The 72,089-nt window shown below is 39.1% G+C and overlaps 1 protein-coding gene across 1 annotated transcript; it reads left to right on the top strand.

Moving 5' to 3' along the window:
- The first annotated feature begins 21,631 nt into the window (after positions 1 to 21,631).
- On the top strand, positions 21,632 to 55,336 carry ANKRD10 (ankyrin repeat domain 10). Its single transcript, XM_054565855.1, has 6 exons — positions 21,632 to 22,196; positions 26,269 to 26,421; positions 31,119 to 31,210; positions 42,171 to 42,406; positions 50,405 to 50,500; positions 53,666 to 55,336. The coding sequence occupies exons 1-6, from the start codon at positions 21,987 to 21,989 to the stop codon at positions 54,139 to 54,141; spliced, it is 1,263 nt and encodes a 420-aa protein (XP_054421830.1). The 5' UTR covers positions 21,632 to 21,986; the 3' UTR covers positions 54,142 to 55,336.
- Positions 55,337 to 72,089: the final 16,753 nt, after the last annotated feature.

Below are 72,089 nucleotides of genomic sequence, written 5' to 3'. Positions count from 1 at the left end.
AGCTTTCTCCACTGAGCCAGCCTCTTAGTTTGCAAGGTCTGAATTAAGAATAAAAATCTAGTTAAAGTGACTATTTCTAACACCTCTGGATTTGTCCCACTTATTGATGTCTGCAAATGGCCTGATGGTTATAAATTAAATAAGGCTGGACATCTTTTTGGCAGTAGGCGCATAGTAGGAGAGGTGACAAGGTGAGTCTCTACTGAATGGACTGCCCACAAGCTGGAGAGGTCTCAAGAACACAATTGTTCTGCATTGTATGCATTGCATTCACTGAAGAAGCAGGAAGAAATAAGAATGGACTGAAAATTCTGAGATAGGCTGAGTGTGAGAGTCAAGGGGGAAGAGTCTGAATCAAGGGTAAGGGAGAGAAAACTGAGTAAGGCAAACCCCTGCCAGAGAAACCACCAGAGAAACCGCCTGGACAGCAAGCCAGGCACTCCTGCTCCTTACATGAACCATGGAATTTCCAAACCCATCATGTGTGCATGGATGGCTGCAGATGGGACTGCCCACCTCCACCATGTTTGTCATCCCTGGTCCTCTGCTCAGTCCAGAGACTGGTCTGGTCTTGAGGCCTCTGCAGAGCCCTTCCTCCCTGAGGGACCCCTTGAGCTGCTATGACATACACTAGATTTACTGAGCCCCAAAGCAAATGCCACATTTTGATGTAAAGGAATCAGTTTAATTGAATTGTTTTGCTCCTAACCACAAGCCAAGACCAGCCACTTTAGGGACTGAGAGAAAACAGAGATAAGATAAGAGTTTGGGGAGGGGTGTGCAAGGGCCAGCCTAGGAGCGGATTTGGGGCCAAACAGAAGCTAACCTATAGTGTGAGGCCAAGAAGGAGGTGGTGTCTAGGGCTGCCAAAAAGACAGGAGAGGGAACAGGGAGCAGCATCCTCAGATCACCATCTTGTGCAGAACATGCTCCACTCTGTCTTGATTAATTGATACCCATAAATGCAAAGCCCAGGACACCATTTCTTTTTGGCTATTTGGTCCCAGCAGCAGCTTTGTGAGCGGAGCCCTCTAGGCCACTAATCAGTACTTGAGATGTGAAGAACCCACCTCTGGAGCAGCTGCTCTTAGGGTAACTTCCCTATGAGCAGTGGTTTCCCACAGATCCTGCTTTGGGTCCACCAACTTTTTGACAAAAGAAAAAAAAAAGGCCCTTATTCCGGGACTGTTGATTGGCAGAGTGGCACAGGCCCAGGCCATCAGTGAGCCCAGAGCCAAGCCAGGTCTGTCCCTGAGATTTAGAACATAAGACAGAAATATGTGACAAATGAAATGAGGCCTGACTCCAGCCCCCCATTATGCCATTTTCTTCTGCCTTTGTCCCCTCCCCAAAGAAAGCCCAGGGTTCTAGTAAGTGACATGGTCAACCAACAATGCTGCAAATATATATTTTGTCCTGAAATGTTGCCCTTGTCTGCCCTTTCACAAGGCTGGGTGCCAAGCTCATTGTTAATATTGTTTCTAAAAGAATGCTAGGGCCAGGGGACAGCAAGCCAGGCACTCCTGGTTTAAGGCCCTGTTCCTATTTGCTTGGATGGAGAGGCAAAGGGGTCTCTGTAAATTCTCATGGCTTGTGCTCTTCAGAGGACCTACATTTATGGCAGTAAGGCTTTCTCAGAGTGTACAAATAGTGTGCATTTGTGCAATGCAGACACCAGCAACATTTCCACTTTCAATGTGCAGATCATGAGTTAAAAACACACAGTCAACACTGATGATTTTCTGGCACCCAGGCAGACCCATCTCTTATCTTAAGCAATGTTCTGCCCTCTGCCTTAAGCTGTAGGACATGAGGAATTGTGTGAACATGAGGAAAACTGCATTTGTTGTGGGCAGATCAGATGAGCACTGAGGTTGACTGGATCTCTAAAACACTGTGTTATGGCTGTGTTTTCTTTTTCATCTTAATCATTTAGACTATTTTGAGTATACTTCAGCTAGCAAAGGACTCCAATGCTACCAACAGTTTCAGTATGGCAAAACTGGACTGTGCTCCTCCTAGCTAAAGAATAAAACTTCTCTGGTCCTTCTATGTTTTTCAGATGGAAAAACAGAGGTACTCCAAGGTTAACGGATTGTCCTGTATTGTATAGCAGGCTATAGGCACATTGGGTACTGACCCAGGGAAGACTAATCGACATGGTATGAAGAGGTAGTTGCAGTACTGCTAAAGGAGACAAAAGCCTTAGCATTTTTGTTTGGTCACCAGAAGCCTGAATGGAGAGCTCCAAGGAGAGTGGGTGGCCCAAGGGCAGGAAGTCTGATGTGGCAGTGAGCCAGGGAATGAATGAATGGTGTCACTTGGATGTAGATGAAGTCTCCCAGACCCATGGAAGAGTACCTTCTTCACTTGCTGGGAAGGGGAACCAAGGCTGGTCTGCCGCTTTCTCACTCCCTGAAGTAATGCCTCAAAGCTGCAGAGGGAACAGGAGAGAAATTGCTAAGCAGAATGAAGAACTATCATCTTCAGCAAAGGCTATCATGCCCATTTGCATAAAGATATTTATTTGAAAAATGTTGTTGTAGATAGGCAGAGTGTCTCTGGCTACTCATTAATGGAAGTGGGTTGCTGCTGTGTGTGTGCGCATGTGCATAATCCCAAGTGTAATAGATACAAGTGTTAGCATGTTTGTGAAATAGCTAACAGGAAAAAAAACAGGATGGGTAAAATAAGGACAATGCGAGCATTTAAAACAGTTTCTACCCTGAAATAGTTTCAGACTTACAAAAAATCTGCAAAAGCAATATAAAGAAATCCCTGTGTTTTCCCTGACGTTAACATCTTACCTGACTGAGTACAATTCCTAAAACCAGGACATTAATATTGATGCAATACTGTGAAATGGCCTACAGACCTGATTCAAATTGTGCCAATTATCTTATTAATCCTTTTTTTTTTTTTTTTTTTTTGGCTCTGGGCAGAGCCAAAAAAAAAAAAAAAAAGGATTAATAAGATCCTTTTAATAAGATCCAAAAGATTCTACTTTGCATTTAACTTTCTTGTCACTTTAATCTCTTCCAATCTGGAAAGCTCCCTAGTGTGTCTTTGTCTCTCATGATTTTGAAGAGTACTAGCTAGTCACCTTGTAGAATGTATTTCAATTAGTGTCTGAATGATTAGATTCAGGTTATATATTTTTAGCAAGAATGGTAAAGAAGTGATGCTATGTCTTTCTTTATTCAACACACAAAAATGTGCTTGACATAGACATATCACATTACCTTGATCTATTCACCCTGATCACTTATTCAAGGTGATGTCTACTAAGTTTCTCCATAATCAAGTTAATATATTTTTCACATGTAAATAATTAGTACCTTGAGGGGATATACTTTCAGACTATGAAAATATCCTATTTCTCACCATATTTTCACCTATTAATTTAACTTTAATTGTTTTTTACCTTCAAAAATTATGACTGTAGTAATTGCCAGAAAGTGATTTCTGTTTCTATTACTTCTTTTACACTGGTTGGTTAGAATTCTACTGTACAAAAGATCTGTAATTTCTTCTCTCTTTACTTACCTGTTTATTCTGGGAAGGGGAAGAAGCAAAACCCACTACCTCAAAGAGAGAAGTAGCAAATGCTCACACTCTCAGGACTCAGGCAAAGATCTGCTGCTGATTGGGGGAGTTAGAGAATTAAAACTCTCTACCTCAAAAAAAAGTGAACTAGGCACTCTACTGGGCCTAAGATGCTACACAAATACTATAGGAATATTTTTATAGGCTCTCCAAGATTTTTCTATATAAACAATCACATTTACAAATAAGGACACTTGCCTTTCTGACATTTATGCCTTTTGTTTCTTTTTCTTGCCTTATTGTGCTGGCTAACACCTCCACTAAGTTTTAAATAGAAGTGGTAAAAGTGAGAATCCTTGGCTTCTTTCAGACATCAGTAGGAAACAGTTCAGCCTTTTTTCATTAAGTATGATGTTGACTACTGGTTTCTCACAGATTTAATTTATCAGTTTTAGAAAGTTCCTTAGTATCCTTATTTTGCTGAGCAGGGGAACCTCTTGGAAACTCACTCCATTTCCTGGGCTAGAATTATTTTCTCACACTGGTAAGAGGCATGATGGAACTTACAGTGGAATTTCTCCTTTTCCTACAATTTGATCTTTTTTAGCATATTTTTAAATAATTGGCTTCTTAGTGATGCCTGTCATATTCTAATGAATGTCTCATCATATAGGGGTGAAAGATAAAGGAAAAAGAGGCGCATGCATGGCCGGTTGTATACTTGCTGATGAATAGCCAGAGTATGTATTGACAAAGGAAATCCTGCTGATGCTTCTGGCACCTTTCTGAACTGATGGGGAGGGGAATGAAAGGTTTATGCTGGGACACTGAAACTTGGGAGATAGTGCCAGGGAGAGGTTAAGAACTTGGGGCTGAAAGCCAGATGGCCTGGTTGAAAGGAAAAACACAAGTTTGGAATTAAACCATAATTGTCCAAATTTTGATCATTGTGCTTATTTTTCCCCACAGGAGATGAGAAAGAAGTAATCTATCAGATTAAAAACCTAACAACTCTGGGAAAAATAATTGATGATCTTCGAAAAGCTTTAGGTAAATGGAAGTTGGGACCATCTTGGTCATAGGTAAATGTGGAGGATAGCTCCTTATGCTGGGCCTTTCCCTTTTCCTGGTATGAAAAGAAGTAAAATGTTTACTGAAGGGACATGTGTGCTTGCGAACAGCACTCTGAAAAAACAGGTGACTCAGTCCTGGGCAGATCAACTATGAGCCCCACAGGAGTTTCCTGGTGGTTGTCAATGTGGGGACACCTGATCCAAGTCCAGATTTGAGGAGTCATGGCCTGTGTATTGGCATCCTCTCTCCATTCTCAGCCAAACTTATCAAGCGGCCATTTCACTCTCCCAGGAATACTAATGCATGAGGTCACTGTCGCGCACCTGCCTTCCCAGCCTCTCTAAGGTAGACTTTAGAGTCACATTGATGATTCAGTACCTCCAGCATTCTACATCCTACATATCTGTCCCAGTGCCCCAAGACTACATTGGTTCTGGGGACACACCACACAATTAATTCCAAGCTAATGTTAATGAAGACTTCTAAGGATTTGGGAAATAGGCTATTGTTAAGCCACACACTGTTGGCTTTTTGTAGATCCAAGGGCAGAACCAAACATTTAAACTTGGTCACCTTCATTCAGCCTTTACTGTTTATTGAGCACCTACCACACACCAAGCACTGTTCTAAGTTCTTGGGATTTATTACCATAGAGACAGAGACCTCTGCCCTCATGGAGCTCACATTGTAAGGAGGGTCAGATGTGTCTTATCATTCCAGCCTTGGGAAATCCTGGGTCCTGACTCTTCCTATCAACGGCTCCTCCAAGTCCCTGATCACCCTCAAGGTGGCAAGCCTGCCATCTTGCCCTTTAAATGCCACTGAGGATGGAGTCTCAGGCACATCACTGAAGACCTGTCAGTTGTACAGGTTGCCATCAGGCACAGGCCAGGAGCTGCTCAGAAGTGGGACTTTCCCCACCTCAGACTTTGCAGGGCCAGAGCCAGTCCTTGGACCACAAAATCTCAGGCCCCACCGTCTGCACCCCCTCCCACAGCAAGCCCGGTCCAACACAATCAGAGGTAGACAGGGAGGTTAGTGGTGGCTCAACTTGCCACAGATTTACCAACTGTACTGCCATCCAGCCAATTTCTGCTGCTTTGGTGCAGATTTCAAGAGAGACTTTGTCAAATTCTCAGTTCTCAGTTTCCCGGGATTTGAGTGTTCTTATATGATAATACACTCTCCTATAACTCAAAGGTCTAAAGAGAGAGACTTTCCATTTGATGAAGTTCCTGTAAGTTACCCCAGCACCTATATATTTGGGGTGCAGGCAACTGAAGCTTCTTGAATGACAGTAGGGTGTATAGGGCTGGGGGCACAGCAATGCTTGGACAGGAAGGACCAAAAGCCCTTGACCTCCCCAACAGGACATCACAGGAGTGGTTCCCCAGCAGGCTGCCACTGAGGGAGGAGCCCAGCGAAGCTCAGTACAGTCCCTCACTGGGTTTTGAGGCAGAATGCAGTGGAAATGAGATGTTAAGTCAAACAGATTAGTTGTGGAAAGCAGATTGCAGCCTGGCCTGCCAGGTTCTCTTCTCTCCACTCTTCCCTCCTCTCCCTCCTTCTCCATCTCTGCTGACTCCTCCTCCATCTGAGCCTCTTGCTCCTCCAGGAACCTGCCAGTTTTCTCTCTTCCGCCTTACTCACAGCCAGCCTCACCTTAACCCACACTTCCACTTTCCCCTCCATGCAGATAACACCTATGTTGAGCCCTGACTGCTCTGGGGTTTCTGTCTTGCATCTTTGACATCCTCTGAGCACCTCCAGGGTAGTGTCTGCACCTTAAACCTGGAATGCCCCAGATCAGTCTCATTCCCCTACCCAGAACTCTCTCTTCTTACATCTCCGTCCAGTCACCCAGCTCCTCTGGGGAAACTGAGAAGAAGTCTGCCACTCACTGAGCTGCTCATCTACATGTAGAACCAGAGGGCCTGACTCAGTGCTGGCGGGGAACTGTTTAGTGGCTCAGAGTGCAGAATTTGGACTGGCCCAGGTTCAAATCTCTACCCAGAGTTGAATGAGTTGTGACATTGGGGTGACCTTGGACAAGCTACAGTAAGCATTTCGTAAGCTTCAGCTTCATCTTCAAAGTGGGGTACTCAGAACACCTGCCTCATAGGAATGCAGGGGGTTGAACAATGTTTGCTGAGTGCTTAGCATGGTGCCCATACAAATACCCACCCGCCTGTACCTGTGGGAGGGCCACACCTGAAGTGACCCAAGGAAAGTGTTTCCCGTGGGTGAGGGACAACAAAAACGGGAATCTAAAGCTGCCCCTACCCCACTACTCCTCAGGCTCGCAGCCTCATCACTTAGTTCAGCGCTCATTGTTATGTGTGAACCATAGGAGAGTCTAAATGCAGGCTCATAGGAGCACCTAGAATTTCTTAAGAAAATCTCTTCTTTCCACACAGAAGACACTCTCAAGCAAAGGAGAAATAACCAAAAAAATTTATTCAAAGGAGCCAAATCCCACAGGGTGAAAGAAAGCCTAACCTGAGACACCAAGACTGCCCAGGGGCTGTCCACTCACCTCTACCTTGAGGAATAAAGATACAGCAATTACTAATTAAACAAAATAAAGAAGAATCATTTTACTCAAGAAGTGCCAAATAAATGAACATATTTAAATATTAAGTTAAAAGCAATGTGGTTTTTTCCTTAAACAGGAGAAAAATAAAAATATAATTGAGCCTGAAAAACAAGAGTGTTCAAAAGTTGCTATTGTCTAACAGGATGAGTTTTGAAGAAACAACCTCAGAGCCTGTATAGTCATCAGGGTCCATAAAGAAACAGACCTAACAAGATGTAAACATATAGAAAGAGATTTATTGTAAAGAATTGGCTCAAGCAATTATGGAGGCTGACAAGTTCCAACATCTGCAGTCAGCAAGCTGGAGACCCATGAGAGTCACTGATGTACTTCCAGAGAAAGCTGATGTTTCAGTTCAAATATGGAGGCAGGAGAAAACTGATGTCCCAAGCTGGAAGGTGAGCTGGGAGGAGGAAATCCCTCTTATTGCAGGGAAGTTCAGTCTTTTGTTCTAGTAAGGCCTTCAGCTAATCAAGTGAGGCTCACCTACATCAGGGAGGGCAATCTGCTTTACTCAATCTACTCATTACAATGTTAATCTCATCCAGAAACAATCTCATAGAAACATCTAGAATAATGTTTAACCAAGTATCTGGGCACCCAATGGCTCAGTCAAGCTGACACATAATATTAGCCATTACTTACTGTGAATAAGTCTGTCCATAGAGATCCAGAGTCTATGAAGTTCTGATAGTCAGCCCTCCATTGCTTCCCTGCTGCTCCACCACCTGCAACATGCTTACTCACATAAAAATTACACATCACACACAGAGTAAATTTCATTGCCCTATGAAGGCTCAGAACATGCACACGGGGTTTTTGTGATGTGGAGATAAAACAGAATTCCAGGGAGTGCATGTGGCTGACTTGGATGGAAAGCTAGTGTTGAACCTTGAGAGTGGTTAAATAGTTTAATATCATCCCTGACAATTCAAGATCTCTGCAGAGATTAAAAAAAAAAAAAAAAAAGCCAAACGAACTTTTCAATCCCCAGGAAATGACTCAATTTCAAGCAATTTTCAAGGCATTGACATTCTAATTTAGCAAAATGAAGTAAACTAAGGTTCAGAGACAATGGAAAGTGCTTTAGGAGGTTGCTCTAGGCATCTGTTGTACAACAATATACAATAAATATACTTAAGTGCATTACTGAAATGTATGTTTAAAAATGGTTAAGGTGATAAATTCAGTGTTATGTTTTCTAACCACACTTAAAAAATATATCTACAGTTACACCATAAAAGAAATGAAAAGAAAATATACAAACTAGAAGAAATTTTTGTAATCATATATCTGATAAGGCACTTGTATCTATAATATTAAAAGGTCTATTACAACTCAGTGACAGACAAACCCAATAAAAATGGGCAAGGGATCTAAATAGATGGTTTTCCAAAGAAGATATACCAATAGCCAATTAGCACATGAAAAGATGATTAGCCATGAGAGAAATGCAAACCAAAATATCAAGATACTACTTTATGCCCACTACGTTGGCTATAATGAAAAAGACAGATAATAAGTAATAACAAGTGTTGGGGAGAACGTGGAGAAATTGGAACCCTCATACACTGCAGGTGGAGAGCGACATGGAGAAGCTGCTTTGGAAAACAGCCTGGCAGTTTCTCATACAGTTACACATAGACTTACCATATGACTCAGCAATTCCATTCCTGTGTTTATAACCCAGAGAAATAATGCATATATCCACACAAAAATTTGTACATTTATGTTAATACTGGCGTTATTCATAATAACCCCAAAGTGGAAATAACTCAAATGTCCATTAATTGATGAATGCACAGACAAGTGTGGTCTATCCATAAAGTGGAATGTTATTCAGCAATAAAAAGGAATGAAGCACTGACACATAGTACAACTATGGATAAACCTTGAAAACACTATTTAAGTGAAAGAAGCCAGATTCAAAAAACTGCATATTATATTATTCCATTTATATAAGCTGCCTACAATAGATAAATCTATAGGGATAGTAGATTAATGGTTGTGTAGAGTAAGAGGTATTAGGGCATTGAGGGACAGCAGCTAAGCCATGTGGCATTTCTTTGGGGGTAATTAAAATGCTATAAAATGTAGTGCACACCTCTGAATATACTAAAAGCCACTGAATTGAACACTTTAAATATTTGAATTCTATGGTATGTGAATTATTTCAAGACAGCTGGTATTGGTGGAGGGACAGACACATGCAAAAATGGAATAGAATAGAGAACCCAGAGACTCACAGAAATATTTTTTGACAAATAGGCAAAAGCAATTCAGTGAAGGAAATAAAGCTTTTTCAACAAACCTGGTAAACTAATTGGACATCCATGTACAAAAATTGAGGCTTGATCTAAATTTCATATAGTATAAAACACTACCTCAAAGTGAATAATGGATTTAATTATAAAATAGAAAACTATAAATCTTTCCAAACACAACATAGAAAATATTGAAAACCTAAAAGCAGGTGAAGAGTTATTAAATATGACATCAAGAGCAAAAAGATAAATTGTACTTTATCAAATTTATTTGTACTAAATCAAAAACTTTTGGGCTGTGATGTACCTTGTTAAGGTGATAAAAAGCAAAGTTATAGACTAGGAGAAAATATTGCAAACTACATATTTAAGAAAAGTCATAGCTAGTAGCTATACATTCTTTTAATAGTCTTTTAATACTTAGCTATGCCTCTCTGACTTACTAGAATCTAAAATACAGCGGTACTTTTATTACTGTATAGACAATGCAAAGGCAATAGGATAGTTAATTCTTTGGCTCTTGTTTCTACATTTTCCATCTTTGGGCTCTAATTTGGATGTGGAAATTTGTAAAAGGAACCCAAGACCTTGGGGCCACCCCTTGCCCGGCACATTACATGACAAGCAGCGGGAGCTGGGTTTCAGCCCCTAGTTGTCTTTGGGCAAGTGCTCCTTGGTTATGAGCCCCAGTTCAAGAGCTCAGTGGGGACTGGTCAGTCTTGGCAGGAAGGAGAAGACATTCCTTCTTCTGAGTAATTAGTAAAGGACGGAAGACTGAAGACACAAGACTCTTGAAGCAAAGGAGGTTTTAGGGTCTGATGTGGAATTTCAGGGACATGCCTCCTGCTACTTTCCCCCTGTTCTCCGCAGAACAGAAGGAGATAGTTGAAGCTGCATTTGCATCATAGTTTTGCAAATTAAAATATGTAATCATAACATCATTGTGTGCTGGCTTCTGGGTACAAGAGGTACAAGTTTGGGAAGATGTACAACACCTCACAGGTTTTTACACAGCATATTCTTGGTGACAAGTTAGAACTTTTAATTTTCTAAGAGGTTACTATACACACACACACACACACACACACACACACACACACTTGATTGATTATGCTATTACAATTGCCCCATTTTTTCCTCTCCTATATTTCCTCCCCTCTGCACCACCCCCGCACCAGCATTCCCCCCCTTTAGTTCTTGTCCATGGGCCATACACATAAGTTCTTCGGCTTCTCCATTTCCTATACTGTTCTTGAGGGAGGTTTCCTATACCTCCCTCTGTCTCTTTTGTACCTACTATTTATGCTGCTTATTCCCTGTACATTTTCCCCCATTCTGCCCCTCCACCTCCCCTCTGATCTCCATTTCTGTGATTCAGTTTCTGTTCTAGTTGTTTGCTTAGTTTGCTTTTGTTTTCTTTAGGTTCAGTTGTTGATAGTTGTGAGTTTGTTGTCGTTTTATTGTTTATAATTTTTGATCTTCTTCGTTTTCTTAGGTAAGTTCCTTTTTTTATTATATATTTTTTTATTTAATATAATAAGGGCTTGGTGATGATGAACTCCTTTAACTTGACCTTATCTGGAAAGCATTTTATCTGCCCTTCTGTTTTAAATGATAGCTTTGCTGGCTAGAGTAATCTTGGATGTAGGACCTTGTCTTTCATGACTTTGAATACTTCTTGCCAGCTCCTTCTTGCCTGCAAGGTTTCTTTTAAGAAATCAGCTGATAGTCTTATGAGAACGCCTTTCTAGGTAACTCTCTTCTTTTCTCTTGGTGTTTTTAAGATTCTCTCCTTACCTTTAATCTTGGGTAATTTAATTATGATGTGCCTTGGTGTGGGCTTCCTTGGATCCAAATTCTTTGGGACTCTCTCAGCTTCCTGGACTTCCTAGAAGTCTATTTCCTTGGCCAGATTGGGGAAGTTCTCCTTCATTGTTTAAATAAGTTTTCGATTTCTTACTCTTCCTCTTCTCCTTCTGGCACCCCTATGAATTGGGTGGTGAAACGTTTAAACTTGTCCCAGAGGTTCCTTAGCCTGTTATCATTTTTTTTTTTTTAATTCTTCTTTCTTCATTCTGTTCTGGTTGAATGTTTATCTCTTCCTTCTGCTCCAAATTGTTGATTTGAGTCCTGGTTTCCTTCCCTTCACTGTCAGTTCCCTGTATATTTTTATTTTACTTTGCATAGCCTTTACTTTTTCCTCCATTTCATAACCATATGCAACCATTTCTGTGAGCATTTTGATTACCAGTGTTTTGAACTATGCATCTGATAGGTGGGCTATCTGTTCATCGCTTAGTTTTATTTCGGAGCTTTGCTCTGTCCTTTCACTTGGGACATATTTGTCTCAGCACATCTGTTATGTTGGAAAGGACAGAGCCTTAGGTATTCACCAGGGCAGGGCAACCCAGGTAACTGCTTTATGGCGCTATATGTGGGAGAGGAGTCCAAGATGGAACAATATGGCTTGTTTGGCTCTCAACGGGCTTTCAGTCACTTCCCTGCTACCCACAAGCAAAATGAGCCCTTCTGGTGCTGATTCCTGGATGGGTGGGTTTGTTTATGTCCTAGGACCCTTCAGGTCTCTCCAACAAACTCGCCTGTGAGGCTGGGAGTTTCTCCCAATGCCACATCCCCCACAGATTTTTACAGCCAGAGGTTTTGAGGCTTCGTTTTCCTGCACTGGAACCCTGGGTTGCATGGTCTGCCTCGCTCCCCAGCTGTTCCTCCTGGTTTATCTGCACGTGAATGTGGGATCGTCTGGTCGTCCAGCCACTGCCTTGCCTCACGTCCTCTTTCCTGGCTGCCTGTCTCCACCCCTACTACAAGTCTAGATAAATGTTTATTCTTTAACTCCTTGGTTGTTGGACTTCCATACAATTCAATTTTCTGGCAGTTCTGGTTATTTTTTGTTTTTAAATTTGTTGTTCTCCTTCTTTTGGTTGTGCGAGGAGGTGTATCTACCTATGCCTCCATCTTGGCCAGAAGTTCCCCTAGTTCTTATTTTCAAGAGGTTAATTTGTCTATTGTTATTTTTTAATTTATTATGGATATTGATCACTTACTATTTGGGGGAAGTGAGTTACCAGTGGTTGTTTAGATTTACTTTTGGGATAAAAATGAAAGGGAGTTTGGCAAACTGCATTTTAGAGTATATTATAAAACTACAGTGTATAAAACAGTATGGCACAGGAATAACCAAAACATCAGTGGAATGGCGTAAAGTGCCCAGAAATTTTGAGTTGTGATGTTTAGTATATGACAATCATTTCAGATCTATATGGGACATTTAGGGACAATGGGTGAACTGCTGGGAAAATATTAAGAGCTTTAACACATCCGCACAGGAAAACAACTTGAGACGAGTTAAATATTTAAATATTAAAAATACAAGGATTACAATGGCTAAAAGAAAATATAGGGGAATTGTACCAGTCTCGGTTCAGTCAGTAATTTATATAGGAAAACTTTAATATAAATAATTATTAAGTGTGATAAGAGAGTAATGATAAGGATGGAGAGAGAACACTGACTGGTACCCCACAACTAAGGGAAAGCAACAAAGGAGGACAAATTTTGAAGGGGCCCTGCCCCTGAGACCAACCTCCAGATCCCATGGAGAAGGTCCACTTCCAGTCTGCCAGGTAGTGGAGAAATTGCATAGTCAGAACTGATCCCTAGTCACAGGGCAACAGGAAACAGACCCCAGGGTGGGCTGTGAGGGTTTGTGAGGCTGCACCCTCTCCCTACCACATGTCCACCACCCTATACCACCAACAGACCTCACTGAAGGAACAAGGAGAACAAACACAGCACTTCCAGACCAGGAGGAAAAGGTGCCATCTGCTTGCCACATTCCTCCAGTGCCTCCTACTATTAAGTTCAACACTGTGTCTACTGCAGAGGAGAAATGCTTAGAGCATCTAGTTCATTATGGTAGAGTAGATTCCAAAGCTGAAGTTAAGATAATAAGTTGATAACTAGCACAGAAATATTTTTATAGTTTCAGCATACTTTTCTTAGCATGAATCCAAGGACAGAAACTATAATGAAAAATATGATGTCAGACTTGACTACATAAAACAGACATTCTTGGCAAAGTAAAAGGATCCATTAAAATAGTTAAAACAACTCTTTATGACATAACAGTTGATATTCTTAAATATGAAAGGCTTTTATAAATTAACATTTACAAATAAAGCCTACCAGTTGGCAACTCAGCAGCAATACACAACATGTGGAAACAAAAACACATAGTAAGATGCTCAGTAGCAGCTTCATTCATAATTTTACAAGTGCAAGTTAAAAAGGGCATGTGGCAGGCGCTTGATAAACACTTGGATGAATCATTGTTGCATATCAGATTTCCTAAATTTAAAAATATGACTAATGCCCAGTATTAACAAGGGTGTGTGGAAACAGGCATTCTCAAACATTATTAATGGGAGTATAAATTAACACAAATTTTCTGAATGGTAACTTGGAAATGTAAAAAAATCCATTAAAATGTACATAAAATTAACCTAGAGATTCTACCTCAGAAAATTGGGCAAGTATGTCAAGAACTGTATGTAAGTACATTCATTGCACCATTGCAAAAAATGCAGTCATCAATAAAGGATGAGTAAATACATTATACTACAGACATACGTTGTCATATATACTATTAAAAAGAACAGTTGTGATTTCTATCTCCAGCATGATAAGCTGCCTAAACTTTTGTAAGTAGTGATTCTACTGCAGACAGTGTGTGATATGATTCCATTTTACCTGAAAAATCATGGGTAGATTAATGCATAACTATTCTATATTGTGTGTGTGTGTGTGTGTGTGAGAGAGAGAGAGAGAAAATATATACAACATATGTGACAGTCCCTGATGTAGAATTAAAAGGGTGACCCTACATTTGGGTTGAAGAGGCCAGGGGAGGCAATGTCTCCCTGCCACAGGTCAGCATACTGTTACCAGCAGCCCTGTGGACACCAGTGCCTAGGAGAGGCCATTGGTCCCAGGAACAGGGCAGGGTCCAGGGGACACTCACAGCAGCTGGCACGCACTCTGAATGGTACCACTTTCTGACAACAAAGCCTCTGGAGACCTTGACCACTGTAATTTAGCCTTCAAGAGAAAGAAAACACCTAAGAGAAATACCTCCTAGCAGGAAAAACTGGTAGCAGGGTAAATAATAAAGGTACTTTGCAGAACATTAAATAACCTGCATATTCACAATCTAAAAGTCCTTTATGTATCTATAATCTTCTCTGACCCTCCCAACAACCATTTAGCCAGAATTGGGTAATTTTTGTCTTCCTTTAATGAATGAGGAGACTACGCTAGAGAGGCTGAGAGATGCTCCCTCCAGCAAGGGAGAGCCGTTAATCTTCTTCCCTAATACATCATCCAGCCCTCAGAAGTGGAGAAAAGGGGAAAGGTTGGTATTTATGACAGGAAAAGTACCCAGCCACCATGCTCTGGACCACCTCTGCAGGATGGCAATGAGTCTCCCTCTCCGAATCTGGCTGCTCCCCGCAATGCTGCACAGTCACCTATGAATATCACTCCCACGTTTGAAAGGACCAGGGGCACAGGGTTCTAACAGAGTGGGATAAAAAGAAAAATGCTCATATGTTTGTCTTCCAGGTAAGAGACTATCTTGGGACCCAAGTGACAGGACCTTTCCACTCCAACCTCATTCCCTGGTAGCCTCTGTGTTTCCGGCTCACGTGACCTCAGTTCTGCATCCACTCACTTAAGGCCCTTCCTGTTAGTGACAGGCAAGAGTAGTTATAATTTGACAACTTAATTCCTGTAATTTCATCAGATGGGTGGGATTGTGTTATCCTTGGTAACATAGATTCCTGTCAGGCTAAATGCTCTTGTGTCTGGAAAATTCTTGAGGAATAAATTCAACAGTGGGAATTTCAGGAAGGGTGAGGAAGATGGGAGAAATTTCGACTGCACCAGGTACAAGGGTCTGACCCAGAGAGCACAGTTAGCTGCCTCTGCCCGAGGAGGGAAGTCGGCCTCAGAGTGGCAACGTGGGGATTTCCTGGCCAGCTCTGAGGGAGGTCGCCAGCCCGGCCCAGCGGGACTGCTGAAGCACATTTTAATAACACTGATGACTCACTCGGGACTTTTCTCTCCAGTAATAACATTGGGAGATTAAGAAATAGGCTGGCACATTTGAAAGGACTTCATGGTTGCCAAGTTAAAGATCAAGGGGTCAGGAGACCGCATGTGGTCATCCTCAGGGGTCAGCAGGACCCTCCTCAGGAGCAGCCCCTGTCAGCCTCTGTCTAGGATGGCAGGTGCCAGAGCAGCCTGCTCTTTCCTTTTTCTTCCTCAGAGCTTTCACCCCTCCATCTCCAAGTAGTCTGCTATCACAAGTCTGCTTCTGAGTGGAGTATGGGTGCTTTTGGTTTTATTTTATTTTAAGGGCAACTGTGTTTCTGGAATTATAAGAAATAGATATATTGGCCTCTGTCCCAAGATCATGGCAGAAGTCCTAAAGCTCTTGTAACTTCCTCAGTAATAAGACACTAGGGACATCTCTTACTCTAAATCTCCACACATTTGGTGACCAGAAGAGAACTGGGGGGAAGGACTGGGGTTGTGCCTCCATAGGAAAGAAAAGAATTGAGGGGTGTTTTTTTTTTGTTTGTTTGTTTCTTTTTTTCCCATTATAGTCCTAATCACTTTTAACAAGTTGTAAGTAAGACTCAGGATAATCAGTTGGATTCCAGAATCTTGGTGTTCTTTGTAACCAAGGTCCCTGGTTCATAACAGGTCTCCCCTTTCTGAAAAGGAGCTGCCGACTGATATGAATTTCAGCTTGCAATTTCATGTCAGTCAACAAATTTGTACTGAGACCTTAATAGGAATAAGGCACTGTTCTGGTGCAATGGATACAGTGATAATGAAGAGAGAGACAGAGACAAAGAGAGAGATACACACACAGAGGAAGAGATAGAGAGAAAGGCAGAGAGACAGAGAGGGAGAGACAGATGGAGATAGAGACAGAGATGGAGAGAGGGAGAGAAAGAGACAGACAAAAAGAGATAGAGTCAAAGAGGGAGAGATAGACAAAAATGAGAGAGAGGGAGAGAGATAGAGGGAGAAACAGAGAGATAGTAACAGAGAAATAGATGGAGAGAGAAAAGCAGAGAGATGGAGACAGAAAGAGAGACTGAAATGGAGAAAGACAGAAACAGAAATGGAGAGAAGAAGAGAGAGACATCCATCCCTTATTTTATTCAACGAACACCTGATACAAAGTGGAAAGCACAGAATTTTCAGAGCAAGCTCTCTGACCTGCCTGAGGGTTTCCTTCCAGAGCAGAGAGGTAATCTCTGAAGACAAACATGTGCTTTCACACTTAGAGCCTCCAGAGCGCCACGGATGTGAAGAGTCAGTCTCGGGGCACGCCTCTTCACTATCAAGATTTTATATATTTCATTAATTTTTTTTCAGTTTTTAAAATTTAATTCATAATTTAAACTGAGCAACATTTACTTGTCAGGTTTTTTAATTTTTTCAGTTAGGGATAACAATAAAGTAATATTCTAGATATCTGGAAGCTCTCCTTCTGGAAGTGTCTCAAAGGGAAGAAAGCTCCTGTTGTTACCAGGGTCGTGGCTTTTGAAAATATGAAGAATCAGGTGCGTTCAAACATGTCTGAGCAGGGCATGAGGGAGCCTCCTAGCTTTTGGCAACTCCAGATTGAACCAGGACAGGAAGGTGTGGTAGTGTTCTGGTGCTGCCATAACAAAGTACCACAAGCAGAGAGCTTGAACATTAGTGTCATCTCTCCTAATTTGGAGGCCAGAAGTCCAGCATGAGGGTGCCCACAGGTTGATTCCTCCTGAGGCTGTGAGGAAGAATCTGTCCCAGGCCCTCCCTCAGGTTCTGGTGGTTGCTGGCACTCCCTAGTGTTCCTTGGCCTCTGCCCCATCACCCTGATCTCTGACTTCACCTTCCCATGGCGTTCTCCCTGTGTGCGCATCTGGCCCAAATTTCCCTTTTCTATAAGGACACCAGTCACATTGGGTTAAAGGGCCTGTGCTCCACTATGACCTCATCTTCACTAGGTATATCTGCAACAACCGCATTTCCAAATAAAGTCACATTCTGAGATACTGGGAGTTAGGACATCAACACATGAATTTTGGGGGAACACAGCTCAATCCAAAACAGAAAGATTGTACTGGGGACGGAGTGTCTGGCAGAGACAACTTTCATTTCAAAAACTGAGTAGACAGCCCTGAACAAACTTTACCTTGTCATGTATTTATCTAAATGGGTAGGGAAGGAAATGTAATTAGCGCAACTCATGGATGTTTTGTTAATGAAGAGGATGTGAATAAAGTTGATAAGTTTTAAAAAGTAAACCTATTTTTAAAAAATATGACTAGTATAGATCCTACATGGATATAAAAATCCACATAGATGTGGTGAATATTTACATGGAAGTGGTATCTGAATGAGCAAAGTTTGGGAAGTTTTTTGCTATGAAACAAATATTTGTGTCTCCCCAAAACTCATACCAATGTGATGCTATTTGGAGCTGGGCCTTTTGGAGATGATTAGGGCTAAATGAGGTCATGGATCTAGGGCCCCCATGATGGGATTACTGCCCTTAAAGAGACGTGAGAAAGATCTCTCCCCCTCCACCAAGTAAGGACACAGCAAGAAGGCAGCCATCTGTGAATCAGGAAGAAGCTTCTCACCAGAACTCAACTGTATTGGCAACCTGACCTCAGAATTCCAGCCTCCAGAACTGTGAGAAATACATTTCTGTTGTTTAAGCTACCCAGTCTGTGGTATTTTGTTATGGCTGCCTGAACAGACCAAGACACTGTTCTTACAGATTTGCCTTCTTAAACGATGGATCAGGCAGCATGGGAGGAGATGGATGGGTGAAAAGAAAATGTAGATGAGATGAGTAAGACTTCAGTCTCACTTTTAGGCCACGGTGAAGGCACCATCAGAGTGCGATCTCCTGAATCAGCTGCAAGTTGGGTTGCCATACGATCCCCACCCCTTCCCCTTACCTGGCACCATAGCAAAGCCCCTCGCTGGTCCAACACCTTCAAGAATTAAAGGCAGCTTCTTGGTATGGTGTTTACCTTGAGGCCCTACCTTCCCCTCCAGTTTCATTTCCTGTGACAAATGTTCACCATGTCCCAAGTGTAATAACAGTGCTCAGAAAAGGCCCACCAATGTCTAAGTATGTGAACACTTTTATGCATTTCTGACTGGGGCATTCCTTCAACTGGGCCCTACCCCATTTGAGCAATTAATTCCTCATGCAACATGATCCTTTTTTTAAAAAAAAAAAAAAACTACACCACCAATCCTAAACACAGAGTTTTTAGGTTTGGTTTTGATATAGTGAGTCTTGAGTCTTCCTGTTTTCTTTCATGTATTTGAATCACATCTTCAAATACACAAATTTGCTAGGTTGAAGAAAAAATTATTCAAACAATTAAAAAAGAAAAGTGTTAATGACACTTGTAATGGCATGTTAAGGTAGATTTTACTCATAGAATTGTGCCCCTGAAAACTGTATAATTTTGTTAACCGGTGTGACCCCAATAAAGTCATTAAAAAGGAAAAAAAGGTAGGTTTTACTCAAGTGGGGTCATCATCATGGGCATAGGACTACAACAATGGGGAAGACCCCGTTATTTCTTGCAGTGGCGGAGAGACTGGACTCAATTCTCAACATAGCATGGACAAGTTGGAATGTACAGCCACAACACAAGGTGGATGTCCACGAATGGGAAATGGTTAAGAGGAAACATTAGCTAAACATCAGAGATTCTGGCTAAACCAATCTAACAGGATTCTTGGTGAAGGCTGGCCAGGGTGAACAGACTCCACCTGCAGGCTGCAGGGAATGAGGAACCTAATTAGACAACAAGGGTGATCATAGATGAGGGTGGCGGATTCTAACTAAACCAACTTAGTGTTCTTGCTAAAACTGGACAACGCAGAGACAAATGCACAAGTCCAAAAATCAAGTCCTAGTTGGAATTTAGGTGACTCAGAATAGAGTTTGGTCAAGGACAGACCAAACTTATTTATGGTTACTTTGTCAAATAAAATTAAAGGATGTGAGTTACAAATCTACTTTTTTTCCCCCATTTTTCCTGGAACTTTTAGAAACAAGAGTCCTGAAGAAAATCGGAAATTAGTAAAAATTTTAAGAGTAGAGCAAAACTTGGGACCAACCAATTGGAATATTGGCACTTGGGAGCACTCAGTAGACTCCTCCCTCTTATAGTTTTCTTTATTTCTTTTTTTTAAAGAATTTATTTATTTATTTTTAGGGGAAGTGAGGGAGAGAGGAAAACATCAATGTGTGGTTGCCTTTCATGTTCCCCGAATGGGAACCTGGTCCACAACCCAGGCATGTGCCCTGACTGGGAATGGAACCGGCAGCCGTTTGGTTTGCAGGCCGGCGCTCAATCCACTGAACCACACAGGCCAGGGCTCTCCTTTATAACTTTCATATACACAAGTATCATGAGACATATCTTAGGGATCCATCATCATACATATGTTGGTCTATTTCCCTATAGCTACCTAAATGTGTATATAGTCCAAGTAACCCTAAAGAACCAGAAAGTCATACTGAGGAAGATGCACTCTAAGAATTCCATCACTATAACCTATTTTATTTTCCTCTTTATGTAAAATAAATTCAAAGGTTAAAAAAATTTTAACAGTGGACTGGAAACCAGTCTGGTATTATTCTAACCTCTGTCACAGGCATGCAGGACCTTTGTCCTTGGACAAGTTTCTTAATTTATCTGTGCCTCAGTCTCATCATTTGCAGAACGCAGGTAAGAAAGAATAATCCCTCCCTTTCTTTATCATGGATCAGAAGGCATGCTTTTTCTCCTTTTGCAAAATGGGATGCCTCTTTCCCAGGAAGTATAGGAGTCATTATCAGGGTGTATATCTTAAACAGATAATTTGATTAATATCGGCATAGTATCTACAAAGAAAAATGATTGAATTCTGGAGTGGATCAAGCTTGAAATATGTTCATAGCATATTTCTACCTTTTTGTTTTGAAGAAAAGAGTACTGCTTGAACTACTTAAGTATCCTTTCTTGCCTCATCTAATACATTATAACCTCCTTGAGAGAAGACATTGTAAATCTCATTCATACTTCCCATTCATTAGCAATTGCTCACTGAGTTGAAATACTGGCTATTTTTTCTCACTTTATCTAGAGCATTTCCCAATATGTTTTATTCACCATTGCACTCAACACATTTTTTGTATGAATAAAATAGCTCTTATGTTATACCGTTAACAATTTCCCTTTGTTAGGCACTGTTTTTAATTTCTTGTTTTATTAACTAATGCTGCAATGCGCTATCTTTTGCACCAGCATTTCCCCAGACATGTGGTTAGGGTTAGGGTTACCTACTTACAGTTTAACTACTGTGATTAGAATTTTGTAAAAGAAAAAACGGAAAACAATATAAACAAGAAAAAATAATATATAAAAATCTACTATATAACTAGAAAACTGCTATAATATCTATAAACGTTAATTGTGGTTATTCCTCGATAGTGAAATTATTGATAATTTTCATCACAAAAAATTGTTTTTTAAAAAAAAGATTTTCAGCCATTGAAAGAGAATTTAGTAATTCTTTGTACGCAGCAATGTTTCTTCCTCAGCATTTTTGAAACGACCAGCAGGCGCCCTAATTAGGCCAGAAAGCGCGGGAACTGGTCGTCCGCTCCCAGACTAGTCTCAGTCCCGAAGGAGCATTGGTTTCTCGGGTAGGATTAAGTGGGCGAATTACAGGCGCACAGGCGAAACCTTCTGGAAACCAGGCATCCCGCTTGAGGGGAGGTCACAAAAACCCCAATTCTGAGGTCCTGACGCTGGGCTGCTCACTGTGGGACGATTAGGACACTGCTTGGCCTCGGCAAGGTGCGCGGCGAATGGTCCGTAGGACCCGCAGGGTCCCAGGGCCAACTCGACACTCTCCTCCCCCTCCCCCCACCTCCAAGGCCCCGCCTTCAGCCCCCGCCGCTCCCGGCGTGGGCCCCAAACCTAGGCCAAGCCAGGCCCCGCCCCCTACTCCGTGCCCCACCCACTGCCACTGGCTCCACCCCGACCGCCTCGGCTCTACCGCCTGCTCCCCGGCCCCTCGCCTGGTCCCGGGCGCCCTCAGCCGCCGCCTCTCTCCAGGCTTAGAGAGCCCCTCTTGCCCGGCTAGGCCCCATTTCCACTGTTCAGGCCTCCATCCGGACGCGGCGTCTACAGGCGGCAGCCTCAGGCCCGACCGCTGCACAGGTCCCGCCCCCAGCTCCGCCCCCTGTGCGCGCTCCTTTCGGTAGCCGGCGGGACGCGGTGGCGAAGGCGGCGGCAGCACTGGGAGCGTTCTCTTGCTTCTTTGTGCTCAGGCGGCGGCCTCTCCAGTCGTCACTGGCGTGTCTTCTCAGCCCGCCAGTGCACAGTCTTCAGTGACGAACTATGTCGGCGGCGGGAGCTGGCCCCGGCGTGGAAGCGGGCTTCTCTAGCGAAGAGCTGTTGTCGCTCCGCTTCCCGCTACACCGCGCCTGCCGCGACGGGGACCTGGCCGCGCTCTGCTCGCTGCTGCAGCAGACGCCGCGCGCCCACTTAGCCGCTGAGGACTCCTTCTACGGCTGGACGCCCGTGCACTGGGCCGCGCACTTCGGCAAGGTGGGCGCGGGCGCTTTAAGGCGCCATTTTCCGCGGCTTTCCTGTGGGGGTCGGGAAAATGGGGGCTTAGGGGCGCGGGGCGTGCCGGGAGCTCGCGGAGAAGCGGGATCCGCAGCGGTGGTAACCGGAGGTGCCCGGGGCGTGTCGGGAGTGTGGGGCAGAGGCGGTCCCGGAGGCGCCCCGAGGGGCTTGGGGCGCTTGTATGGTGGCCTCCCGGGGGCGCCGGCTTCCCGGGTGCGCCGCTCCTGGCCGAGGGAGGATTAGCGCCTGCAGTAGGGTGGGAGGTTCGGGACCACCCCCGGCAGCCTCTGCTAGGGGCCCAGGCCTCCCGCGCCCGGCCAGCTTAGGCGGTGGTGAGACGAGGTCCTCACGGGGGCGCACGGGCTGCCCGAGCTTCGGTGCTTCTGGGGAAAGGCGCGGTGCGGCCGGGACCCGGGCGCTGTGTGACCGCGGGCCCTGGAGGTTTTCTCGCTCCCGCTCTGACCCAGGGGACATTACTGGCGTCGGGAGCGAAGCCGCGCGGAATGCGGAGCATCGGTGGGCCGGGTTAACCTCCTTAAATGCCGAGTGTTGCCAGCGCCGAGCTGTGTCCGCCGGAGCCGGAGCCGGAGCCGGAAGGGGTCTGCGCGTCTCCGGCTGACTGATCTGCTGCCCTGAGGCTGCTTCGGAGGCGTCCCCTTCTCCCCTCGCGCCTGCTCCGCGGTTCGGGTCTGCGCCCTGGTCCCGCTTGAACGAGCGTGTACACGAATTATCTGGAGACAGCTTCACTGTTAGCTGAAGGTTGTATTTCAGATTATTTCGGTGGTGGAATAACTTGATTGAATTGTAAAGTCGCCAGACCGTTGTGAAAGATTAATGGTAACGCTTAAAAAAATGGTTTTAGGGGATTTTGTGTGGAGTGTTGTTTGTATGCCTCTGAGACTCAGGTCGTCCAGAATTTTAGTAATATCAGTGATGGTTGTATTGTCTGGCTTGTAAATTGCCGTAAAGGTGGTAAAATAGGTAGAATTAGTTTCCTGTGATAATCGGAGAACAGCTTGCTACTTTAAATTATTTAGTTAACATTTTCTCAGCTTGTGCAGTAAATGGGATAATTTAATCAGAGAAGTAGTCATAAAGTGACATTTACGGTGCGTTTCAAAAGTGACTGGTTAAGATTTATATGCCAAAATTCAGAGACATTTAAAAACGTTTCCCTCTGAAACCATGAGGTTAAATTGAAGTAAACAAATGTTTTTGCATAAACAGATGCAGGGTAATGCGAAATAAGTTACTTTATTTCGAGAAGACCTGAACGTCTAGCTGATGAAGCTGCTTTACTTGGCTCTTGGTGCTATTACATTCACAATACGATTGTATCTTTTGGGAAACAGTTTCTGATTCCCCTCATAAAATGGAAAAGTCAGAGGTTTATTTTATTGAGAGAAATGAGAGTTATGATAGTGGGAATGAGGCAAGTAACTTAATCAACGTAAGATCCCAAGGCACCAATCTACAGTTGTGTTACTATATAGTACCGGTTGCTGAAAATGAGCACCTATGGGAAATCAGTCTTTAAACAAAAGTAATAGCTCTCTCCTCGTTGCCCTTCTCTTTCTAGCCTTGAAAGTAAATAGATTTCCCAAGGCAGTCAGTGATCTGAGGCATTATCTCCCTCCTGAGTGCATCTTGCTCTGGTTTAATTTTACATTAAACTGGAGGTAACTCTCAAAGCATTGGTTCTCACAGTTTTTTTTGTCTCTGTGTTTTGGGGAAAGACACCCCCAAACAGGGAATGGCAGCTTTTTTGAAAAGGCTTCCCTGTTAATGCCTATCCTTCCTACCCTGGTAGAGAATGACACAGTATTGTATGACTATCCAGTACATTCTGTAGAATCCTTAAGCCTCATTTCAAATGGTCATTTAGAGTATTTATTTACCAGCACAAGTGTGCCTAAAGGTATCTCTAGGGATAAATAATGGTAATAGCTGCTTTAAAATGCTTAAACTGGTAAATTTAATGTTATGTGTATTTTATGACAATTAAAAGTAAACCTGACTTTTTGAAAGTCTCTGCTTTTATAGAACATGAGTAGTAGATTAACCTCAGAGACCAAATGTTGTAAGTAGAGGCAGTTACTGTAGTGTTTTCAGCTGTCTTTAATCATAATATCTGTATAGTCTTTGATACAGAAGGGGCCATGCATGGGTGTCCAACCTGAGGCCCTCAGGCCAGCTGTGAATGCGGCTCAACACAAAATCATAAATTTACATAAAACATGAAATTTTTTTTGTGATTACGGTGTCACAACGTATTTAATGTGTGGCCCAAGACAACTCTTCTTCCAGTGTGGCCCAGAGACACCAAAAGGTTGGACACCCCTGGCCCATAAAAAGCATCATTCAGTCTTAGAGAAAAAACTGTTAGGACAGAAATTAGGCCAGGATTCAGTGCTATAGGTTCCCAATCCAGTCACCCCTAAATACCTCCAACCTCTTGAAAATAGCTTCCCTTCTTTCATGTACATTTAAGACTACACTGTCTGTGTAAGTACCAGTTTAGCGTTTAGCATGTTATAAACTATTCCCAGCTTTCAAGCTTGTGTTCCTAGAAATGTGCCAGTTGTGCACAAATTACCTAACCTTTTATGAGGTTTATTTGTTCCCAGAGCACTAAACATTTAAAATCTCTCATTAAACCTTGCTTTTACAAGCAATCTTATTGAACAATATTTTCCCAAAATTTCAAACCCAATTTCCTAAATTAAGCCTGATAGGTAACATTTAAGTCCAGGGAGCTCTCGATTGACATTAAGATCATCAGCTTTTGTCATGCCAAGTGATTTTCATCCTTGTTTCATTTTTGTTGGAATTGACAGCTGTTTATATTATCGTTAGGATTGGCAGCTTTCTTTTTTACTCAGCACAGTAACAAAGGCAATACATAAAAATATACCGAAGTTGTCTATCAGCCTCCACTCCCAGATTCAAGTTCCTTGAAGACAGATATCATGTTTTAAATCTGTACACTCCAACTGTGAGAGCTCATCTCACAAAAATGTTGATTGCAGTAATTTGCCCTTTGCGAGGAAAGGCTTAAATTGCTGAAAAAGGATAGGAGACATGGGGTGAGATGAGAACATAGCAATTCTTCATTTGAGGTCTACCCTCTGGAAGAGTAGGAATTTTGGCAGTTAGAGCTTTTTCAGTGATTTCGCATGGCTCTTCATGAGGGAAACAGAGCAGTCTGGAGTCCAGCGTCCGAGGACACAGAAGGTGGAAAAGTATAAGTTCTTGAGAATAACAGGCCTTTTTTGGACAGTGCTTGGCATGTGTTTGGCATTAGTTAAATGTTTGTTGAGTGTGATGAATTCTTTTACCCAGAGGCTAGTATAATATGGTAGCTGGCTGCAAAGTCTTATCTTGACCCCTGTCTTCCTTTCAGTCACCTGATCGGTGCAGGGCGTAGTTATGCTCTAGCCTTTTTTGCATTTTATTTCTCCCTGTACAATCAGTTTGAAAAGACTAAGTTCTGCCCTCTCACTTACTCTATATATCTTTTCCCTGAGAAAATAATCTGGAGGATGGGCCTAAGTTGAGTGTTCATCAAATGCTGCATTGTATAAAGGTGTACAGTTGTGCAGACTGCAGGAAACAGCCTTTGACTATGTAGTTTCCTATGGCTACACAGACTTTTTTAACCTGCCAGTCACTTTAACATTCTTATTCTTTAGAATAGTGTGTGAAAGGGGTAAAACCTAGTTTTGATAGAAGTCTGAATCATGCAATTTAATCTTATTTTTTCTTTTTCACTGTAGAAAAAAACAAAATACTTAAATTTGTGTAGTGTTGGGTATTTTTGACTTCATGTATTTCTGTGTGCATACTTTTTAATAAGGAAAAATATTCTTTTAAATGCCTTTTAAAATTTGTATGGTATTGGGGGGAAAATGGCTAACTTTGTTCTCATAAACAGAAAAAAAAATAAAAAATGCCGCTTAGGCTCCAATGTAGAATTTAGGTTATTTGTGTAATGTTTAATAGTATACCGACATTTATGCATGTTTCATTTCTCCTTGTGCTGCTTTCGAAGTTGGAGTGCTTAATACAGTTGGTGAGAGCTGGAGCCACACTTGATGTCTCCACTACACGTTATGCACAGACCCCAGCCCACATTGCTGCTTTTGGGGGACATCCTCAGTGCCTCATCTGGTTGATTCAAGCAGGAGCCAGCATTAACAAACCGGTAAGGGAATGTCAGTGATTGACTTGGTTTGGTTTATTTTCTTTTTCCAGTTATAATTACATGGTATTGAATTTTAACTTGAAGCCATAATTAGAGTTTGATATTTTTACCTGTGGGCTAATTGGAATTTGTTTATTGAGTTACTTGTGGATAATAAGCCTTTCACACAACAAAGCTTTCTCACCTATTATATGATTTATTGGGATCCATAGTGACCCAGAGTGATTTGCACAAGGTCACTGTTGTAACTGAAGGAGTCTGGCATAGAGTCCAGCTTTCCTGGCTCTCCTGCTCACAGCTGCCTTGGCTTCATTTCCACTGATAATTGTGAAAAAAACATATACATGCTAGCAAAAGAATGGCTATTAAATCATCTCTGGTTAAGTTAGCCTTAAAGTGACCAACATCGGTTGGTGTTGCTTCAGATACAAGTTGGGGGTGATGACGATGCAGATAAGTAGGCATGTGTCGTGTAGGAAATGACTCCTGGACACCAGATGCAAGGGTTTTGTTTTTAAGCATACAAACATGAACACGAGGGTGCCAGCTTTTTTCATGGTATGTTTTCAGTATTCTTTTCACATAAGGGGGGTGGGGGAGGAGTCCTCAAGAAGAGTGCTTGGCTTATGGGGAACTTGCTTGAACTCCATGGGTGCTCTGACTGGAGTGTCCCCAGTCTTGGCACCCTGTCCCAGGATGGATTCGTCTAAGGGACATGTGCCATAGGCATTGTAGCTATTCTTTATGTCTTTTTTCTTTTTCCTTTATCTTATTTTTCTATCTTTTTCCTACTAGTAATCATCAAAGGTCTACTGTATGCAAAGGAACTTTTATTTCCTCTTTTCTGCCTTTTTGTCTTTCCTAAGATTCAGTCCTTTATGATATCCAGTTATAAAGTAGTTGCAACCCCCTCTCCTAAATATAACACAGCTGCCCACTTACAAAGCAAGTAATTGAGGAAGGGTGTTTTAGCAGTGATTGAACACAAGGATCAGTGTGAAAGGGGAGAAAGGGATAGAAGAGTAATTTGTTCTCCATAATAGACTTTTAATAGAGGACGGTAAAGGAAGAGCACTGGATTTTAGGCCTGTTTCTATTACTAAACTGGAACTCAGGAGATGGCACAATTTTTAGGCCTATTGTGAGCTACCCCTTTTTCTTCATTCCATCTCCATGCATGGGTGCCTTTATATGTACAGACCTTTGTGTTCCTGTGTTACTTTTTTTCACCTATTCAGGAGTCAATAACTGTATACCATCATTACTATAGGTATTGCCTGTCTCTGCTTGTCTCATTCCTGGTCTGCATTCTCTTCTCTTCCCCCTTTCTCCCAGTAGAAAGGATACTAGGACTTGATTACACGTTCTGCTACCTTATCTCTCTGGCCTTGAGCAAGTCATTTACTTAGTGTGCGGCTTAATCTTATCAATAAAATATGGACAATCCATGAATGGTAGTAATTACTATTTAATATTAATATGGAATTTAAATACAGAATATTCTGTATGTTAATTTTCATTAAATCATTAACGTAGCATCTGATTTATAGCTAAATTGTCTAATGCTGCTTTTCATACCTTTTAAAACCTACAAGCCCACCTTTCTTAAAACATTTTTAGCAGCTCAGTATTTTTCACAGGTAACAAGCTTATGCTGTTCCTCCCCGCCCCCTTTCTTTCTCTGAGCTGCTCTAGATACCACTGTGTGGGACTCTCCTGAACTCTCCTCCCAGGGCCATAGTCCCCAGATCCCACTCTCTCCTCACAGCCCTCCATATGTTTCGACTGCTCGCCTGGTTCAGTATCCCCAAGCCCTCTCAATTACAAGAGTGTTGCTTGGATTTCTTAAGCATCCTGGCATTGCTCCTGAAGGGATCTCAGTTGGCTGTGGTCTCATGTGCCTGGTCTGAATCTCAGATGTTGTCTTGCTCTGTTAGGTAACAGTGGGACTGCCATGACAGGCACTTAGTGACCCTAGAGTGACCCAGTAGCCCTTTTGTTGGCTCCCCCAACACACTGTTGACTCATGTTTAGGTAGACAGTTTTTCTCATTTTTCAGATAAACTATTGTAAAGCCAAATCCAGATTTTTCTTATGCTTTTTGTGTGTGTATAATTTTTTGAACCTAGCATAAGTATTTCTTAATAACATTTTGTTGTTTTAACCCATCTTCTAGTTTTAATCTTTTGGTATCTTAATAACTAACCATTTTTCTCGAGTTTAGTAAATACTATCTCTGCCATCTCTAAGGTTGGCATCAGGGGTTTCTGAAACTTAGATGTACTTCCTAGAGGCTCGGTGTAAGTCCAGAGCAGTAATTTTTCAACCTTTTTAATCTCATGGCACACATAAATTAATTACTAAAATTCTGCAGCACACCAAAAAAATACATATTTTTTGCTGATCTGACAAAAAATAGATATAATTTTGATTGATTCATGCTGGACAACTATTGTTATGTTGGCTGTTGTTTTTAAATTTGAGAGTCTAAGGGAAAAAGAGGTCAGTGTACCTGACTAAACTGTCAGGTATTGCATGTTTTAAAAATTCTCACAGCATATCCATTGCAAATTGCTATAGTGACCACCCATGGGTGTCATTTTTTTGTGTTTGTAAGCCATCTCTGTAATACCCCTTCTAGAATTTTGCTGGCATTTGATGTTGCTTTTATAGTTTCTTGTGACGAGATTAAAAGAAGATTTTTGTGCACTAAAATTCAAGTTGACTTGCGATTTTGGTAACTTCTTTCACTTTATTACTCAGAGTTTGCCAGCAATATTTCTAGAATCATACTACAAACTATTCGGTATTGTTGAAATGTGATTGGTCTGAAATATAACCTTAAAATGGCTCTTTAATCTTACTCTCTTTGCTGCAGTTTTTTTTAAATAGTTTATTCTGCGCTGCCCAGCTTAATGATGTTCTCCTTGTATAACACAAAACAGGAGCAGGGTAGTTTTGCTTTTTCTCTGTCATCTGTTACTGTCCTACCATGTTCTGGAAATAGTGAAAACCCTTACTTTTTCTTCCTATTCCAAAGGTAGCTTTAAAAAAAAAAAAAACTGTCGAAGAGTTTTGTTGTTTTGCTTTGTTTTTTGTCAAATAAACAAAAATGTCAGTTCTACTTTTCCTGGCAGCATTTGTCAATAATTTTTATTTGTCATTATTATGTGTCCGCTCTTCCCCCCACCCCCAAAATTTGGGGGGAGGACAGGGGCATATTAAGGTTGCTGGTTCAGTTCCTGGTGAGGGCACATGCCTGGGTTGTGGGCCAGGTGCCCAGTTGGGGTTGTGAGAGAGAGACTGAAGTTTCTCTCGCACAATGATGTCCCTCCTTTTCTCCTTCCCTTTGCCTCTCTCTAATAATAAGTAAAATCTTTTAAAAATATTTTTTTTAAAAATCAGAGTTCAGAAGATAGTCTTTTATAGCCACATAGGTTTTCTGTGTTTCTTCAAACATGGGATTATTCTTTTTAGTACTTTGCATCACTTTTTATCATATTTTAAAATAAATGTACATACACATTTCCCTCCACTAAACAGTCAAGTCTTTCATAATATATTTTTCTATAAAATAATGTACCACACTTTTACTTTAGTCCTCACCTCAATTTTTTCCCGTGAGTTAATATGCATTGGTGAGGAGCTCAAATATTGACTGAATTTATGAATGAACTGTTTTCTAAGTGCCAGACACTTTGCACAGTTACCCCACTCCTACTTTATATCTTTATCCCTTAATTACGTGGTAGTCTCCTGCCAAGTTCAGCTTCTAGTGTCATTGAAGTATGGTTGACTCAGGAACTATTGCTACTTAGCCACTCTAAATTTCCTAGCCAAAAATCCTAAATCAGTTTTTCTAGCAGAAATGACTGCCCTTGACTGCTGTATCTTTCTTTACCTCATATTTACAGGAGAGCCTGTAAATGAAATTGTGTTTCAGATTTTTTTCCATTCATGCAGTGTAAACTAATTCATCTTTTTTTGGATGATTACATTAGTATTCAGAGTCATTTTCCTGAGTCTGCTCACTTCCTCTGCCTCCTCCTGCATTATCTTCTGAAGCATAAATCTGGTTTTAATGCAGGCTTTCTAAAAGTCCTTGCACAGAGTTGCCCATCACAAATAGCCTGAGTTGTATTGTACATGAGCTATCTTTGACTTGCATGTTCTTCCTTCCCATCATTTCCTGACCCTTTAACTTCCGCCATGTTCTCCAAAGTGTAGTCCTAATTCAAGTTCTAGATAAATTCTAGGGAGGCACTGATGATATCTCTCAACTCAAGCTATCCTTGTGATAGATAGGGGTAAACTAGACTAGACATTAGATATTGATGCTATTTCTTGGCCTTGATTACTTTTTTTCCTACGTGTTGGAAGATAATTATTTTGGATTTTATTTGCAACATATTTGTTCTGAGACCCAGGATAAAGTGATTTCTAAACCACCATCCAGAATGTACATGCTATCACTGCTACAGAGGCCCCACAGATTTTTTTGTTCTTGATCAAAACGTGCGCCTCCTTTGTCTGCTCATTTTATCTTCAGGTCTACATTTCTTTGTGTTCTGCTTCAAATTTGGCTTACCATATTGTTTTATTTCAAAAATGAATGAGGTGGTTTATGGCCTATGTTAGTTATTTTACTTTAAAATGCGGAAGTCTGGTTGGACCTGTGTTGCTTTTTGTTGTTTCAGGACTGTGAGGGCGAGACTCCCATTCACAAGGCGGCTCGCTCTGGGAGCCTAGACTGCATCAGTGCCCTGGTGGCTAACGGGGCTCACATCGAGTAAGTGTCTTTGTTTTTTCTTCCCAACCAAGATGTAGGCAAGGGTGTTGTATTTAGTGACAGTATTTAGAGCAAGCAAAGATCCTGAAGTTTCTTTTTAATGTTAGTAATATAGTTTTGGTTTTTAAAATCAGTTGGTATTAGTGAGCAAAATTGTACAGGTTAAGTTGACCACAGAAGGGGCCTTAATTTCACAGCACTAACAGAATTCTTGCCATGAGAGAGAACATATTAAAACAGAAAGAACAGCTAACTAATTAAGCTTGGAACCTCTCATCATTGACTTGGCCACTAATGAGTTGTATCACTGTGGGCAAGTCTTCAGACTTCATTAGCCAAGTTGTAATTTCAAAGAAGGTCCTTGAATTGGATTTGAATATTTTTTCAGGCTTCTTGGCTCAAAAAATCCTTGCAGTTAGCCTTCCTAAATTTTTAGTTCCTCATCTTTTAGCAGATGTGAACTCTTACTACTTTTAATGATTTATTTAACTCCTTGTAAAATGTAACCTATATATATTAAAGACTTCAAACTCTCTCAAGGCTTTTGATACTGATGGCATTATTTTAGAATATCCCTGTTTTAGCCCATATTACATCAACTAGCTTATTTATGATTTGGTAAAACAATAGTAATATTTAAGTGTATTAATTTTAAAATGTTATTTTTGTATGCAAATTATGAGCTAGCCATGGCATTATACATTTATTTTAGGTAGTAAATTCATTTGCATTTACTTAAAAGATTTATGTTATAAAAATTTTTCTTCCGCAGTTCACAGCATTAACAAAATGGATGCGGTTTTCACCCTTAAATGTTGAGTGTAAGCTATAGAGCTGTAATAACCAAAATAACTATAATATCAGCTTTTTTGTTTTACCTTGAGTGTCTTGAATATTTAAAAATTATTACAAGCCACTTTATATAATTGGAAATGTGAAATTTTAGACTTTGGTAGAGATAAAACCCATGAAACTAACTTAGTTTAACCCTTTGGTTTCCACTTCATTGTTTTGACTCTGTATTATAATAAATACTGAAAATAGACCCTGGACAGCAAAATCATATAGGTTAATGCAAGACCTGTCTACTATCAGGGGCTGTCATTAGGTTCTTAGTATCTTAGCTTCTGTTTCAATAAGTATTACTGTTAAGATTAGTCATTAGTTTGGGCTTGGATCATTTATTTATGTAGTGATTTAGTATTATAAATATGACCTGTATTAACCATTACATTTCAGGGAACCTTGCAATTTCATATGTAGTTATGACTTAAGGTAATGTAAAAACAATTGAATATGTGTTATACAGTGTTTAAAACATTGAGATGATTCTCAGTGGATTGCTTTGAAGCATAGAAATAGATGCAGTTTTCTTAGCTGTATTTAGATTAAAGCTCATCTTTAATAAAAGAAGCTTTGCTTATAAAATACAGAGTCATACAAAATAATTGATTAAATTGCTTAATTGTCATTAATTGAAATAATAATTAGATGTTGGTCTTTTTAGTGACTTATTTTTCTAAACAATACTGTTAATTGGTCCTGAACATTTTATTACTAAAATGTAAGTTTTATTCATTTTAAGGGATAGCTTAATCCTTTAAGCCAATAAATATCTATTGCTATGTCCTTTTAATAGGTGTATTTTTAAAATGAGATCATTTTATTTACAATTCTGTCCTTGATTACAGGACCCTCGAATGTCTCTTTTCCACCAAGTGTGACTGAGCATGGCCTGAAGTGCCAGTCTGTTTTTCCTTGTCAGTATAAGAGCCACTCCCTCGAGACCCTGCATTATGGTGATTTCCCTTGACTGAACTTTCAGATTTTTTTTTAGAAGAAATATTTCACCTGAGCCACCTAGCCAAAAGCAATTCTTAAAATAAGTCTTTGGCCTGAGATGGAGCAGAAGTAATCATTATATATTGCAATCTTATATAGGGCTATTTAGTTTTAACATCTAGATAAAAATGTCAATATTGCCAGTAAGCTAAATTGTAAATTGCTTTCTGATCATTGTTCTTCACGTTTTTATAGTGTTAACAGTTTTAGCCTACCAACAAATAATAGTTTAATTCCCCCAAATTATGATACTTAGATCTATTTTACTTGTTTCCTGCACTACTGTTAATATGGTAAAGTGTAATCCTAGCAAATAAAATGCCTTTTTCTTTTTTTTTAAGATCAAAGGGCACATAATTTACTTACTTTTTTTCCAGTTCAGAACAGACTAGATTATTAATTCTTTATATTACATGCCATAATACTTAGAAGATAATACAATTTTTTTCTTTTCCTGTGAATAGATTAAAAACTGTCTCATATCAGTATTTTATCACACTTGGTGGTAATTAATAAATTTGTTCTTAATTCCTGCTTTGCTTTTTATATATCAGCTGCATAAAGTGGCCAAAGTCTTAAGTTTCTGCTTTTTGGTCATTGAGTAGTTAATAGTGAAGGCAGGTGTACCACACATCTGTGGCTAGAATGGTTTGTTATATAACTAACTTGTCAATGTAGGCTGCATCTGTAAGATAACGCATGTCAACTGCTGTGCATCGTATTACATTTTCTAGCACCACACGTGAGTATATTGATGGAGTTTTTTTTTTCTTCTCTTATTTTACATCTTGAGTTTTGGTGCCAAGTTTTCTTTTTCATGTGAGGTTTTGTTTCTGCTTGCATTATGATTATTATCTGCCATTGTTTAGATCTAAAAATATACAGTATCAAATGTCAGTTCTGTGACCAGACTAAATGTTTGTGTACTTTAAATGATCTAAACCTCTACATATGCTTCTCATTCTCATTTTTTCTCATACACCAAGTATGGAGTTTTCATTAAGTTGGTCGTTACCCTTTACTTTGCTTGTATGGCAGTTCAGTTTTTCATTGCAGCCAATATTTGAATGCTGCTTGCTTCACGCTTAGGACTTTCGATTGTCAGAAAGACATATACTAACATGAAAAAGTTGTTGCCTCATTTTTCTTTTGTGATCAAACTAGTAACAATATAAGATTGTCTTAGTGTGATTTTAGAAAATGATGTTTAAAAACTTGGCTATCTGCTCATAATTAAGAAGACTATTTTACTACTAACATTGTAAAGTACACATTTTAAGCCTAATTACTTTTAGTATTTTGGCACCATTAATTTTGGTTACTTTGTATTTATTTTCTTAAGAGACTGAAGTGGAGAATGTTTCCATATTAACCAGATATTAAAGTAGCTTTCTTAATGTCTCAAAGTAAAAATAAAGGGATGTCATAGGATTTATAATAAAACCAGAATTACTTGTGTCTCAGGCAAATTTACTAGTCTGTTTTAATACCACAGTTTACACTTGCGTTGTTTAATCAGGCTGTGACGAAATCTCATAGCTTTCTATAGGAGAACATTTTTGTAGAAGCCATTAATTCTATGGCAACCAGACCTTCAAATGGGCTACATATATTTTAACTTAATTATTTTGATCCCAAGAAGAATTCAACTGTGATCCTCACCTGGAGAAGCATCTATATCGCCTTATATAAAAACAAATTCATTGACTCACTCTAAACAAAACTCTCTTGCCTAATTTAGAAAACAGCCACAATTGGCTATAGTTTGAAATGTGATCTTCATAATAGACATTTTCTTTTATGTTGCCAAAAAGAGTATGTTGCTGAACTTTTAGGAATTTTTCATGGATATGGAGTTGGTTTAGTTTGGTTCATAATTGATGGCCATACTTATGATGAACTTTTATTTGTTTACCCATAGAGCCCTGTCTGGAAGCAGAATTTTCATCAGGGCAAATCATGTGATAAGCATATTTTTAATATCAGTGCAGGAAGTTTGTAACTTTTGCACTTGGCAAACCCAGATTCACTTTATTAGCAATTCATTTGTGTTTGAAATTTATGGTTTCTTTTTCATTCCTCCTTCCTTCCTTTGCATTTTTTGTGATTTCATTTGTTCACTTATTTGTCCTTCAGAATAATAGTTTGTGAAATTTATTATATTTATAACTCCAAATTCATAGTTTCAGATTTTGGATTCTCTGCATTCCAGTCACCCTTTCCTAGTGTTGCCTCCCTTACCTAATTATCACTATGGCAAACTTGTCTGATCTTTTTATTTCCCGAGTCTTTTTTCCTTTTATTAAAATGTAACAAGCACGGTGGAGGAATTCCTGAGATAGCTATTAAAGTTCTGCCTGATGGGCAGTAGCAGATGATGGACTGACTATAACTAGAGTAGATGACAAATTTAGTTTAGAATTTTTATTATTTTTCATGCTTGAATAAGAGATAGGTTTTAATAGTTTAACCACTGCTTTTATAAATAGTGCTTTCAAATAAACCAATGATTTCTAAATCCAAGTATTTTTTTTCCTTCGCTAAAATTTAGTGGGAGCATGTTAAATATTTCATCAGAGTATTTGAATGATATTCTTACATTTTAATGTATGCAAACATAATTGGGATTCGTTAAACTATCCTCATCAATTTTAAACTTAAAATGAAAACTTGGCACCAAATTTACTCAGGTAGAAACTTTAAAAAATAGTTTCTTCTTATTGTTACCTAAAGAATATATTAAGTCTTCATGATTATTTAAGAATTTGGATACCAAAGGGTTAAAAATACACGTTTTTCTTTTACTGAAGAAATATTAAGATGTTTGCTAATGTTTTGTTTATACAAATGGACATTTAGTAATGTTTTTAATTCTTTTTTTTTTAATGATTCCATGTATTTGCTTATTTCCATCTAGGAATAGTTACTAATGTATTTGAGATACAGCATACCAAATTTTAAAGTAACCAGAATCGTGAGTTAATGGTTTTTAGTCCATACTGTTAAATTTTGTTGGAATATTGACATAATTAAATTGGCTTCATGCTAAAAATTATTAGAAGTGATTGAGAAGGCAGTATTTTAGAGCAATAACTTTTGGTCAAGGAGGTCACATGACAATGGCTTACGCTCAGTAAATGTGCTTCTGCACCTCATGTATGTATATGTATTTTTAATCCAAATGTTGCCTGCAAATATGTGATCCCTTATTATTTAAGTTTCCTGTTTTATGAACCATTGCCCGTTTTAAATCACACAGAAGATTCTGAATCTGTAAAAACTACACATGTCAATGTTTTACAGCTACGTAATTCGAATTGACTTGATTTTTTCAAGTAATCCTAGAAAGGGGGAGCATTCCATATAGAAACTGCTGAAACTGCCACAGGTGCTTCTCCGAAAACCTTACAGTTGTGGCATTGAATGTTCAGTATGGCTTCCTTTCTTCACACGAGGCATACTGTTGAGGTATTTGTTGCGGTGATTGGTTTTAATGCTAATCTAGGAATTCAGATATAGAGCCTTTAGATTTGCATGCTTTGCTTACCCTAATTTATGATATCTACCTTTTTATTTGTAAACTAACAATAGTTAAGTTGAGATCAGAATTTTAACAGAAATATTATTTATATAAAAATTGTGGTTATCTCTTATTGTCACATGGCATTAACAAAAAGAAAACATCCTGAAGGTGATGTGACAACTCAGATTCTAAAAATTATGTTTCAGGTTTTTCAAATTAAAAATAAGAACTGTTCTTACTAGATTCTAGGCTTCTTATATATTCTAATGTTGTGACACTGTAAGTGGAAAATAGATGAAGGGTTAGCTGGCAGCAGAGTGGAGTAAAGTTCTTAGGTATTTATATTCTTAGGTATAAATTTAAGATTCACAATTTTACAGAAAATACAGTATGTAAGTATTTATATTTTAACTTTAATAAAGTTAAAAATAACAGTTTGATTTTGCCAGTTATTCAGCAGAACAAATAACTGATAGAAAAAATTACTGTCTTCCTATGTTTTCATATTCCAATTTTGAAAGAATACTAGGAACTATTGGAAGAAAACAAGTGATCTGCCTAAAGATGGCTTTTCATGTTCTTGCTGACTGTTACAGGAACTAGAATCTGCAGATCTCTCCCACCAGCCTAAAAATACAATCATGTCAACTTTCATTTAAAGGAAATAAATTTTAAAACAGCAACAAACGAGATCGAATTTGAATATCAAGTTGATAGATACCCGATTTCTTTAAATCTCTCCTCATTTTTCAAAGATTTTTAAAGTCGATAATAGGACCAGAGAGGGTGAACTAAAGCTAAAGAACAGCTTAATCCCATGAAGGGACCTCTCTTGTTTTCAGAAATGGACAAAGGAAATTTTAGATCATAGTCTGTTTGCCCAAGTGCATCAAACTGAAGGTGTTAAATTCAAAAGTGTATGTTTTTAAAAGATTTAGTCTAAAAATAATGTCTACACTTTTATTACTGCCCCAATTTTCATACAAAATTAAGTTTTTGAGAGTCATTTTGAACATTTTCTTCCAGATAACTGTAAATTTTGCTTTGGACAAGTGTGTGTAAAGACTGCAGTTTGGATTGACTTTGCCTTTACCCGTATCCAACTTGAGGAGGCCAGGCAGTTAGTTCAGTGTGGTCTTAACCGCACACGCACTGAATACCTGTGGGTTGATGGAAGGGTAAAGGCTTGACTGTTGAAAAAGTACTCTGAACAGAACAAAGTACCATATTTTAATGTGAAGTTATCATAGAACCTGTCAATTTTAAGTCATAGTCATGTGCCCAGCTCCTGTTGAATTTTATGAAAATAACAGGCTAGGTTAGGTCTAATACCTATTTAAACTTGGAACATTAACTAGTTTGCAGGTTTAATAAATTGATGATACATTTTAACCAGGGTTGCTGTTTCAACTCTTTTTTTTCCCCCCAAATCTTAAAACATCACATTTTAAAACATCAAAATTGAAACATGCTTATTAACAAATAGGATGGCTTACCTGAAAAAAGAATTTAAAGACCTGAGCTTCTTTTATTAAAAATTAAAATTATTACCATGTAATAATTCTCGTTTTTACTTGGAAATCCACGTGATTTTCAGCCTCTATAGTACATTTGAAAGTCCTCTCTACTTAGTGAAGGTTAAAAAGTGGTTTGAGGAATTAAGACCTATTCAGACAGTTTTTACATTATTCACATTTAAATACATGGCCTAATTGAAGTGTAAACACTTAGAACTTTTCATAGGAAACACTCAAATGGAATAGGAATGAATGATTGTATTCTACATGTTTTCTCAAGGTCTTGTGTTTTATATTCTTCTAAAGTTTACCTTTAGATATTTTTCTTGGTATTTAACATTTTGTGATTTAACAGATTTATTTTTTTGTTTGAATTGAATAGTGCATAAAATTACTAGAAAGACTTTTTCAGGAACCCGTACAGAGCTATTATTAAGAATAGAGAGGACTAGTTACCAGTTTTATCTCTTGGTTAAACATTAACACATCCAACCTACTGCTTGTTTTTGAATGGCCCATAAACTAAGAATAATTTTTACATATTTAAATGAACAAAAATCAAAAGAATATTTTGTGACTAATAAAATTATATGAGATTCTAATTTCAATATTTATCAATAAAATTTCGTTAAAACATAGTTGAGCTAGGTTGTTTACATACTGTCTGAAGCTGCTTTCAGGCTTCAGTGACAGGGTAGTTGTGATTGAGATTGTGGCTTCTAAGGCCTAAAGTACTTATTTTCTAGCCCTTTACAGAAAAGTTACGTACCCCTGAATTAGATGATTCCTAGCATTCCTTTTCAGCCAATTTCTGTAATGTGCAGTCTATGAGCAGCTACTCGAAAGTTCTTTAATGTGAGCAGAGCAGAATTAAGGAGTTAAATATTACACAGGGGTAGAGACTGAAGGAATGAATGTAGGTAGTAAGTAGGAGAGAAGATTGCAAGGAGAACATTCAGAGGCAGAGAGGGGAATGGTGGGTTTTGTTGTTGTGTATCAGTGTCAGGTGTTAACAGGCCTTTTCCTTGAGAGGAATATTAAACTGTACACATATGTTGTGTACATTCAGTCCTTGGTAACATGAGAAATAGTATAGTTGAAATCTTCTGTAGCTCACTAGAAGCAGAGAAAGGATATTTTGATGTCTATTTCCTATAATGATATAGGGATGTTGCCAAAATTACAATCTCCCAATTAGTTCTTCCACAGCTATTGAATGGCCCACATCCTGATATCTATCCATGCGGTTTATACAATAGAATGTTTAGACTTCCCTTTTGGCTCACTGACTTCCAGTCCAGGTTGACTTGTAATCGTTCTTGTTTACTTGCTTGGTCCATGCATAGGAAGTATATAGCATGAGGTTGGCTATAGTCCTTCTTTTGAGTTTTGAAGATAACACCTTGCACATTTCTTGCACAGCCTAGAAATTTGGTTGACTCTTGCTCAGTCGAGTGGTGTGCAAGTGTTTGACTACCTTTGCTAAGGGAGGAGGTAGGGTTAAGGTGATGTTGGTAGTATTATCTTAGGTCTAGATAGATATTCCCACTCAAACATACTCTCTATGGTCTCTGGATATTGGCACGAATTTGCTGCTTATTTTTATTTAAGGTTATATTTCCATGGAGGAACAGTAAACTTGCTGTTGTAAATGATACTCAGTCTGCTATTCTATTTCTAACTGAGGAGTGAAGGAATTGAGTGTATTTTGAATGTTGTTATTTTCAGTAACTTCAGAATGTTGTCATGTTTCTTAAACATGCTTCTTAAACAAGTTTTCCTTGGTCAACTGGCATTTATGGTAGTAAATGCCATTTTAAAAATCTATGTGCACCCAGCAGGTATGGCTCAGTGGATTGAGCGCTGGCTTGTGCACAGACAAGTCACCAGTTCCATTCCCAGTCAGGGCACATGCCTGGGTTGTGGGCTAGGTCCCCAGGTAGGGGCATGTGAGAAGCAACCAATCGATGTTTGTCTCCCTCCCTTCCCCTCTCTCTAAAATTAATAAAAATCTTTTTCTAAATTTTTTTTAAAAAAGAAATGTTCACTTTTTAAAAGTCTGCGTGCTGTTCTTTTTTATTCTCTGGTCCACTAAGGGGTAATCTTTACTGTCAAACTATTTGTTCTAATTTAAGCAGCCACTTCTCATTTCTCTAATCTTTGTTTTGGAGAGCAAGTCCTTATATTACCTGTAGAAATGATCATTGTATAAACTTTCCTTATGTTCTGGGTCTTCATCTTTTCGAATTTTGACAGCTAGATTTTTTTTTTTTTTTGAAATTTTTGAGTGGCAGCTTTTTTTGTTTGTTGACATTCCTGAAGAAATAGACACTTTTTGAACCATTTTCACTTGTGATATCTTCTGAAAATGAAATACACCAGTTAGAAATCATCTAGCTAACATTCACTTTAATGTACATTTGTCTAACATGTTGACATTAAAAATCAAGTATAATCATTTTGTATACATGTAACTTGCTCTGCCCAAATTTCAGTGTTTACTTTCCATTTAATTTATGTATCAAAACTAAAATAATAATTCTAGAATAATATTCATCAAAGTTCATAACTGTGAGGTAAAATTAAAATGTCAATTTTAGTCCCCATTAGCTGCACACAACTGCCTTATATGTTTAGGAAAATATTAATGGTTTCTGGGATTAAGTCCTGACTTTTATATCCAATAAAATTGAGTTTGAGCTTTTGCCTTTCTTCAAAATGTATAATACACTTCTTTATCTGATCTTCTGAGATGTGAAGACATGTTTAATGATTGTCCAAAAATATATAGATTTTTCATTCCTGCGGTTGGAGCTTTATGAGCATAGTGGCTAGAAATATGAACTCAAGGCTTATTGTTGTCTTTAAAAATGAAAAACCCTTATTTGCCCCCAATTCTCCAGTTTTCTCTCTGAAAAAACAATTTTTTTTAAATTGACCTAGGAAACGCATCAAGTGTCTGCATTGGTTATTTCACTTAACACAGAATAGAGCCATATTTGATCATACCTGTGCTCTATTCATAGTATAGCTTGCTGAGTAGTTATGAGGCGTATCTTTGCTGTTTAGTACTTCTGCAGTTTCAGTTTATTGACCTGTAGCTAACAACCTGTTTTGCTTTCTTTACAGATTTATTTCACTGACCAGTGTTTTTTCTTGTCCTCCAGGGAAACTTCAACATGGACTTCCTTTTGTTCTTTAATTTTTTTGGTAACTAAGGTCTATAAGCTCAACTGTTTCTTTTATATTCATCTTATTCAGATTTTTCATTTATGTTCTGCCACCACTCCTTTCTTTTAATTTGAATCTTAACTACTATAGAAGACATCAGACCTTTACTTCTTAATGTTATTAGCCACTTAAGATTTTGATTTAGCCTAGGGCATGAGTTCCTAGAATAGTTTTAGGCTTTCATGGGGAACATCCACTCAAATGCTCTCGAATTGCAGTTCCTGAAAGTTTTCCTAAGCAAGGTCAAAAAATAAAATAAAGCACAAAAAAACCCCTCATCTTTTCACATCTCCAGTCTGATGATAAATTACTTTAACATCAGGACATCCTTCTAATCTTCCACTTATAGTGTCACATGTTAGCATAAATCTGGCTTTGTTGGTAAGCCAGTTATACACCTTTGTTTTTAGGAAGCCATTGTTATGAATGCCATGGACAATTTCAGTACATGTTTGTTTGTTATGATTTTACTCAAGCTAAAGGAATGGATTATTAAAATTAAGTGCAAATAATATAGAATTCAGGTTAAGTCTGAAGTTAGCATAAATTTAGGTTCTTCAGACTAACAAAAATGATTTTGAGAAGTTAAATAGGAAGATGCCTTTAAAAAAAATTTTACTATATTGATTTTTAAATTACTATCTCCCAAATCTTGCTTAGTAATCAAATGTGCATAAGAAAGAAGTTAGTTAAAGAGCTATAGGATGAGTAACTCCTTCTTTAATGAAGACTTGCTGTAAATCTGTATACTCTTTCATATCACCTTCAGATAGTTAGTCAGTTCGGCAGGAGCAGAGACCAGGTGAAATGCTAATGGGATGTAATTCAGTGTTTTTGTGTCATACAGCCTGAGAAATGCCAGTGGCCTGACAGCAGCAGACATTGCTCAAACCCAGGGTTTCCAAGAATGTACCCAGTTTCTCTTGAACCTCCAGAATTGTCATCTGAACTGTTTCTATAATAATGGCTCCTTAAACGGGAGCCATCAGAACATATTTCCTAATCATGTTAGTATGGGAACAAATCGCAAGAGATGCTTGGAAGATTCGGAACCCTTTGGAGTAAAGAAGGCTAGAACTGAAGGTGAGATCACTTCGTGGGTGGGAAAAAGCAGATTTGTTTCTTTTCTTTAACATGTGTTCTTTTTTATGGCCAAAAACACCTTCAAGATGAGACCTTCGCTTAAGGTGGTACTGTGCCCGGAGGATTCTGGTGCAGTGATGGTGGAGTTTTTCCTGTATTACCACTTTGAAGATTGGCCATTAAACAAAAGGAGAGGATATAAGAGGGCAGTGTTGATAGTTCAAATGTCAATGTGTGTATATAACTTCTCTGCACACCCAAGTTTACCTGCCATGAATTAAAAAGATTTTTTTCGTCGTTGTACCTGTTGGAAATATAAATTTTTAAAAAAATCTGCCGCTGTGCCTGATTTTTTTGTTTCCTGTAAATGTTCCTGATCTTATAACAATTGTTGGTCTGGTAGTAAACAAGTTTCACTTTTGGGAAGGTAGACTTTTGCTGTACTGTTCCACTTGCACTATGATTTGGTCTCAGCTGGTCTCTGTACCCCACAGTGTATTGTGTATTTGTCACAAGATCGAATGTATCATTTTGATACAGAGGGCTTAAGTCTCTATGGTAAGTCAAATTTTAGGTATTCCTCCCCCTTTTTATCTTTAGTTTTGGAGTTTGCAAATAATCATAATCAGCTAAGTCACTCTTTTAAGCTGGGGGTAAAACTCCCTTTTTACGTAGGGAAAAGGTTATATATCTGTATGTAAAGAATCTTAAAGGCAATAGCTTGGCAGGAATATTTAGTGAACTTATACAGAAGGAAATTTAGAGATGGCATTGAAAAGTAATCACTCTGAAATTATGTACTCATACAATTTTTGCTGAAAAGAAATACAAAATTGAGCCCTTGGGCTTGCACACAAAAAAATGAACTATACAAGTATAGTATGAGTAAACCCTGGCTAGCTAGAGATTTTAGTTGACTTTAAATTTGATGTGGGCCAACATTATCCTCTTCTCAGTGCATTCTCTCTAACTGGAGTATACAGACAAAAAGATACTTTTTTTCTATGATGATAATTGTATTATCTGCTTCATAACTTTTAAAATCTTGGTCACTATAAAAACTTGTGATTATGTGACTTTTTATAGAAGTGAATGTATGAACTTAAATGTAATAGTTAATCAGATTCATAGCATTTATAAATTGTGAGCCTAATTATCTGTAAGGTGCTATAATAAACAGCACATGGAGTTATGTCTAAACTTTAAGAATAATTAATGGTGAAGTGTTGCTCAGCATTGTGATTTATATGTAACATGTTTCGGTATATTTCTAATATTTTAAAAGCTTTTTAAAAGCATTCACTTTTTAAAAATACACTTATTTAATGCCTGATTAATATTTTAGAACGATAATAAGTGTTAGCTTCATTGTGCCCTCACGCAAGAATTGTATGTGCCTGTGTCCATGTATGTAGGTTTGTAGAAGAAATCTTAAATTTTGGTGTGTTTTTGTTTTTTTTTTTAATTAATGGATTGTCACTTAACATTTTATCTAATAAGATGCAGAAATGTACCTAGAGAGTTTTACACGTCCTAAAAAGCCTTTCCAAGGGCTCCTGAAACTTGACTTTAAGTTTCCTAAACGCTGTTACAGGACAAACTTGGTTTAAAGCATCATTCAGATTTTCAGGGGATTTTCTTTTCCTTCTCCAAGCAGGGATTCATTTTGGTGAGCTAAGGTTAGAGATTCACATTTTACACACTAAATTCACTCTGCAGCTTTCACAAATTGCCCATTCATAATACTCAGCCCAAGGATGTCAATTCAAAAGAAAATGCGGTTGACGCCAAGCATTCATTTAACATTTGCAGGTAATAATGATGCATACCTAAGGTTGCGCACTGCATTGCTCCACATATGCATGAAGTGATACTTGTTACCATGGGAGAAATCGTTGCTTGACACCAGCCGTACCCTCATAGTTTCTCTTCTGTCCACTGAGCATTATTTTAATTATTTATACCCTAAACTTTATAATACTCCAGTCCTTGGTAGTGCTAGTAACATTGTTCCTTATGTCACTTGAGTGTGTATATAAATTCATATTTGTAAGTATAGCTTTCTTCATCCTTCATCACACCCACACACATGCCATCACTCCCTTTTCTCTATGGGAAAGGAAGAGTTGATTTTTTCATTTTACCCTCTCTGAATGATACATTGGGACAATAATTCTTGATTATTAAAATAAGATCTCTCCCCACCCCCAACTACCTGAGTGTTCTAAATGAAGTTGTTCTTGGCTTCAAAAGCTCTTATAGTTATTTCCATTTTTTGACCAGTGTTTTAGTATGCAGTTCAAGACTGGTTGCCTTAGTTCACTTAATTTCTGGCATTTTGTTTTGTTGTTTAAATATGTGAGCTTAAGTCTTGGCTCATTCTGAATTCAATTTATAGGTAAGTTTTTGGTTCTCATGCCAGAGTAAAAATATTTCTTTCCTAATGTAACATGCTTATAAAATACATTTGAAAGTAACTTTGCATGTGAATGTATTTAGAAGAGTTTCTAATCTTTATTTTTTTCTTTTTTGAAATACAAGTTTGGCTTTTTCTTATGGGTCCCTAAAATAATACCTTGGCTACATAAATACATAGTTTGAACCAGCTCTTAAAGATGTACCCTGTAAAATTCACTCTTTTTTTACTTGGAATCATGAGTCTGAAAATTAATTCCTTTTCTCCAAAAGCAGTATCTCTCTGCTTTAATAAACTATTTTCAAATATGTGAAGGTAGTTGGAATGATTTTCCCTTGGAAACTGTATTGATGTAAAAGAACCAAAAGGAGTTTGGCCTTTTTGTACTACTAAAATATAAGTTGTCCTTTGGAAGCAAGTTGTACTACAAAAATGTGTGCCTTAAAATATCTTTCATACAGTCATTAATGCCCACTATCAAAATGCACTTTAATCAGAACACAGGCATAATTGATGTGGCTACATGAACTCTGGAGGGTGAAATAAAATCCAAAGTTATTTGAGTGGTTTTGATGAGTGCTTTTGGGTAATATTTCCCCAATATGGAATTTTTTTCATTTATGATGGTGCAAGGAAGTAGCTATATAATATAGGTTTGGGGTTTTTCTCTCCCATATTAAAACCATTTGCTCAAGGGGGAATGACAGATGGACTTCAGAACTTCAGCTGGAGCTGCTTCATAAAAATTGGTTTAGTTTTGTTAGCATTCCTAGTTGATCTTCAGGAATAACAGTACAATCATTTATACACGTATATGTATTTTTTTCCTGTTCTGATTGGGTGATTACCACTACCATATCTTCCAGATTGCTGATTTTTTTGTTGTTGTTGTTCAAATCATGTCTCTGTATGTGTATTTTTTTAGAGCAATTGCCCAAACTGTCAATGATCCTGGTTAAAGAATGGCTGTCCCTTCCACGAGAGAAACCTTTATCTTGTTTTTAGCCAATACTTTTTTGTGGTGCAGCTCTATAGTTTTGAAGTGAGGAGACGCACTGTGAGTTATAAACTGACCAAGTAACTTACAGTTTTATTTTGGAAAAAACTGCTGTAAGAAGTAGGCTGTGGTATTTTATATATATATATACACACACACATACCAGATCTCAGATGTTAACTTGACCTCATGGTTTTTGATCAAACAGGTATTTTATTGATCTTAGCATCTCATACATAGCATGTAGGTATTTAGTATAAAAACATGTTTTTAGGAAATTATCTTCAACATAAAATTAGCAGTGAAAGTTTTTCAGTGTACTTTTCCCAGGATGAATTTAACAGAATTTTCACTTTCTGTTCTTAATTGTTCATAATGGCCAGCCTTTATGACTAAGGAGGAGGAGGGTGGATAACAACACATTGTTAAGTAATATGTTAGCTAATTATTTAAACAGAAGATTCAAGAAATCAGACAATATAGTCTCATATATAAAATACTTTAATTTTTGGTTTTCCCTGGTGGTCCCACACTTGTAGTAAAATGGCTATTTGTATTTGTTTTTAAAAATTTGACTAGAGTGAGTGAACACCTAATTGTGTTCAAGTAACAATTGTTTTGTCTTAATTCCTAAAGACGTAGCATTTTGTAAGTATAATCTGAATGAATTACACTTAAGAACAAAGCAATTTGTATAATTTCCAGTGTTGCGGTTGTGATCTTGACCTCATGTGCCTGGCTTGTTCCCAGCAGTGTACATTTGCTGTGGGGATCAACCAGTGGCCCACCTTCAGGATGGTCTGTTTCACGTGCACCTTTCATTCCATACAACCACCCCAAGCCCTTAGTGTTTCCAGCACACACTCTGCTGCAGTCGGGGCTGTGTCAAAGTTCCACAAAAGTTACCCTGTAGTAGAACTACCTTCACAATGGCCTTAGATACTATTTTTAATTTTTAACTTTCTTTTCAAACGTAGTTATTTAGGTTAAATGTGCTTTATAGTAGAACAGAATAGTTCTAATTAGTAACGGCCTGTGGTATACCAAGGGAACATTTACTTCCCGACTCCTTTTATGGGGAACTGAGGTTAGAGTTCTCAGTTCAGTGGAAAGACCACAGGGATACGTACGAGGTGTTTTCTGCCCCCCCCCCACTGCTGCCCCCTAGCGGTTGTGGGTCAGCACCTGTGAGGGACCTCCAACTGACACCTTAAAGATATCCAAAAAAAGGGAAATTACTATCTTGCAATCCCATGCTTATAAATCCACTGTGTGAAAGTTCTTGGCAGTTTTTACACACGTCAGAGGGTATCTCTAGTATAGGGATGCCTAGGGATTAAGTAAGTCCTTTCCTACTCTTCCAACTGCTTGCTTAAGATTTATGTGGTTTTAGAAGCTCCTTGAGAACTGGCTTTAGCCAGGGTTTAATTAACCGTTTTTAGATGAAAACAAACGCAGGCCTCTGCAGTGTCCCTGGCACCTCCCCAAATGGAGCCAAGAGTCTTTCTTGGCTCTTGAGTCAAGGATGAGAGGACTTCTTTGGCAGTGAATGCCTGTTGGGGGAGGAAGGTATTTATTTTGAGCCAATCCTAGGTGGTTTTCCATCATAAATGTGCATTTATTAATGTACTGGGAACTCAGATATCTGCTATGGCAGTCAAAAATGTAAGGACACAACAGAATGTGTAGTAATTTTTTCTTTTTTTAAACTGCAAGTCAATAGGAAAAGAGGAAGCAAAAATGCTTTTTCAAAACAAATAGAATCAACATTAACAATTTTGGAAGACTTTCTGAGAGGTTTACTGGCCACTTATCTCGGAACATTTAAACAGTTTCTTTGGCAATGGTGATGGGTATGTGGGAGAAAATGCTACAGGTGACATCTGTGGTTGTGAAAGAAAGTCAAGTCCAAATCCAGTGTTCTTAGTATTCTCAGAGGCCAATTTTAATTTCATTACACAATTTTAAAAAGCAAATGCAACCTTAATGCCTCCATCCAACTAAATTGAGCACTTCCTATTTGTAGGTGCTGTGAGTAAAGAAATGGAGGCATTAGTGTCAAATACATTACTCTTAGGTTCTGGGGCAGCTAGATTATCAGCCAAGTAGTGAAATATCCTTACAGAAATGTCACGAGAATAACTGACTACAAAGATTGTGTATCTACAGAGAAGTAAGTTCTAGGGTGTCTGCGTTAGTATGTACTTCCCACCTTAAAGAGTTTGATGACCAGATAAAACCTTTGGTCTTGTTTCTTTTTATCATGTATTAATGAGAAACTATCTGCATTAACAGAAGACAACTACTAAATGGAACAGTTTCAGAGTAGAAATCCTAATGCACCAGATAGGCCTCTAGTTAGATTACTTTTTGCTTTAAAATGGCATTGTTCCACAGCTCCTCTTAACACACATTTGAGTGTCCCCAAACTTTACCACTGACTGGCCCCCTAGTGGCAGGTCTGCCTTCATTTCCAATTGCCACTCTTCCATGAAGTGATTGTGATTGTGATTAATTCTATTTTACTGGTTACTCTAGTTATTAACAGTTTTTGCCTGCTTTCTGTGTTTATACCTTTTCTGGATAGGGAGTAGGTTTTGCTCATTGATACAAGTACTATTCTATGCACTGGGCTCAAGGAAAGAATTGACATCCCCTTTTATGAACATTGTGGGGGTGATCTTGATGTCTTCTGTCAGGTTATTTGTTTAAATCTGCTTTTCACGGATCTGAAATTGCAGGTATAACCTAGTTGCTGCTTTCCCCAAGGAGCACTGGCACCTGAATTCTAAAGCAAAACCAGACATTAAAAGTGTGGCTACTCAAAGCAGCCTTGTATCCACAGTGATGTCTGTCTTTTTTACAAGGATTTTGTGGTTTTGCCATGATACCTTGCACCAATTCTCAGTAAACTACCCAGTTTGGCTTAACATTGGAGTCATTGGAGAGTGCAGAAGGGGGAAAATCAGACCCAGCCCTGCTGCAGGCTTGTCTCTCAAAAGACTGGTCCAACAACCCCCTGGAGGTTCTGTGGGTTTTGTCAGCTGATATCCGAACACCCCTCTCCAGTCACCACCACCCCTTTTTTAGGATGGCCCATTTACCACTGAGCTCTTCAAAGCCCTGTGTTTCATAGTGAAGATGGAATCTCGCCTATCACTAATTTGAGCCCTGTGGTGGATTACAGAAAGCATTGAATGGAAAAAACTGAAATCTATGGTTTAATTCCTCTGGTTTGTTAAGCATCTATTAGTAGAATGCTTTTGGCCTCATACCTGTGCAGACCTCTGTTTTTTCCCCAATTACACAAATATACTTTCCAGTTTCTCCCACGTGCTAATTCAGAATGTGTGTTTCTCTTACATTAAGACTACATTATCATCTTTGGTTTCAACAGTTGAGATAATCTGGAATATGCTAATTCTTATATTGAAAATGACTTGTGTGCCTCTGAAACTACAAGTTCAGGTCTCTGCTTTTAAATTAATTGAAAGAATTAGCACCAAAAATTAATTATTTGTTGCATATATTTTTTGACCCAAAAATAATGTTGGGTATTCATCTAAGAACCAGAAATGTGCACAAAGGTCCTTTTATAAGGATGTTAATTTAATTACTGTATTCATGATAGGAAAGAAAGCTGAAGTAAACCAGGCAGTAGTGGAGAATTTGATGATGGGCAAATCATAATACAGCCATACAGTGGATTTTAATTTTAAAGAGTCTTTCAAACTTGGTTGATGTGATACATTCTCATGCCATGGTAAATGGATAAAAGCAAAGCATGAAAGTGATTTTTAGCATCTGGTTTTGAGAAAAAAATACATGCTTAAGATTAGATTTGTCTTTATCAAATGAGAGTGGCTGCTCCTGAGAAGTAGGGATTACTATGGTGTTTAGGGATGAGTGCTTCTGCACAAAGTGTTTAATACATACAATGATTAAAGGTACATACTAGCTTTTCTCCAAGATATGGAAGATTATAATTTTACAAGAAATGTATGTATAGCTTCAGCTCCAAATTTCTTGGAACTAAGACTAAAGTGCTTTTCTTCCAATTCTGTCCCTGAGGCATAGGACTAGTGCCACAAGAGGACAGTATTGACAGACCTGTCCTCTGAGTCTTGGCCTTTATGTTAACTGAAATTAATGATTTTTTTTAATTTGACAATCATTTCATGATTTTTATATTGTTACTCAAGAATTTTCCTAGCATGTCTTCATGGAAAAAAAACTGATCATTTATTTGGGGACATAGTATAGAGTTTTGTTGAATTTGAAAATATATATCTAGATGTGTCTGGATTGTAATTTATGTTGTCCAAATAACAGCCTTAAATGAGAATTGATGCCACCAGTAAATCTGAAATAGGTATCTTAAATTTCATGACTTTGCACATTTCAGGAAATATTGTATACCATGGAAAAGCTACTCAGTAGAATACTAAGTTCATTCGTCACCTGCAGATTATGAAATTATTTGGTAATTGTGAGATGTTCAGTGTTATAACAAAAAAGAATGAGATACATTTGTCTTACAGTCATGTGTACAGGGAATCTAAAATTGCCTTTGTTTCCTGTGCAGCTCAAAGCTCGGATTACTCCATGCGACTAGTGAATGGCGAGGCGGAAGACGATGCTGACAAAATGCACATCGATAGAGAGTTTGCTGTTGTAACAGGTGGGAGTGGACAGTTTCCTGTTAGCTGCAACAACAGTCCAGTGGTCGAAGACACCAAACAGCAGGAGGGTGGTTCTGTTGGACCAAAAGAAATAGAAATATATACTGTTTCAGCAATGCAAACCCCTTGTCGTTGCAAGAATCAGTATGCATATTATTTCTAACATAAGCTTCTCTTAAACAAGTTTTGCACTTTGTTGTCCAGTGTTTTAAAGAATGTTATACTATAATTTGCATATTTTGGGCAAGTTTGTAGATACAAGGATAAGTGTTTTTGGTGCATTCTGTGGATATGAAAAATATAAGTGCAATATTTCTATTTTGATTTTAGACTGTTGCTTAATGTGCCTTGTTTAATTTTGGTAAGGTTTTGCATTTTTAATTTCTGATGGAGGACTTCGGGTGAATATACCAAATGAACATCTATTGCTAGTAATTTCAAAGCGATAAACAGCAAGAAGGGTGACTTTCTATAAACATTGAGAACTAGTAAACATTGTGGCTTTGACTTGTAACCAGTCACACCAATACAGAACCCATCCCTTGACACTCAGTGGTTGCTCTTGTTTCTGTGCCATGCACTCTGTAAGTAGTAAAATACTGAACACCATGTCTCTCAAAACACATTTTATACATTGAAATTTTTAGTGTATTAAAATTCTATTATCAATAGTCATTTTCAATTTTTAAAAGGCAAAGGCTCAGTTTCTTTTAGCTTTTAGAAGAAAGATTTATCCATTTAGTTCATGTTTTTTTCCTACTGTCCTTTTATTTGGGTGACCATTAAAACATACTACTCATTCTTTTAACATGTTAATGTATTTAGAAATAGATAACTGGCTTTTAAAAAGTTTATTATGTCTTCATACTATATTCTTCACTGGGGAGTAAAGATTGCACATTTTCTTTCCCAGACTTACATGAAAAAATCATTTCTGTTCAATAAATGAAAAGGAATGTGTACGTGTTTGTAGAAGCTACAGAATTGTTATGGGTGGAGTCACCTTTTTGCCAAATAATTAAATGAAACAAAACTCAGCTTGAAAAAAAAGCGAGCTTTTTTTTCAAAGCCAGCTTGAAAAATAAAATGATATTGCTATATACTTTTAAAAAGGCAGAAGTAATCACTATTTAATCTTCAAATATTAATTCCCTGGGTTTTCAGGTTACATTTTATACCAAACTTTAACATAACATTGAAAAAGCCATACTTTTTTTCAAGCCCAGCTCATCAGATGTACAGATGCCAAGTAAACATTCCCATATTTTCCATTACTTCATTTATAACACTATCTGATTGAATAAATAAAAATGTTAAATCTCTAGAGACTACTTGTAGAAGATAAGCAAATAGGTGAGTGGGAAGTGTGAGTCCCAAAAGGCAGTTTGAAACAGAATAAAGGACAGTATTGGAGATGGACAGTGGTATGTGAATCCTGGCCAACCAGGGATATGTCTTAGCCAGTTTCTAGCATGTCCGCTCTTGTCATGCTCCGTGTTATTAGATTTCCAACTAACCTTGACTTCAAGATTGCATAATGGAACTAACTTAAGGTCCCTGCAGGAAAACAGTGTGCACACAGATTTCTGAGGTGTGTTTATTTACCTTTGCAGACCCATCACCTGAAAATACAATTTTCATCTTTGTTGGTAGCATACCGATTATTTGTCTTAAGAACTATTCATGGGTTTTATCACCCAGCAATAGTTGATCTTCATTTTTTTAAATTAATATATTCTCTTGGAACATATTGGTTTTTTTCTTTCAATTTTACTTCATGTTTAGTTCTTGAAACAGTTGTTCTCTAGACTTGAGTTTTAACTAAATAGAAAAACTCATTTAATTTTTTAAAAAATTCATAATTCTCTGAAGAATTTATGGGAATTATTAAACTATGCTTGTCCTTTAAATTGCCAGAAAATTGACGATTAAATGGAATGTTTAGAAGATGTTTTTGTTCATTGAACAAGCCGTGATTTTTTTTGACAGGGAGGTTCTCAGGACATACAAAACCCTGTGTTTGAGTGCAAATCAGAGGTACATGGTGAACCCGAAAAGTAACCCGAAAGCCCTTCATGGGGAGAGTCACATTGTGCGAGATATTTTAGGGTAATCGGATGTACAAAATGGGTCCTCATCTATTGTAACTCAGCTTTCTGTGTTTAATATCATACCATGCTTTGATAATGCAGAACATTGGCATAAAATCTAATAATATCAAGCAAGACAATTTTAGGCCATTATCTATACTGTTCTGTGAATTCCTGTGAACAAGTATCTCTAGTTTCATTATACAGAAAAATATTTTGTAATTGCCTATTCCCATGTGCCCAAACATTTTGTGAATAACTTTTTTTTGTAAGACATCCTTCTCTTAATGGATGCAGATTAAAAACTATTAACATTTCCAACGTATTTGTTTTTGAAAGTGGAACCTTGGATATCATAATTACCTTAATTGCTAAATTCGGAAGAAACCTCAGAACTGCTGTTGGCCCAAGACTGTCTGCATGAGAGCCATTAGTTCCTTCCTATAGTTGCTGTACTCTGTACTCTGCAGAGCTGCTATGTGGCATTTTGCAGAAGTACTGTATAGATCTGAGTGTTACAAGGAATATTTATATTTTCATATTCCTGTGTATGCTTCCCTGACTTGTGAGGTATGACACTGTCTCACCTAGTCCGAGGAGCTGCCAGAATTCACCTGCCTCAAAACCGCGTTCTTTTCCTCCTTAAGAGCTGGAGAAGTTCATGTTTTAGTTCAGCCCTTTGTGGGAATCCTTATATTGAGTTCTGATGGACTTTTTCAGGGGTGGTTTGAAAAACCATTCTCCGAAAGTAGTCTCAAAATGCGAAGGTTTTTTTGATGGCTTTTCAGTACTATTGTTATTTTTCATGCAGTATGTTTATCAGCTTAAGTTTTTAAATTTGGCTCCCCAGTACTACTGAAATTTATAAACATTTCCTGTCTTCCCAGGAAATTCTACTGTTGTGCTTTACTTTTAAATCTCTATGTACTGTTTTTACTTTGGAAAAGGAACTGGTTTATTTAAAAGAAAGGAAACTAAATAAATCCTTTAAAATTGTAGCGTCAAAGAAGCATTTTATAGTTTCTCCTCCCTTCTGGTTCTGAATTTTGGTGACAGGTGTATTTCTTAATGCAGATATGAAAAACAGTAGCTCCGTATCGAATACATTGACAAACGGATGTGTCATCAATGGACATTTGGACTTCCCTTCCACGACTCAGCTCAATGGGATGGAAAGCAGGAATGACCAGTGCATAACAGGATCTAATGGAATTAGCAGTGGATTAGTTCCAGGACGGCCATTTTCAAGTAGCCAGGGTTCTCTCTGTGTTAATGGGACTGAGGAACCAGAAAAGACCATGAGCGTTAACCCTGAGATGTGCGGTTCTCTGCACCTGAATGGGAGTCCAAGTAGCTGCATAACTAATAGACCTTCTTGGGTGGAAGATATTGGAGAAAATTTGCACTATGGACATTACCACGGGTTTGGGGACACTGCTGAAAGCATCCCTGAGCTTAATAGCGTAATAGAGCATTCCAATTCTGTGAAAGTGGAAGAAAGATACGCCAGTGCCGTCCTGGGTACCATGAACCTTTACCATGGCTCTTAGACAAGTGGCCTGGCTCGGTCTGGAAGCATTAATCCTTCCTGGTAACCAACTCAGAATACTAGTGTAGCATCAACTTAAAGGAATGCCACAACTTGTCCTATTTTTTTATACTTTCTGAAGAAGTAAACTTGTGTTTGACAAGTTTCTCGTGAGTCCTAGTGAATGCATGGGTAGGTTTTTTTAGTGCATAGGTGTTTCTTCCATGGATAGCGGGCCTCTTAAACGATGCACTTTTGGAATTTAAGTTTTCTGCTGCCAATCTCAATTTTTTTTTTAATACTGTCACCGTAAATTGGCATTTTTGCTCTTGTCAAATTAAATTAATATCTGATCAAGATAAATTGGAGGCAGTCAATGAGGTGCTTGGTAATTTAACTCTTTGCATATAGGCTTCATTTTGAACAGCTTGCTTTTACTCATTCCTTCAGAATTTTTGACAGAAGACAGCTATTTCCCTATGCAAGATATGGCCTTACAAAGATTAGTTGCCATGATTTGTATGAAGAAAAGAACATTTGTGATTTCCAGTCTTTTCATTGAAACTCTGCAACTTGCCATAAGAAGGTTTTACTTGTAGAGACACACATGGTGGTTTGGACGCATAAATTATGTCCCTTCTTTCATGAGATAACTCCCTCCCTGGGTTTCAGTGAAAACATACGCAGCCTGGGACTGACTTCTAATTGTTTTTATTACACATTTCCTACTTTGTCTCTAGAATTTTTACCACAAATAATGGTTTCCTTTATATGTAGTGGAAGTTACTCTTTGTAGGAACTGTCAGGTCAAAATATTTAACTGACTATTTTGACTTACATTTTCTTTTTTCCTTGTTTTTGTTTTTTGGGGGTTTTCTGCTTTAAAATACATACCACTATGTATATCCAGTAAACTGAGAGAATTTTGAATCTCTCTTAATAAAACTGTTAAGTTTATGGTTTTATAGAAGTTAGCTTTTGTTTAGGTGACTAGTGATTACACTGTGCAAATATTGTAATGAATTTTTACTTTTTTGATTTTTGTAATAAAAATTGGTAAAGATAGAGAAAATGTCAAATGAACAATGTTCTAAAGTGTCACTAACATTTTGTTTTTAAACTGTCCTTTACAAATTGAATAAAAAAACTCACACTTGATTTGTTCCTAGGGTGTGGTTTCTTTTCCAGGTATGAGGAGTGGGGGAGAGGGAAGTGTCTATGAAAGGAATGGGAAGGAAGGTAGAAGTTTAGTATTGCTTTCAATTTGGTATAAGATTTTACTTTTCTGATTCCCCCATAAAGTTTTCTGGGTGGTGATGGTGGTTGCTTTTTACCACCTTTGATTTACACTAGTTTTACAGACACTTTGTCTTGCTGGATCTGGCGGGATGGGCAGAGGGGCAGGTAATAAATTGCTGTCAGCTAACAGTATTGTGTTATTTTTATCATAAATGACAACAACCATAATTTACTGAGCCATTGGGTAATCAGATATTAAATGAATATAAGCCTTTTTAACATTTAACTTATACATAGTTAGTAAATGGCCATTCTGGCATGCCTGTTTTTGTTACTATAGATTCCGTGCAACATTTTTTACCCCCAGGAAGTACAGTCCAACTTCCAAGACTAACTAAATGTTCTTGGCAGCATCCACGCTTCAGTGAGTTATTGATACAAAGTTTGTCATTGCAGTTCAGTCATTGACACTAGTACATTAAGTTTTTGCTTAGAGATACGTAAGAAAATTATGATGGAACTATATCATGCTTGGAATTTACCTCAAAATAATATAGGAAATTGAGTGGAGATAAAGCTCAAACAAGATTGGGTATGAGCTGATGTTGACATTGGGTACATGAAGGTTCATTATTCTGCCTATATATATTTGGGGAAAGTTTTAATTAGGACTTCAAGAAAAATAATGTTCTATATTTTAAAAAATTGTTAACATTTTAACACTGATTAAAAATAAGCTGTCCTTTTGCTTGTGCTTAACTCACAAAAATTAAGTTCATGCTTAAATAGTAGTTCACTGATTCTAATTTTTTTGGTCTGAAGACCCTTTGTGCTTGTATTCTTAAATAATAATAGCAAACAATTGGAAAATGAAATAAAATATCCAAAATGTCCACTTACAGTAACACCCAAACCGTAAAATACCTAGAACTGTATCTTAAAAAAGTTTTCGAGACCGCTACACTGACAACTGTAGAACATTTCTGAGAAAAAGCAGGCCTAAATAAATGTTTCAATGTACTCAAAGAATATCTGGCCTCATACATATATGTAATTGAGGAAGGGTGAGATCTTTTAATAGCCTTTGCAGTTAGTTAATCATAGGTATTTGATGTAACACAACCACAGTGGTAGTTTCTCAAAGGTTAATTGCAATGTTGAATCAGAAACTAATATCAATGAATTTATTGTACTCAGGGTACAATAAAGTTTCTCTTGCACTTTGAATGGACCTCTAAGCCATGCTTGATTTTATAACATCATGCATTAGCTATTAGGAAAGTATTATTTAATTGAGTTTTGCAGATCTTGCAACTGTTGTAACATTCCATTATTTAATATTAAAAACCACATACGGCTGACAGTCTAATAAAAATTGGAAGCTGTCAAGCATATGTTAGTGGATACAAGTTTTGCAGCATTCTAATTTTTGTTTGAAAGCCCAAGTTTCATCAGTGGCCACAAGTCTTGTCAGTTGCCTTCCTTGAAGTGGCAGGCTCACTTGGTTAATTTTTTAAAATAATGTCTGCCAAATAAAACTGGGAATCAAGATGGCAGAGGAGTGAGAGGAAGTCACACTGACCTCCTCCCAGGACCAACCTGGAATTACAACTAAATTGTGGAGAAATCACCTGGAACAAACAACTGAACAATAGTGACAGAGGAGCCTTATAACCTTGGACAGACAGAAGAACCAGCTTTAGCACAACCTAACTGGTAAGGAGTGCGGGAGAGACTCAAGAACGTGCACGGGGTGCCCATGGGCGGCAGCACCAGAAGGATATTGAAATGGCCAGTTGGATCATCCTGAGAAGAGCGGGGTCTAAACCAAAAGCAGGGATCCCCAGCCTACAGCACCGGAGCCCAAAAAGTACACAGATAACAGCCAGCTGAGAAAAGCGGCGGGGTTGCTCTCTGCCAGAGACAGGCGGCTGGAGATGCAAAGAGCCGTTGAAAGCACCAATGCATAAATTTTTATTTGCAGCCCCTTACCCTGGGCTTCAGGAAAGGCAAAGGCAGGGACAGAATGGGCTAGAGATGCCAGAAGAGAGACTGAGGAAGTAGGCTTTGGGGAGAGAAGCTGGAGAGAGAAGCTACTGAGAGTAGCTGGTGGGATCCCAGTGCTGGCTCATTCCCCGTAGGGCAGCAGCCATCTTGCTCAGGCAAACCAACTCCCCTGAGTGAAAACTAAGTGAGAGGACACAATAGCCACGCCCCCAGGTGGGACTCTGCCCCACCCTGAGCTGTCTAAGCCGGTCTGCTGAGTACAGAGTGACTATAATAACAGCTGAAGGAGACAGCCACAGGCAGTAGATTCCTGAAGTCTCAGACTGCCTATGGTCAAACAAAAATTGCATCTGACATCATCAGAGGCAGATCCAGAAAGTATAAACAGCAGTCTCCTACCATAGAAGTTGACACCACAAAGGATCAAGAGATTAATTTAAGAAGCAGAAGCAAAAAAGAAGAGTCTTACAAATAATGGGAAGACAAAGAAACACCCTCCAATCAAAGGGAAAAGAGGAATCCCCAGAAAGAGAACTAAATGAAATAGAGGCAAGTGAACTAACAGATAACTAAGTTCAAAACAACACTTAAAAGGAAGCTCAGTGAGCTCAAAGAGAACTACGAAAAACTACAGGGAAACTGCAAGGAACTTACTGCAAACTATATCAGCATGAAAAAGGACACAGAAACTATCAATAAGAGACAAGAGGGAATGAAGAATACAATTTCTGAATTGAGAAACACAGTAGAAGGAATCAAAAGCAGGCTAGGTGGAGGAGAGGATCAAATCAGAGAGCTGGAGGACAAGGTAGAATAAAGCTCCCAGAAAGAGCAAGAAAGTGAAAAAAAGACTCAAAAACAATGAAGAGGCATTTAGGGAAATGCAGAACAACTTGAAACGTAATAATATTCATCTAATAGGGATACCAGAAGGAGAAGAGGAGCAAGGGATAGAAAACCTGTTTAAAAAGTAATGATGAAAACTTCCTTAATTTGAGGAGAAGAAAAGTCACAAGTCCAGGAAGCACAGAGGGTCCCATTCAAGAGGAACCCAATGAGGTCCACCTCAAGACACATCATCATTAAAATGGCAAATATCAAAGATCAACAGAGAATCCTAAAGCAAGCAAGGGAGAAAGAGGCAGGAACATATAAGGGAACCCTGATACGGCGAGCAGCTGACTTCTCAGCAGAAACACTAACAAGCCAGAAGGGAGTGGCAAGAAATATTTCAAGTAATGAAAATCAAAGGCCTGCAACCAAGACTGCTCTACCCAGCAAGGCACTCAATTAAAATGGAAGGCAAAATAAGGAGTTTCCCAGACAAAAGAAGGCTAAAAGAATAAACCTCCACCAAACCAGTATTGCAAAATATGCTAAAGCAACTGCTTTAAGAAGATGAAGAAAAAGAGTCTGAAAACCCAGTTCCTTTCACAGTCACCAATACTTGATATTACCAATATTTTTAATACTTAATCTGAGTGTGACAATGATGTGTTATTTTGTTGCTTTATTATTTGTTGAAACTAAACCTGTTTTGGTATATTTCTTGCCTATTTCTATTATTTTTAAAAAAATTTAGATGACTTTTTGGTATTCTCTATCCATTTTTTGATTAAATGTTTGTAGAATTTTTTCCCTAAAAAAAAACAAAAAAACTATTAATTCTTTTTTAGATGTGCTGCAAACACTTTCCTATTCTGTTACTTGTCTTTTAACTTTTTTTATACGTATATTACTATCTAGTCTTAAATGTTTAATGGGGTCATATTTTCAATATCTTTATAGCTTCTGGATTTGAATATGTTACTTCAGGGTAAGAAAAATATTACTTTGTATTTTCTCTGAAAACTCCTTAGATTTTACATATTGACTTTTAACTCACCTGAATATTTTTTGTATAATGTGTGAAATAAGGCTCTATATTTGTTTTATTTCAAGGAATAGTGGTCCATGCACCTTATTTGTTGAATAAACCTTATTTTCCCCATTGATTCAAAATAGCAATTTAATCAGATATTACATTGTTAGATATATACATTTGTTTATACAATGCTAATTTCATTTATCTACTTGATTATTTCTGTGCTGTGTCATTTCTGTGTGTGCTGAGACTTTATAATGGATTTAAATTTTTAAATATTTTATAATGGATCTTGACATTTAAAAAAATAAAATCAATCTGCATTAAAAAAAGAAAGAAAGAAAGAAGGAACTCCTACCTTTTGCAACAACATGGATGAAACTGGAGACTATTATGCTAAATGAAATAAGCCAGTCGGTGAATGATTAATACCACATGATCTCACCTATAAGTGGAATCTATTCAACAAAATAAACCAACAAACAAAATAAACCAGAGGCAAGGAAATGTGGAGCAGACTGAAAGAGACCAGAGGAGATGGGGAAATAGGACAATGGTGGAAAGAAGGGGAAGGGACTAGACAAAGAACATGTATGAATGACCCACGGACATGGACAACAGAGTGGGAATTGACCGTGGGAGCACGAGGTAGGGGTGGATGGGTGGAGGGGGTAAAAGGGGGAAAATTGAGACAACTGTAATAGAATAAACATGACTTTAAAAAAATAGATAAAAATAAAAAAATCATGTCTGCCAAACAGGTCCTTTTTTTTGTTTACATTTATTTTTTTAATTCTATTATAGTTGTCCAAATTTCTTTTTTTTTTCTTTGCTTCCTTCCACCTGGCCCACCCTTTCTGCCCACAGTCAGACCTCTCTCCGTTGTCCATGTCCACTAGTCATTAATACATGTTCTTTGTCTAGCCCCTTCCCCTTCCTTCCACTCTTCCCCAGCTCCCACCTCCTACAGCTCTCAGTCTGTTCCATGTTTCCATGTCTCTGGTTCTATTTTTCTTATTTTGTTCATTAGATTCCAGTTATAAGTGATGTCATATGATATTTCTCTTTCACCAGCTGGCTTATTTCACTTAGCATAATAGTGTCCATTCTGTGGCAAAAGGTAGGACTTCTTTCTGCTGAGTACTATTCCATTGTGTGAATGTACCACAGTTTTTTAATCCACACATCTGATGGGCACTTAGGCTGTTTCCACCACTTGGCTATTATGAATAGTGCTACGAAAATAGGGGTGCAAACTTCTTTCGTATTGGTGTTTTCAGGATTTGTAGGGTGTGTTCCCAGAAGTGGAATCGCTGGGACATAATGCATTATTAGTTTTTAGAGGAAATTCTATACTATTTTCCACAGTGGCTGCACCAGTCTGCATTCCAACAGTGCACTAGGGTTCCCTTTTCTCCACATCCTCACCAGCACTTGTTAATTGTTTAGTTATTAATGATAGCCATTCTGACAGGTGTGAGGTGATATCTCAGTGTGGTTTTAATTTGCATCTCTGGTGGCTAGTGATGTTGAGCATCTTTTCATATGCCTTTGGGCCATCTGTATGTCCTCCTTGGAGTAAATAGTGTCTATCCAGGTCCTTTGGCCATTTATTTATTTATTTATTTATTTATTTATTTATTTAGAGTTTATTTTTTTAATAGGAGAAGGGAGAGAAACATCTATGTGTGAAAGATGGTTGCCTCTTTTTTGTTGTTGTTGTCATAAGATTTTATTTACCTTCAGAGAGAGGAGAAGGGAGGGAGAAAGAGTGAAAGAAACATCAATTGATTGCCTCTTGCCCACCCCTTACTGGGGACCTGGCCCTCAACCCAGGCATGTGCCCTGACCAGGGATCAAACCAAGTGACCTTTATGTTCACAGGCTGGTGCTCAATCCACTGAACCACACCAGCCAGCCTTTGCCCATATTTCCATTGGATTCTTTATCTTCCTGGTATTGAGCTGTATGAGTTCTTTATGTATTTTGGAGATTAAACCCTTGTCTGATGTATCATTGGCAAATATGTTCTCCCATACAGTCAGTTCCCTTTTCATTTTAATGATGGTTTCTTTAGCTCTGCAGAAACTTTTAATTTGATGTAGTACTATTTATTTTTTTTCCTTTATTTCCCTTTCCTTAGGAGATACATTGGTAAAAATGCTGCTATGGGGGATGTCTGAACTTTCAGTGCCTATGTTTTCTGCTAGGACTCTTAGGGTATCACGACTTATATTTAAGTCCTTTACCCATTTCGAGTTTCAAGTCTTAATAACCATAGTTCATCTTTCAAATAAAAATGTGTTCAGAAACGAAAACTAGTTATTTTGTAACACAACAACCAGACAAGTGCTTTTCCTGGAGACAATTTTTATACCTCGGTATGCAATGGAAGTCCTTTGTGCATACTTCCCATTTTATCACACAGAGTGTAGTCAGTGATTGAGATTTAATAAAATTATTTTTACTGCATCAAGGACATTCTTAAGTGGAATTTTTTTTTTAATTGCACAGCAGAGAGGAGTATGATAACCAGGACAATTGTTGCTAAGGCTTTGACCACTGATTCTGAACCGTCAGTGCAAGTGTCAACACAGGAAAGAAGGCAAATCACATCTTGGTAATATACTTGTGACCTGTTGGGTCCCCTAAAAAGGGCTTGCAGCTCCTAAGGGTCTACAGATTATAGGTGGGAACTGCTTGAGTAAATGTCTTTAGTCGTTTGGAGCAATGAGACCTCAGTGACTGATAAATGCTGGGACTGTAGAAGGGTGTTCATTGAATCACTCAGCTTTTCTCTAGATTTGTTTTTTATTTTTATTTTTTGAATAAAAAAGAACAACAGCAAGTGGGAGAAGACTGATAGGAGACAAGAAACAATATTTTTTGAAGAGTTCCTGAAAGGGGAAGACAAGAAATGGGCCATAGGGAGAAAGGGGATGTGTCATCGAGAATTTGAAGATAGGAAGATATAAAAGAAGGAAGACTGATGTGCAGGTGAGAGATAGCCCTTCCTGAGGACAAGAGAAACAGGGTCCTCCCCACCTCCAGAGGGGCAGTGGGCATGGGTGCAAGTGTGGGGAAGGTCCTCCCAGATCACTTCCCCAAGGGAATTGGAAACCATCAGCTCGGGGCAGAAGGGAGAAGAAGTTGGTGTGTGAGGACTGGTGGGAAGGTGAGAGTAAACAGGCGGGACATATGGCATGGTTTCTGGGAGGTACTGGCATCACTTAACATTGCTAGCTATGCAACTAAAAGCAATAGTGAACAGAACAGTTGATAGTTCATGCTGGACTTATTCTGAACTGTGCTTCAGCTAAGCAAATACAGCCAAACACAGAGTTGGTAGAGTAACTGGGATAAGGCATGGGTTTCAGCTGGTTGAGGTGTAGAGTGTAAGGTGGCTTGGAGGGAGCAGAGGGCTGGCAGCTTCCACCAACAGTGGTTCTGGTGGTTCTGGCTGTTGAACGTTGGCCCCCACAGGAAATGGGCTGGAGAGTAGAGGGTGAAGACTGGGACATGTTTGTGATGAGGATCACGACAAGTGGGTGGATAGTCAAGGCAATGCAGCCAAGGGTGTGAGGGGATGAGACAATAGGGTCAGGGGCTCAAAGAATGAATCGCTTTGTGAACAGTGAGATAGCCCCACGTTATGACCTAGGGAACATGTAGAGCGAGACTGAGCCAGGCCCACAAACACTCAAGGGAGGAGGGGGTGGGCCCTGGGTGGAGGGAGCGAGAACAGTCTAGAAGCAGTACCGGGAGCAATGTGAAAGAACCCCAGCACCTCTGAAGGCTCAGGAGAGATCCCATCCTTGGGAGGGCAGCCTTCGCCAGAGAAGGATGCAGCACAAAGAGGACTAGAGTGTAAGAGGCGTTTGGCTAATGCCTGGTCGGGGCTCCAGAAAAGGAGGGCAAGAAGGGCATGCAGAGGTGAGGGAGATTGGAATTGGAGTCTTAAAAGGGAGGAACAAGCACTGGGAAGGACTGGGAAAAAATTAAGTTTTAAAAATGCATGTTTGCCAGATTTCCTCTTAATCATGCACCAAAAATGACTGTTAAGCAACAAAATAATTTGTAAGGGAGGAAAAATAATTTTCCTTCTACTGCCCTACGTTCTCCTGGCTACACTAACAATCAAACTGACATGAGACAGGTTAACAGAAAACAGCCAAATTTATTACTTATGTACGTACATATGAAGGTTCCATAAAAACTATGGACCCCAGGATGAATATGGCAGTTAAGGCTTATATCCCTCAGTAAGCTAAGGAGAAGGGTGTGTGTGTGTTGTGATTTAGGACTTCAAAGGGGAGGAAAGCAATTCACATGAATACAAATGTTTTATAAATGTTTGCGGGGCCAACTTGGACAGTGGGACATGGTGAGGACTTCGATCAAACAGACCTTGCTGAGTTCCTCCCTATCATACTTAGTTCGTATTACACTACAGGTATCTATGATGATGGATAGAAGACCTGCTCCAAAGTTTAGGCAGTCAGGAAGAAAATCAAAGTTTCTTCCTGAATGTTTTATTTTTCTTAAAAATAACCACATTAAAATAATCAATATCCCTAAAAGGCATATTTGGGGGTGGCAAACTGCCTCCTCTCAAATTCACACAAATGAATTTGACTCAAGCAAATGAGACGTTTATGGTGTCTTATTTTTTTCTCTGTTACAAGTAATGCAGGAATGAGCATCTCTGTGCAAACCTCTCTTTGGTTTTGTGGAACGGGGCACTAAGAGTTGATTAGGTCTCAAAAACTGAAACTAGCTAGCTGCTTTGGTAGATAATCATAAAGTTGGGAATTCAAAATTTAGATGGTGATTTTAGAACTGTGATAGATTAAGAAAAAGAAGCTGCAAAGGCTGAAATGGTTAAAGACACTTGAAGGTGTTCAGGAGGGGACAGGCTCAGACAGGGGAAGGAGAAATGGCATCCTTGGCACGTCTGTATCCCCCTGGGACCCATCAGTAGACAGAAACCACACAGTAATTTAGAGGTAATTTTAATATTAAAAAACTATTGAGCTATATTAGAATGATAATTAATTACATAGCTGGGAGGAAAATTCTGAAGGTATGCCAGGGCTGGGGGTGAGGACTTAGAAGTGCAAGCTTTAAAAAGGGTCCCTTGGCCAGGCTGCAGTTTGAGCCTCCAGGGAGAGCTGTGGTCACCGCCCACCGGATGGTGAAGTGCCCCGAGTACCTGGACCAGGGCAAGTCAACAGACCCACCAAGCAGGTGACACATTCCTGAGATGAAGGCAAGCTGAAGCTGGCAGAGCACCCAGAGGCCACTGCTGCAGGCACGAGGCCTGGAGTCCATGTGGGGTGGTCACCCAACCCTGGCCTTCGTGTCACTGGGGGAAACAGTGCACCAGAGTACCTCCAGATATTAGATATTAGACCAGATATTAGACCATCACCACACAAGCACGTGCACACACACGCCACCAATGAATGTGCAAGAGGGGCAAGAAAGGGCAAAATGGCACATCCCAACCAGGGAGAGACCCTGTCCTCCTGCTGTGTCCCCTGCTGCATGCCCTCCGCTGACAAAGCTTAGCATCACGCCTACCGTGAAGGAGAAGTGCTTAGAGTTCAGTCCAATACCACAGAGCAGTGCTGAAGAGTGAATTCGGACTCAGAAGCCATGAGCTGACAGCTGGCAGAGCACCCACTCTGTACGTGCCTTTGTCAGTTCTTCACAAATAATTGTTTCTTTGTTTAAAAGGTATAAAAGCTCTCTGGTCACTTCTTTGAGTCTCATATTTCTATGAATTTAATGTGAACAAAATTAAATTTATTTTTTATGTCAATTTAATTATTAGGTCAGTCAAAGAGCCTAGAAGGAAAGAAGGAAAAAAAATGCCCTCCCCCTCCCAATGTCCGCCACCCTCAGGAGAGGTCAGCCGGGGAGGGAGGAAGGAGGGGGGCGGACCCTGAACGGGTGGGGGGGGAGGTGGGAGGGAGCACAAAAGACACATCAGTTTTTTTTCATTTTATTGCTGGTTTGTTTTTTTTTTTTAAGGATGATCTGAAACAGATACATTCAAATAAAAACATTTAAATAACAAAACAAGGAAGATTGGATCAGAACAACTGCTTGGTTCATCTAAGTCCCTCCCATCTTTCTACAACCCCCTCCACAACACCTCCCTGAACTTCAGGATTCCAGAGCAGGTGGAAAACAACGTACATTTTTCTGTTTTACCATTTAGTAACACCACAATGCTATCACCAGTGAATTTTTATCAAAATGTTTTTCGGAAACAACTACAAAAATTGCAACTCAGACACATCAATGAGTAGGACCCATTCCTTTTCTGCTAAAAAATTTCATTACCGTCATTTGCTGGTACTACTTTTCTGACAGTTCATATAATTCAAGATAATCTAAGCCAATTTTGCAAGCAAAACAACATGGACCACTACATCAAATAGCACATTAAGTCCCCAATACATAAAAATGACATTATTTCCTTATTTCAGTAGTTTTGAAATTCTCTCCAGAAGAGAAAGAGGGGGGAAGGCTGACAGGCCTCCAACAGAACAAGGCCACATTCATTCCAGGCAGGATGGAGTCTGCCCACAGGCAGGGGACCTGGGGTGAAAATTACAGCTACCGAAGTGTGCCCATTAGGTTACATAAAAAAAGAACAAAAATGTCAATGTATATGCTAGCAATGATGTCCATTAGCAGTCTCTACATCCTGTGAGCATCTGGGTATGACAATGGCAAGATTTTACAACAAAGGAAATCAATGTAGCCTTTCCCTCATGTAGAGGGAAAATCCTCTTAATGGATGGAGGTAACAACAGACTCAGGAACAGGTGAACAGAGCAGAGACTGCACGGACACACTCAAATGAGACTCTCATCTTAGTTTGTGAGTCAAATAAACATTTGCCACCCAAGCAGCAGCGAATTCTCTCAGCAAAAAAGTAAGGAAAGGAGAAAAGGCCAGGCTGATGACTACCAGAGGGGAGCCTGACCAGAACCTTCCCTGCATGACAGCTCCCACCTGGTGTGCATTCCCTGCCTTGGTTTTTCCTGTCACAGTGATCGGCATGGTTTTTGACTCCTCATGAGCCCTGACCAACACACTGAGAGATGTCATTCTCACCTGCATCGGACACTGACCTTCCAGAAACGTGAAATCCCTTCAGAGCCTTCCAGCCATCGGGCCAGAGCAAGCCACTTTGAGTTTCAGATAGAGTTTAAATGTGAACCAAGACACAGATTTGTTGAGGTGACATCAGCCAAGCATAGTGTTTGTGTAAAAACCACTCTGCCGCATTTGATGAGGGCCAAGGAGGTCTCTCTGGTAGAGGGCGGTCTTTGTGATCTCGGACAGGGGCTCATGAACCTGAAGTAATGATTGCTCTCAGGGAGCTACCGGGACAGGCAGGTGTGTGGCTGTCACCCTTTGAAGCTCCAGCCAAGAGCAGCAGCAGGAAGGAGGAAGAAAACAAAGGGAGGAGAAAGCACAATCCCCTGAAGGAGCACAAAACTTCACTGTCTTAGGGCAGCAGGGATCAGTTGCTGACAGCTGGAACCGCGCTCCGGGGAGAGGCAGAGGAATATGTTGTGGAGAAAAACAAACCCAGGGGAGTGTAATTTGTCCTGATCTAGGAAAAGCATTTTCTACCTCAGATTCACCTGTGTGAGTCTGGCGGCTGCCATGCTTGCTAAGGTCATTTTCAGTATTTGTTCAGAGTTTGTGGTTTAGGTGACATAAGATTCGTGACATCATTGGGCTAATAGAAGAACCAGCAGATGGAGATGGAAACAGGGTCCTTGAGGTTGTCAAAAGAAAGACAGCCTGATAAACCCACAGCCAAGAGCCTGGAGAGACACGGTGAGTAATACAACATGGTACCTAGAACAGAAAACAGACATTAGCTAGAAACTAAGGAAATCTGAAGAAGGATGGACCTCTGTTATAACATGTACCAACACTCGTTCCTTAATTGTGGCGGATGTATCATACTAATATAAGGTGTTAATGAAAGCGGTGTATATGGGAGCTTGGTACTATCTTTGCAGTTTGTAAATGTAAAACTATTCTAAAAAATTACTTTGTAAAAATTGTCAACATTTGCAGGATGTGCCCCAAATGGACACCCAACTGCCGCTCCAGTAGAAGAGTGCGAGGTGTGGGAGTCCTCTTTGTGGTCCCTGTTATCCAGGGGGAAGTAAGAGGTAGGAATGATTGTAAGACATCTGGAAAGTGGAACTAAGCGTGGGCGGGTCTGTGCTCTTTACCTGGTCCCTGGGTAAATGTGTCAATGCGTAAATGTGTTAAACGTTAGTGCGGTGATGGCCATGGGGGAAGGGGGCACGGGTCGGTGGAGGTGGGTGAAGGGGACGAAAGTGAGGGCAGAAAGAGACTTTGCTTGAGGCAATGGACACACTATGCATGTGCAGATGATGTTTTAGAGTTATACACTTGAAATCTGTATGGTTTTGTGAATCAATGTCGCCCCAATAAATTCAATTAAAAAATTGTTAGATACATGTTTAGAAGTTTGTTAGCATAAGGCATTGGACAGGTGTGGAAAATGGACACTCTCTGACAGTTGAGGGGGCTGGAAAGTTTTATTGCTTTGAGGACAGTTTGTCATTGTATATTACCAATTAAAATGTTCAGAACCTTCAGCTGCAGTCCCCCTCAAGGAGGACTTTGTTGCAGAAATATTCAGTCACATATAAAATATAAAATGACAGATCATTGCAATATTGTTTGTTGTTACGAAACTTTGGAAGCGACTTAAATGTAATTAGCGGGGAGTCGTTAAACTTATTTTGATGCCACAGGATATGGGAGACTAAGGAAAGGAGAAAAACGCAGGGCAGTCTCCCACACCTAACAGGCAGACACCTCCTGGGCACCTCTGCAGGTGAAAAGACCACGGCTGTAGCAGAATACCATGCGTGTTTTAAAAGGAAAAAAGACGAAGTCCCAAGCTCCATATCTATGAGTGAATGTGTATGTGATGTGCAGACACCACACGGCTGGGAGGGGTTATCTCTGGGGTCAGGGGTACAGTGGACAGAGGGTGAAGGACTTTCACTTAGGGGCTAGACTGCCAGGGTTCACATGCCAATCCACTTAGTGCTGTGCAACCTGGGCAAAATACTTAGCCCTCTCTCTGCCTCCATTTCCACATCTGTACAATGGGACTTGTGACAGTGTCTACCTCACATTCATATATATATATAGTCAAGTTATAAAAGATACCTCTTTTTAAAAAGATGCTGAAAACTGGCACACAGAGGGAAGAACAAGATGACAGGAAAATTAGCATTACATAGGAAGACTGGGCCTGGAGGGAACCAAGAGCAACTTTGCCTCCAGGAGTACAGAGTCAAGGAAAAGACCTTCCAGCTGGAGCATAGCTCTCACAATTAACAAAGCTACCCAGAAAGCCTCAAGGAACCTGCATTCTCTGATTTACCCCAAATGCCCACCACAATCCAGGTTGCCTTTAATATCATTATTTTATTCAAAGTACTTTAGCTATCTATCTTGGAAACCAAATTTAATTAAGTTGGCTCCTTGACTGTGTGTGGATTTTTAAAGTTGAAATGGTGATATTTAAAGTATTAGTGGCTATTTTTGAAACTGGAAAGGAAGTAATTCATTTCACCTTGAAAGAGACGACTCATGGAAAAGAAGTTAAAACATGCTAAAAGAGAATTTAAAGTGCAATTGAAATTAAACCATTAGATTTGCTGAAGTTACACATATAGGAAGTTGTCAGCTATGCTCCTCCTACCCTGCTTTTAATTTCTGTGTTTTATAAGAGTGGAAAATTTTCTCTGAAACTTTTTTATGGAATGTGACAGAATGTGTTTCTGCCAAAATCAAGACTGCATCCTTACAGAGATAATATAACTCAATTAATCAGTATAATGAATAAAGATATGCAATTTAAAAAAAAAAACAAAAAACAAGTCACTAGTGCCTGCCAGATTTGATCAAAATGAAAAGATCAGGGGACTTCTGGCCAAAATGGAGACATAGGTAGATACACTTTGCCTCCTCACACAACCAAAAGAAGGGCAAAAATAAATTTAAAAACAAAAAGTAACCAAAATTGCCAGAAAATCAAACTGTATGGAAGTCTGACAACCAAGGAGTTAAAGAAGAAACATCCATCCAGACCGGTAGGAGTGGCAGAGACAGGCAGCCAGGGAGAGAGGATGTGCAGCAAGGAAGCAACTGATGGTTGGCAGACCCACGTTTGCATGCAGATAAACCAGGAGGAACAGCTGGGGAGTGAGGAGCTGGGGAGGTTTATCTGCACATTTGCATGCAGATAAACCAGGAGGAACAGACTGCACAATCCAGGATTCTAGTGCAGGAAAAGAAAGCCTCAAAACCTCTGGAGGTAAAAACCTATGGGGGTTGCACTGGCATGGGAAACTCCCAGCCTCACAGGAGAGTCTGTTGGAAAAAACCACAGGGTCCCAGAATGTACACAACCCCACCCAACCTAGAAATCAGCATGAGAAGGGCCCAATTTGCTTGTAGGTAGTGGGGAAAGTGACTGAAAGCCAGCAGAGAGCCAAGCAAGCAGCACTGTTCTCTTTCTGATCCCTCCCCGACACACAGCATCACAATGCAGTGACCTGGGTTGTCCCGCCCTGGCAAATACCTAAGGCTCCGCCTCTCCCAACATAATATGTGCACTGAGACAAAGAAATATGGCCCAAATAAAAGAACAGATCAAAGCTCCAGAAATAGAACTAAGCAATGAACAGATAGCCAACCTATCAGATGCACAGTTCAAAACACTGGTAATCTGGATGCTCACTGAATTGGTTGAGTATGGTCGCAAAATGGAGGAAAAAGTGAAGGCTACACAAAGTGAAATAAAGACAAATATACAGGGAACCAACAGTAAAGGGAAGGAAACCAGGACTCACATCAACGATATGGAGCAGAAGGAAGGATAAACATTCAACCAGAACAGAATCAATAAACAAGAATTCAAAAAAATGAGGACAGGTTTAGGAACCTCTGGGACAACTTTAAATGATCCAACATCTGCAACATAGGGGTGCCAGAAGGAGAAAAGGAAGTGCAAGAAATTGGAAACTTATTTGAAACAATAATGAAGGAGAACTTCCCCAACCTGGCCAAGGAAATAGACTTCCAGAAGATCTAGGAAGTTCAAACAGTCCCAAAGAAGTTGGGCCCAAGGAAGCACACACCAAGGCACATCATGATTAAACTACCCAAGATTAAAGATAAGGAGAGAATCTTAAAAGCAGCCAGAGAAAAAGAGACAGTTACCTACAAAGGAGTTGCCATAAGACTATCAGCTGATTTCTCAAAAGAAACCTTACAAGTAAGAAGGGACTGGAAAGAAGTATTCAAAGTCATGAAAGGCAAGGACCTACATTCAAGATTCCTCTATCCAGCAAAGCTATCATTTAGAATGGAAGGGCAGATAAAGTGCTTCCCAGATAAGGTCAAGTTAAAGGAGTTCATCATCACCAAGCCCTTATTACATGAAATGTTAAAGGGACTTAACTAAGAAAAAGAAGATCAAAAACTATGAACAGTAAAATGATGACAAACTCACAACTATCAGCAACTGACCCTAAAAACAAAAACAAACTAAGCAAACAACTAGAACAGGAACAGAATCATAGAAATGGAGATGGGGGAGAAGTGGGCAGAATGGGGGAAAAGATACAGGGAATAAGCAGCATAAATAGTAGGTACAAAAGAGACAGAGGGAGGTTAAGAATAGTATAGGAAATGGAGAAGCCAAAGAGCTTATATGTATGACCCATGGACATGAACTAAGGGTGGGGGGAATGTTGGAGGGAGGGGCAGTGCAAGGCAGAGGGGAATAAAGGGGAGAACAAATGGGACAACTGTAATAGCATAATCAATAAAATATATATTTAAAAAAAGAAAGGATCAGATAACATGGCAGGGTGCAGGGGTGTTAAGTGAAAGGCAACCTGCAGAATGCAAGAAATATTTTCAAACCATATATCTGATAAGGGGTTAGTTTCCAAAATATTTAAGAAACTCCTACAACTCAATAGCAAAAACAACAATTAAAAAATGGGCAAAAGACATGACCAGACATTTCTTGAAAAAAGACATACAAATGGCCAACAGGTACATGAAAAGATGCTCAACTTTTTCCACTAATCATCAGAGAAGTGCAATTCAGTACCCCAATGAGGTTATCACCTCACACCATTAGGGTGACTATTTTTTTTTAAAGATGTATTGGCGAGGATGTGGATAAATTGATAAATTAGAACCCTGTACACAGTTGATAGGACTATAATTTGATGTAGGCACTATAAAAAATGGTATGGAGTGCCTACAAAACATTAGAACTACCTTACTTCTTGATATTTATCCAAAGGAAAGGAAATTCATTTAGAAAAGATATCTGCACACCATATCCATCTCAGCAGTATTCACAAAAGCCAGGATATGAAATCAACACAAAACGTCCATCAACAAAGGAATGGATTAAAAAATGTGGTATATAGATTCAAAGAAATATTTTTCAGCTTTACAAAAGAAGGAAATCCTACCATTGCAATGATATGAATGTACCTGGAGGATGTTATGCTAAGTGAAATAAGCCACTCACAGAAGGACAAATACTGCATGTTTCTCTTATATGAGACATCTAAAATAGCCAAACATGTAGAAATAAACAAGAGAATTACTAGGGGATCGGAGGAAGAGGCTAATAGGGAGTGTTTATTCAATAGGTGTACAATTACAGTTACCCATGATAAGCAACTTCTGAAATCTGCTGTACAACTAGTGCCTACAGCTAACAATAAGGTATTGTGCACTTAAAA

Source organism: Pteronotus mesoamericanus, unplaced genomic scaffold (assembly GCF_021234165.1).
Source record: "Pteronotus mesoamericanus isolate MK-2021 breed Mesoamerican mustached bat unplaced genomic scaffold, CSHL_Meso_final contig_169, whole genome shotgun sequence".
NCBI lineage: Eukaryota > Metazoa > Chordata > Mammalia > Chiroptera > Mormoopidae > Pteronotus > Pteronotus mesoamericanus.
This window is presented reverse-complemented; position numbering and strand designations above follow the sequence as displayed.

Bases quoted from the DNA above. Each gene is read 5' to 3' on its own strand.
- ANKRD10 (XM_054565855.1), top strand. From the start codon at position 21,987: ATGTCGGCGGCGGGAGCTGGCCCCGGCGTGGAAGCGGGCTTCTCTAGC. The intron at 22,197-26,268 runs GTGGGCGCGGGC...CTGCTTTCGAAG, and splicing joins GGGCCGCGCACTTCGGCAAG to TTGGAGTGCTTAATACAGTT. The intron at 42,407-50,404 runs GTGAGATCACTT...TTTCCTGTGCAG, and splicing joins AAAGAAGGCTAGAACTGAAG to CTCAAAGCTCGGATTACTCC.